At 51.7% G+C, this 70,354-nt stretch overlaps 4 protein-coding genes across 4 annotated transcripts; 3 read left to right on the plus strand and 1 right to left on the minus strand.

The window, feature by feature from the left end:
- The first annotated feature begins 2,115 nt into the window (after positions 1-2,115).
- On the plus strand, positions 2,116-3,122 carry LOC134143777 (olfactory receptor 8G50-like). The gene is made up of 2 exons (XM_062582063.1): positions 2,116-2,513; positions 2,642-3,122. Exons 1-2 carry the CDS (start codon positions 2,116-2,118, stop codon positions 3,120-3,122), a joined length of 879 nt encoding a protein of 292 aa, XP_062438047.1.
- Positions 3,123-17,308: 14,186 nt separating this feature from the next.
- On the plus strand, positions 17,309-18,286 carry LOC134143778 (olfactory receptor 5B21-like). Its single transcript, XM_062582064.1, has one exon. It carries the CDS (start codon positions 17,309-17,311, stop codon positions 18,284-18,286), a length of 978 nt encoding a protein of 325 aa, XP_062438048.1.
- Positions 18,287-29,238: 10,952 nt separating this feature from the next.
- Positions 29,239-30,195, plus strand: LOC134143779 (olfactory receptor 6B1-like). The gene has a single exon (XM_062582065.1). It carries the CDS (start codon positions 29,239-29,241, stop codon positions 30,193-30,195), a length of 957 nt encoding a protein of 318 aa, XP_062438049.1.
- A 17,711-nt stretch (positions 30,196-47,906) lies between these two features.
- On the minus strand, positions 47,907-48,857 carry LOC134143780 (olfactory receptor 14A16-like). Its single transcript, XM_062582066.1, has one exon. It carries the CDS (start codon positions 48,840-48,842, stop codon positions 47,907-47,909), a length of 936 nt encoding a protein of 311 aa, XP_062438050.1. The 5' UTR covers positions 48,843-48,857.
- Between the last annotated feature and the right edge of the window lie 21,497 nt (positions 48,858-70,354).

Below are 70,354 nucleotides of genomic sequence, written 5' to 3' on the forward strand. Positions count from 1 at the left end.
CTGCTAGAGAGGAGCTCAGTAGGATGGGGTCTCCACCCCAGGGTCCCACCTTCTGCAACATCCTCCACATCCTGCAACTGCAAAACTGAGGTAGTGTCCTCCTTTCAGGGTCCAAAAAGTCCCAGAGAAGCCAGCCAAATCCCTGCTTGCAGGAACTCAGGGATAAGCCCATCCAGTGGACTCCAGGCACCCTGTTGGATCCAAGGCAGCAGAAGCCCGGCACAAGCCCCCTGCCCAGTGTAGCCTGGGGGCGGCTCAGGCCTCTCTGGAGAGCCCCAGCCCTGCAGGGAACAGCCCTTCTGGCCTGTTGTCTTCAGAGCCAGAAGCATCCTCCCAAGCCATTTCACAGCCCTGTTGCTGCTGCTCAGCTGCTCAGGCTGAAGTGACCTCACAGCTGCTCTGCTGATGCTGTTCCTGCTGCTGGCCTATCCGGTACTCGGGCAGCAGTGACCTCACGGTCTGCACTGAGGCCATGAACCTGCTTCTGGCCTGTCAGCAGCAGAGGCAGAGGGGACTTTACATGAAACCAAAAGCATCGGAAAGCCTGCTGATGACATGTAATCTATAGAGATGGAAGTGACCTCACAATCAGCATCAGAGCCCTGTCCCTGCCTTTGACCTGTCAAGTACTCAGGCAGCAATGACCTCACAAAGAACATACAAGCCATGTCCTGTTTCTGGCCTATCACCACCAGAGATTGAGGTGACATCACTAGAAGATACAAGAGCTTCCTGCTGGCCTATCAGGTACTGAGGCAGCAGTAACCTCACAATCAGAATGGAAGCCATGTGCCCACTGCTGGCCTATCAGCACTCAGGCAGAAGTGACCTCACAAGCACAAACTTCTGTCTTCTCTCTGCTTCTGGTGTATCAAGTGCTGATGGGAAAACGATCTCAAAAACAGTATCAAAGCCATAAGCCTGTTCCTGGCCTCTGAGTAGCAGATACAGAGGAAACAGAAAGAATTTTAATGAACCAAGAGTCTGCTGTAGCCCACCAGCTTCAGAGAGAAGTGACCTCACAATATGGATCTAAGCCATGTGCCTGCTGCTGGCCTATCAGGTGCTTGGGTGGTGGTGACCTCACAAGCACAAACCCCAGCCATGTCCCTGGTGCTGGCCTGTCATGGTCTCACACACAGGTCACCATGTCATTCACTCCCACGAACCCGGGGAATGGTGTTCTCCAGGATTTGCTTGTCCTGCAGTGGCTTTCCAGGATCTGGGAAAGGGCGTAGGAAGTAGCAGGGACCTGGCAAAATGCACATATCAGCACCATCACCTCATGAGCTATGGGACCTGTTCCTCTTCCCCTCAGTCCTTGGAGCTGCCAGCTCCTCTACAGCAGGGTGACAAGAACCTGAGCTCTCCTTGCCCATCAGGAAGGCATGCTCCCATAAGCCCTGTTGGTTGCTTGTCTCCAAGTGCCTAGTCCAGGAAGTGTGTGCAGGGCTGTTCTCACAGCCCCAGGCAGTGCAGTGCTATGAGGATCCCATCAGGCCTGCTCTTCCAGCACTTCCTCAAACAACATGCTTGGGAGGAACAGGAAGGGCTGGGTCCCATCTGTGCCCCTCCAGCTGGCTGCACGGAACATCTTGAGTGCTTATGGGAATCCATCAGGAGCATGCCCTCAGGTGCTACTGGTCATGGAAGAAATGGCCTTTCCAGAGAAGTGGTAAATGTACCTATAGTTAGAGATGTTTAGTGCTGAGACTCCTGACCCGAATCTCCCCTTTTGATTAATTTCTACTTTCTTTCTCCACTCCTCCCACAGAAATGCATTTTACTCTGTGCAATATGTCAGGAGTCCACACCACAAGTAAAGGAGGCCGAATCCAGCCCTGCGGCTCAGGGCTTGGGATCTTTGGCACCTCAGCAGGGTCACCGCCACTTGGCTTTTCCAGACCTGTGCTGTGAGCTCTCACGCACATACTTACTCTTTCCCTCAGATGCCCAGATTTTTGGCCTGGCATTTCCTTAGACTCAGTTCTTTCCTCACAGTTCTGCTCTATTATGCGAGGGAAAGAATAGAGACATGGTAGACTGAGGTGTGGCCCTAGGAAACATGGCTGAAGAGCACAGAAGGTGTCAAGCAGTTCATAGGCACCCTTGTCGATGTTGTACACATACAACATCGTATGGAGAAAGAGAAAGGGAATAACTGCACATCATCAAGTGAGTTCCTCCTGCTGGGAATGGGGAACATCCCCCTCACTCCATACACCACTCTTCCTCCTCTTGCTCCTGATCTACTTGGTGACCGTGGTTGCGAACAGCCTCATTGTTGTGCTGGTGGTGGCAGACCGGCATCTGCAGAGCTCCATGTACTTCTTCTTGGGCAATCTGTCCTCTGTGGAGACCTGCTGCAGCTCCACCATCCTGCCCCAGCTGTTGGCCAGCTTCCTGACTGGAGACAGGACTATCTCTGCTCAGGGTTGTATGACTCAGCTCTATTTCTTCATTGGTTTTGCAGTTACAGAATGTTTCCTGCTGGCATCCATGTCCTATGATCGGTACTTGGCCATACGCCAGCCCCTGCTCTATGCAAGCCTCATGACCTGGAAGGTTTGTCTCCTGATGGCAGCTGGGTCTGGGCCAGGAATTTGGTGTTTTCTATTATAGCCACTGTCTTCTTATCAAGGTTAAAGTTCTGTGGCCCTGCTGCAACTGACAACTTCTCTGATTTTACTCCTTTGCTGGAGCTCGCCTGCACTGACACCAGTGTAGTTAAAATAGTAACTTTCATCCTGACTCTCCTGGATTCAGTCTTCCCCTTCCTGATCACGCTGGCCTCCTACGTGTCCATCATAATTGCCATCCTGAGGATCCCCTCCAGCATGGGCATGCAGAAGGCCTTCTCCACCTGCTCCTCGCGCTTCACTGTCGTCACTGTTTTCAACGGCTCCCTCATCATTGTCCACATGCTGCCCAGAACCCCCAGACTCAGACAGCTCAACAAGGTGTTCTCCTTCTTCCTACCCTGTCCTCACGCCCCTGGTCAATCTCCTCACCTACAGTCTGCAGAGCAAGGAGCTCAGGAAGGCCCTGAGGAAAGCACTCAGGAAAGATTTGGGTGGTACCCAGGGCTCATGCCAGTTGACATGGGCACAAACAACTTCTAACTTCTACAAAGCCAAGTACTGTGTACTGCAAGATCTCTTTAGAAGTGTGCGGCCTTGAGATTGCCTGTGGAGTGCTAATGGGAGGAAAGGGAAAGCTCTGTAGAAAGAAATGCTCTTATTTTAGAAAAAGAAAGTTAAAAAGGTCATGTATTAACTTTTTCTTTGATTATAAGGAGTGTGGTGTTCCTACATGTATCAACTGTTTTCTTTCTCGGAGAATCTGGAAGGAATAAATTTGGGATGGCAGATGAATTCCTTCCACGGGCACGCCTGGGGGGATCCATCTTGCTTTTGGTCCCTGAGATGGGAGACATCTCCCTCAGCATTGCACATTTCTAGGGTAGAAGCTGACATGTCAGCCGGCAGTAAATATTACATCTCTCTGGACTTCTAAGGAAAAATGTGCCGTTTCTGTTTGGGGGCTCAGGTGGGTTAAACCCACCTCAACTATATTCCCTCCTGTGGCTTGGCACAACCTCAAGGACCAGCTAGGGTTACAACAAGTGGTTGGATGGGGTGAGCACTCATGCCTTCTCCAGCAGCAAGAGGAAATGGAAAAGCCTGAGTGAGGCAGGCAGTTCCTGTTGCTGAGGGCTAGCAAAAGAGATTCAAGCAACACCTGGGCCTCCCTCTTCCACACTGTCCCTGTCCACCGAGGGAACAGCAAAACCCACTCCAGCTGTTCTTCTCTGACTCCAGCTGCAGCTCTGCTCCTCACCCATCACCTTCTTGTAGGGAGATGGCACTATCATCCTTCCTCCCTACTCCTTTACTCTTGGAGCATCAGGCTTCTCTCCCCAGCCCTCATTCCTATTGCAAAGCTTTTACCAGTCCTCCAGAGCCTAGGACAGGGGTGGGCCTGGGGACCACATTCCCCATGCATCTCAACTCCTTTATCTCCCTGTGCTATGGGACCTTGGGAGTCTCATCCTACTTGATGGTATTTGCCACCAAGAAACACTCCTGAATCCTCTTCAGCTTTCTCACCAAGAGTCACAAGTCCTCTTCTGAAAAGCTGATCTCTCATCAGTCAGGCGTGTGCTCACCTTTTGCACAGGGCTACTGGGGTTATCCCACCCCAGGTTCAAGACTCTCTCCTTTCCTTGCCTGAATTTCAGGAGGCTCCTGCCAGCCCAAATCTGCAGTGCATTGAGGTTCCTATGAATAGCAACCAGCCCTCTAGAGTACTGAGCAGCAGATGACAGAGACCAGAGTTCTCAGGTCACTGATGGATGGGCACTGAGTAAACCTTCCCACTATGGACCTGCAGAGGATCAAGCCCCGATCCATTAACTGATCACAAGGGCACAAAATTATCCGGGGTCTCCTGGGAAAGGGGAGACTCTTCCGGGGATATTGGAGAGAGGCTGTCACACTGCGTAGAATTTGGTCTGGCATGTTTTACGAGGATTAGGGGAGTGTAGAAAGCTTATGCTGGAATGTCCAGGAAGAAGGCCAAAAGTGGGGAAAAGAGGAGATCCAGGGGAATCAAGAAGAGGAAGAATGGAGAAATGGAAGGGAGGGGCAAAGAAAGAGAGCAGTTCCATGTTAACAAGCTGCTGGTCAGTACGCTTGTCTGGCTGACGTAAGGGTATGCATAATGTGAGAGCATCTGCTTCATGAAGACTATCCGGTCTCAGACCTTTCCAGTGCAAAAGGGATAATAAGTAAAGAGAAAGCATTTAGGAAAACGACATAGACACAAACATGATAGACAAGGAGTAACAGAGATGATGCTGAGACCAACATTCCCCAGTCATTAACTGATGGGCCATGAAGAAAGTACAAGCATAGCTTTGGAGAGGGCCAACCTAGACTTTGTAATAGATAAGAAGTGGGAAAGAAGACATGAAGGCTTTGGATATTTGAGAAGTGCTTGAAGGAATGTGTAAAACTGATTAAGGAATGTCTAGGGAAGGGAATCAGGGTAGAACAAGGATCTGAGGTAACATCTTTTCAAAACTGACTTGCTGACCACTGGCAGAAAAAGGAGCCAGACTGATTCACTGGGCTTATTTCTGTGTCTCCCTCAGAAGAAGACAGATCATCTTCCAGATTCTTCCACTGTCTCTCTAATGATGACAAAGTGAGCCTAGACCACAATCTTAGATACTCAGTGTGGCATGACGTGACACTCACATCCTGCTCTGGAGGATCACTGTACTGTGATGGTACAGTGGAGAGCATCCAAAACGCCTTCCAGATACCTGGATGCACCCAAAGAGTCCCTAGGCATCCTTCAGATGGTGTTCAATAAAATCCTCCAGCATGTCTTTAATCTCAGTGCACAATTGCTGCTCAATATGTTTGTTGTCATTTAAACTTTTAAATAGTGCTATTGTCTGCCTGGCTTGCACTTCCATCACTTTAATTTGTTTTAGATCTTGGCTCTTGAATGTCTGACACATCCTTTTGCAGAGGGGAGCGGAGGCACACAGAGGTTGAAAAGGTCTTAGTAAGTTAGATCTATGGATGCTATGGCCCCTATCAGTTATGATCAGTGCAAGGAAATGCACTATGGAGTTGATGTCCTCAGGACATTTATCGTGGTCAGGTGGGATTAGACACATAACCCACATAGCATTTTAATCTGACCTAACTCCTCATACTTCCCTAAGAAAGAAAGAGGAAGAATCAGCATTTCTAGGACATGAATCACCCTGTTTTCAGAGAAATAATTACAAATTACTGAGGAGAAACATTCGTTCAGAGCAGGTCCAACATATCCGTGTGTAAGACTCACATACACCCAATGGGAGAGCCTCCCAGGATGGCCTTGCAGACTGAGGATGGGAGTTACTGCCTATGGGTGTATGAGAGTCATTTTGGAATGCTGGGATGGTGCAAGACTTGCTATGGAGTGTTTAGGGAAGGATCAAAGGTAGGAAAAGGGCAGTAACCAAGACAACCCAGCAGTAATCTCCATGACGCTGCTCTACCAGGTATGGACTGAAAAGGGGCCTCACATTAAGTCCTGAAACTGTGTCCCTGCAGCTGTCCTATCAGCTACTGACTCACCATTGACCTCGCAAGTGGCAGCAGCAGCAATGTGCATACCAAGGCTACATTGACTTTACACTCAGCCTCCAAGCCATGTGCCTACTGCTGGCCTATCACGGACTGAGGCAGAAGCACCTCACAATCTGCACAAACAGCAGGTGGGTGCCTCTCCCTGGCCTATGAGGTGCTGAGGCAGAAGTCACCTCACAGTCAGCACCCAAGCCAGGTGCCTGCAGCTCACCTATCAGGTACTGAGGATAAAGGGACCTCACAAGCACCCATCCTCCCCATGAGCCTGCTGCTGGCCTATCAGGTACTCAGGCAGAAAGGACCTCAAAGTCCACACTGAAGGTATTAATCAGTTTCTTGTTTATTTGGAGAATACACAGAGGTGACATCACAGGAACCTGCACCAACCAAGAGCCTGCTGATGGTCAATCAACCCCAGAGAACAAAGTGACCTCACAAGCAGCATCCAAGGAACATGCCTTCTACTGACCTGTCATTAACATAGTCCCGAGTGACTTTACAGGCACACGTATCATACATGTGCCTTTAACTGACCTATCAGGCACACCAGGGGAAGAAAAGTCACTCTGAGCATCCAAGCCATGTTCGGCCTGGCTGTTTTCACGGCCTGCCACCTTCTGCTGGCATATGAGGTACTCAGGGAAATCAGACACGCTGGAATGGCCAAATGTGACTGCATGTATTAAACTCTTTATTTGTACTTCAGAGATAACAGTGGGACATCTGTGCTCCCAGCTCTCCTGGGAACCACTGCTTACAATCATGTGTCTTGGATTTCATGACTCTGACCACTTCTCCCCAGTGTGGAAGGTGAGCAGCTCAGTGGTTGCTCCCATGGGAGACAAGTGAGGCTTTCCCCCCACCTGCAGCTGTGCTGCCAGTTTGCCATCAGCCCCCTCTGTACCTGAAGCCTGGCTCTGCTCAAGGGCAGGGGCCCAGCTGAAGGCATGACTTCTTCTATCCCTTGGGCTCCCTCCCCCCTGGGAAATGTTCACGGAGATAAAGCAAACTAATCACCTTTGGCCCCTCTCTAAACAACACAGAGAGACCAGTTACAGCTTTGTCAGTTGTTTCATCAGAGGATGGTTATCTACAAGAGGTGGAAAAATCCCACCCCCGGATATCTATATTCCCATGTCTTAAATAGGCAGGACACCTAGATGGGGACAAGAAGGGAGCTCATTACCCTTGGTTCAGGTTTTCATTCAGATGACACAATCTGGGCATTGCATGCCCGTTTAGAAGGCCCTGGGCTGGAGTAGAAGTGGGGCATAGCCTGGATGGGCAAGGGAGCATCACATGGAGCTCTTTCTGGTGCCACGGCAGAACTCTCATTTCCCTAAAAGACCTGGGCACTGCTGGGCACTTCTCATGCGCTTCCCACCATTGCCCTTAGGAGCTGCTCCACAGTGAGGAGTGGGGATGGGAGATATTGGGGCCACGCTGGGGCTGTTCCCTCACAGACAGAGGCACAGGGACCTCTTGAAGACAAGTTTTGGGTGATGAGGTGGGAAGAGCATACTATTTCCCTGGATGAAAAGGTGAGCTGAGAGCAAGGGAGTAAGCAAGATAGAAGGCTGCTGGACCAAGACCATTAGCCTGGACTGCTGTTCCTTGTTCCCAATGGTCCTGAGGCTATTCACCAAGCATAAGAGCTTTGAGAGCTCCTTCCCAAGGTGTCACACAAAGACACAAGAGCCCTACCTGAGGGTCCTATCTGGCTCCAGGGACAATGTGGCAGGCAGAACTCCTGGGTCCTGTGGCTGAGGCTGCCCTGAGCCCCAGCTCTATCCACTAATGTCAGGGAGCAATGCTGGTTCAGGTTTTCCCGGGCATAGCCACCTCCTGCTAGTGTATGAAGTACTCAGGGAAGTCAGACACGCTGGAATGGCCAAATGTGACTGCATGTCTTAAACTCTTTATTTGTACTTCAGAGATAACAGTGGGACATCTGTGCTCCTAGCTCTCTCGGGAACCGACTGCTTACAGCTGTGTGTCTTGGGTGGCATGTCTCTCACCACTTCTCCCCAGTGCGGAAGGTGAGCAGCCCACTGGTTGCTCCCATGGGAGACAAGTGAGGCTTTCTCCCACCTGCAGCCATATGGCTGTTGCTTCCTCTCCCTCTCGTCAGAGAGAGCAGGAGAGGGGGAACAGAGCAGCTGCCATGAGCTGCCAGCAACAAACTCTCTCCAGACACAAGAGCCATGGGACAGTTCTATGCAGCGGGAGGGGACTAGCAGTTTCCCAGGGTGTGTCCTCAAGGCAGGAAAAATCAACAGGAACTTAGAGACGACTGGTCATCCGTCAGAAACAGTTATGAGTCTGCCTGTCTGCACAGCTCTCTGGATCACCACACCAAAGCCACAGGCAGGACAAATCCCCAGAGTCTTTCCCTTCAGGATGCAGGACACTTGCCACTTGCACACTCCCCAGGCACTGCTCTGCTCACTGCCTTCCCTTGGCTGCTCAGCCCAGGCACACACAGAAGCTCTTGTGGTGACACCAGAAAGTGGCCAAGGCACTCTGGGATCACAAGGCATGTGGAAAAACCTGAGCACAAGACCAGGGCCACAGCTGGCTCCTTGGGCAATGCTGCTGCTTTCAGAGGGAAGGAGGCTGCTCCCTGTGGGCACAGCAGACTGCTGCCTCGTCCCTGGACCCCACCATGCCATGAACCTCCACCTGAGAACAATGGTTAGGGGATTTGTTTTGTAATGCTGAAATTACAGACACAATTCAGAAATGCTTGGAGGTCCTGCAGGTCTCCTGAGCCCAAGGCAACCTCTGTCCCTTTCCTTTCATCAGTTGGGCAGGGAGGCTCTGTGAAGGGAGAAAGGATGCAGAGTCTTTGAACTGAGACCCAAGCAATGAGACTGCCCCAGACTGGAGGTCTGCTGAAATGCCAGCTGCCCTGGGGGCACAGGCTCTGGAGCAGGAGACCTGGCTCTGTACCTGTACTCATGGGGCACTGGCTGATGCCTTCATGCCACCTGCTGCCTAGCACTGGGCACATCTTCATCCCTTGCAGGGTGAGAAGCCCAAGCACTGCGAGACTTCCTCAGCTCACACACAGGAGGCTTTCAGGCACTTAGACATAGGCCTTCAAGACATGCTGCGCTTTAAGAAGAGAGTCTTTAATTCATCTTACTGGCCATTTTATAGGCCCCATAGGAAAGGAGGGGGCACAACAGCATTCGCTGAGCAGGCCAGTAGTAACAGCTTTTGTGGCATGAGGAAGCAGAAGGAGAGCAGAGGTACCAGGAGGTGAACTCACACCCTGTCACCCATGGCAGCCAAGTGCATTGAGGGGAGCCTTCACATCCATATGTAGCCTCACCTCACTCACTTGCAGCTGCTTTCAGAGGGTCATGATCTTGGCAAAGATGTTGACAGCTACAGCGATGTACCCTGGCATCCTCCCACCAGCCATGTGGGCACTAGAACTGCACTGGGAGCCTACATGAGTGGAGGAACCTAGAAAGAAAATTGGAGGGTTATTATCAGTTCTGCTGGCCTTACATAGTCACAGCAGCCCGGGGAAATGTCTCCCTACTGTATTGAACCGAACAATCATCAGAGCACTGACAGTCGGGCCCTTGGAGACACTGGACTCCTGGTTTGGGCAAAACTAAGACCTTTTTTTGGATGCTTGGTCTTGTCTGAGCTTCCCAGTTCCAGAAAGGCACTGACACACAGGAGGAAGTCCAGCACAAGGACACCAAAACGGTCAGGGGCTGAAGCATGGGGCAGATAAGGAGAGGCTGGAAGAGCTGGGTATGTTCAGCCCAGGCAAGAGAAGGCCCAGAGAGATTGTGAATCTCCATCCTTGGAGATATTCAGAACTTGATGGGACAAGGACTGGAGCATCCTCACCCTCTGGGCCATGCCTTGATCAGGCTGCTGGACCCCCATCTCCACAGGTCCTCCACCATTGCAGGCTCAATACATCTGCTATTTTAGGACTGCATTCCCAAGGGACCAGTGGCTTTGGAGCTGCCACTATGAGTGCTGACCAAAGACAGGCACCTCAAAGCCACCCATCACCCCAAGAGGCCCAGCTTCCTGTGAGTTGGCACCCCGCTATCTGTAAGGTCTGGGCAGCCACAAAGAGGAGAAATGGCTCTGACTCATTTGAGTAACTCCCCATCTCTCTGAAGGACTCGAATGGCTTAGTGCCTCTAATGGGAAGATGCAATGAGTGTCCAGATTCAACAGAAAGTCATTAAGGCATCAGCAAACAGTGAGCATCTCTGGGTCATACAAGGATGCTCCAAGGAGGGAACATGGTCACCAACAAGCCCCACATCACATCCCCAAGAAGGACACTGTGATGGCACACTGAGCCCTGGGAGTGAACTCAAGTCCTCACCTTGCAGTGCTCCCTTCTCCCAGCCTGGCAGGGCTCCCATAGCACTGCTCCCTCCAGACACCTCCTCCTGCACACAGCACCAACACACTGGGGTCTCCATCCCCACCACAGGGCACCCACTGTGCTGTGACACACTGCCTCCCGACATGCCTCACAGCAGGTGTGGGAGAGCCAAGCTTGTTTTTACCCATTTTTGGTACAAGACACTGTCCTCTAAACCGGCATGAGGGGGCAGGCTGGAGGAAGGACCATTTCTCTTTCCTCTCTTACAAAGTATTTGACCCTCAGGGCTCCCCTCATGGGCACCCTGACTTCTCAGCACTGCAGGGAGACTATCCCCTCAGGCCTTAGCAGGGACGAGATCGAAAACAAGAGTGGTTACACTGCAAAAGCTCTGGGACTCTCCCCTCAAAAAAGGAGGGGCAACTCTAAAAGTACTCAGGCAGAAAACACCAAGGGTCAAGGGCTTCAAGCACACAATGTCCTCAATGCCTGCCCAAAAGATGGCAACTTCCTTGGATGACGGCTGTGCTCACCACCACTCCCTTGGCTCCAGCTACTTGCAGCAATGCACCTAGAGCTAAGTGGGGCTCCTCACACCCATTCAAGGCTCAGGAGAAAACACAGCGCCTTGCCCATGTCAGCAGTGGCAGCACCTAACAACACCACACCTAGCACACTCCTGCCTGCACGTGGGCTGCTCTCTGTGGGCTGTCCTGCACAGACAGCAGGATGATGGGAGAATTCAGAGACTGCAGCTGGGAGGAGGAGAGGTGCAGCCCTCGCAGGGCACTCTTGCTTGGCTCGCCTACTCAAAGGGACTCCTTGTCTAGGGAGATCTGGCACAGCAAGGGAGCAGCACCTTCCAATTCATCTCCTAGGAACATACTTACCCGTATACAAAGACCCTATCTCTGCAAAGCTTTCACTCCTCCAAGGAGCTTCCAGTACACTAACGCCCAGCCAGCAATGAGCAACACACATGGCCCTCTCCTCCCTCAGCAAACACTGCTGCAAGGGAAAGCTCTCGTGAAGAAAAGCAAGCGAGCAGAAAGGGAAAAAGCAGCCTTGGTTCACACCTCAGAGTAAGCAGAAACACTCCCTGCCCTCTAGGCAGCATCCCGCCTGCACATCCTGGCAAGAGCTGAGGAAACACAAGGCCTGAACCTCATCACACACAAGGCAGCAGGCTCCCAGCATCTCTGGCTCACACCACCTGGGCAGTCTGGGCCCTGCAAGCCAAGTTAGCTCTTCACCTCAAAGTATTCATTTTCTCCGCAGCTTGGCAGCACTGCCCACACACAGCACTGCTCTTTCCAGGCACCTCCTTCTGTGGTGAGCACCAGGACACTGGGGTATCATCTGTCCCCACCACAAGGTACCCCACCACTCTGACACACCACATGCCCACTCTTCACCTCACAGAGGGTTGACAGATAACATGCAGCTATACATCAGGGACACAGGGCATACGACCAGCCATGGCTGCAGCTAGGGGACCCTCAGGACACATCAACCCTCAGAGATATCATCCAGATCTTGGAGAAAATTCTCAGCAGCCCCCTGGTGTTTTGATGGGGCAGACTTTTCTGCAGCACACAGACACTGCTTGTCCACCAGCACCTCCCCTCCCCTCCCCTACTCCCGTAGGACAGCGCCATCTTGTGGGCAGCAGTGCAGGGCGTGGCGGGACCTCAGGGCAGCCCAGCACCGGGTGCCCAGGCAGTGCAGGGCCCTGGGGCCCAGCTGCCGCCCCGCAGGGCTGGGCTCTGCCGCAGGGGCCCCACGGGGCTCCTCGCTGCCCTGCGCCCTGGGGCCGTGCCGGGCACGGGGGGCAGCCCTGGGGCCTGTGCTGGTGCCAGCCCTGGTGCTGGTGTGGGGGACCTGGGCATGGCTGGGGCGCTGGAGCCCACGGGCAGCGTGCTGCTGCCCCCAGAGCAGGGCAGTGCTGTGTCCTCTCACCCCTTTTCACCCTTCCCCCTCCCCACAGCAGCCCTTGGGCTCAGCAACCCTCATGCTGCACCTGGCAGGGCTCGGCCGCATCCAGACAGGGGCTGCTCTTTGTGGGGCCGGGCTGCACCCTGTTGCATTGCTCCAGAGGGCTGAGGAGTCCCAGGGGCACAGGGCAGCCAGGGTAGAGCAGCTCAGCGCTTGTTGGATGTGGGCAGCAGAAGTGTGGGCCTCTCAGGGAGCTGGGGGAGATGGCCCTGCTGCACTCACCCCCAGCACTGCCCATCACAGCTCAGAGAAAAATGGTTGGTGTCAGCAGAGACTTGCAGGACAAACAGGCTGTCTTTTGGGTGCAGAGGTTTGTCCCCCTTCTGCAGGAGGGCGGGGGCTGTGGCCATCTGAGAGCAACATCTCTGAGCCCAAAACATGCTCTGCCAGGTTGGAAGCAGAAGAGGATCCAGGAAGAAGGAGCAGAGGTTCTTCTAAATCAGTAGAACTCCTGGATTTATTACAAGGCGAAGGATCCATTTCCTATATGAGCATTTCCAGCAGGCTCTTAAGAGCCCCATGGGAGTTGCAGGACACACCAGCCTCCAAGACAGAGGCTGCATTTCCTGCCAGAGTCAGATCTCAAAGGGAGACCTATACCTGGGAAAACCTGAACCAGCATTGCTCCCTGACATTAGTGGATAGAGCTGGGGCTCAGGGCAGCCTCAGCCACAGGACCCAGGAGTTCTGCCTGCCACATTGTCCCTGGAGCCAGATAGGACCCTCAGGTAGGGCTCTTGTGTCTTTGTGTGACACCTTGGGAAGGAGCTCTCAAAGCTCTTATGCTTGGTGAATAGCCTCAGGACCATTGGGAACAAGGAACAGCAGTCCAGGCTAATGGTCTTGGTCCAGCAGCCTTCTATCTTGCTTACTCCCTTGCTCTCAGCTCACCTTTTCATCCAGGGAAATAGTATGCTCTTCCCACCTCATCACCCAAAACTTGTCTTCAAGAGGTCCCTGTGCCTCTGTCTGTGAGGGAACAGCCCCAGCGTGGCCCCAATATCTCCCATCCCCACTCCTCACTGTGGAGCAGCTCCTAAGGGCAATGGTGGGAAGCGCATGAGAAGTGCCCAGCAGTGCCCAGGTCTTTTAGGGAAATGAGAGTTCTGCCATGGCACCAGGAAGAGCTCCCTGTGATGCAGCACATCCTATTGTGACCTCAGCTCATGTCTTCTGGGAGCTCAGTAGGTCACCACCATGGAGATGGTATAGCCAGGGCAAGAGCAGAGATCCTTCCACTCACACCCTGGAAAGCAGTCACCTCCCCTCATCCCAGTTATTTTCCAAAACTTGCTGATAAATCCTTCAAGACAGTGAAAAAAATGTGAAATATTTCAAATGAGGCATTGAAGAGGTCAGTCTGCACCCCCTGCACCGACAGGTCTCTGCACTGGGCAGAGCTGTGTGGGTAGCTGCAGTATGGGGGATGGATTGGGGGTTGGGATTTTTCAAAGACATGATCAATGTGAAATGAAACAGCACAGAGCCTGGCCATGGGCTGAGATGCTTTCAGGAGCCTCAAAACTGATAGCTGCTGTGGACCACCCTTTTTGTAGAAGAAGGATGTAGGACAGCATGGGACAGAACGCAGCCTTCCTCCTTGAGGCACCAAAGTAGGTTCTTAGTTTTTTTTAAAGTCCTCAGCAAGGTTTCTTGGTCTACAGTGCTTAAGATAGAGATGATATGCCCCAAAAGAGCAACCCTTAAGACACATCATCTAGAGGGCTTTATCTGGGACCTTGGTCTTTGCCAGTCTCCAAAGCCCTGGGAGAGTCCAAGTGGCAAATCTGGATAATTTTTCCCTTTCCCATTAATTTTGCCCAGCTTTCTTTTTGGCTGAATTCAGGGCTCAGCTGATCCTTGGACTCAGCATGGCCTGAAGGCAGTGCTTCTCCTCTGAGTATAGTCCTTGGCACCCTGTACCAACCTTGGAACTGTAGCTCTCTTGGGGGCTGTACAGTTCTGGCACCCTGCATCCCACCATAGACACCCAGGCCCTCCCAAGGGGGCTGTACAACCCTGACTCCCTGGATCTCCCACAGTTTTGATGCTGGGCTTCTCAGGACATGCCCACACACTGCAGTACTGCTGTCCTGGCTCTGCTGCAGAGCCTGTAAGGCAGTGCTGTGCCCCAGGACCTGCATTTTGGCTCACTCTGGAATTTGTGAGGGGAGCAGCTCCCAGCTCTGCAGCTGCTGGACACTGAGGATGTCTCCAGGAGCATGACTTCAAATGAGAGAAGTGCTCTGTGGGTGGAAAAGAGAGGGGAGAAGTTGAACAAAGAGTGGTTCAGGCTGCACAGAAGGAGAATACTTTTCACCATCAGGATGGTCAAGCATTAGAACAGGTTGTCTAAATGTGCACGATGCGCAATCTCCATTCTTGGAGGTTTTCAAGACCTGATGGATAAACCTCTGAGCAATGTGGACTGATGTCAACAGGTCCCTGGCTTGGTAAGGAGATGGAAGTAGAAATTTCCAGATGTTCTTTCCAACATGAATTACCCTTTTGATTTTATAATATTTGCGTCTGTTTGCCCTTTCTGATGATCCTGGACATTGGAGAAAGACTGAGCAAGTGTGGAAATGTGACATGGAATTTCGAGGTGACTTTCAGCCTTTCCAAAAGGCATTGTAGGAGGCTGGAGGGACCAGCCCAAGCTGTCAGGGCTCTCTGAACCTGAGCGAGTCAGTGAAAAGACAGTTGTCTGCAGGGAAGTGAGGAGAATCCCATTCATGGGACCTCTAAAGACTTTGTTTCATGAACTTTATGTAGTACTGGTGGCTGCCCAGCCTCCAGTTCCTTTTCAAAGGGGCATGAATGAGAATTCAAATGACCAGGAGTTATGTGTAAAGTCAGGCCTTGCCAGAGTTCTTTACAAGTTTCCAGAGTCCAGAATTCTCAGTCTCCTTTGGGAGCCAGTTATGCATTGCTCACTCTCTGCAGCCTCTGGGGAGAACCAAGATGCAGGATCAACCCCCCAGAGGCTCGTTAGTACTATTAATCCCAAGGCACACGAAAGAGCAGAGACATTTAGGTCCTGCTGGGGATTTACTGCAGGAGCTGCTGAGAGAAGATGAAAAAATCAGGGCAAAGCCTGAGCTCTGGGCAGTGGTCTGCAGAGTCCAGGGAAGGCAGGGACTTGGTGGTGGTGGGGGGATGCAGAGAGTGAAATCCCAACCTCGATCTTCATTCCCAGGCACCATCAGTGCAGAGGTCACCCCTTCATGCTGAGGACTGCAGGCCAGCGCTGGATGTCCTGAGGCAAGTCATGGTGGTGTTTATATTACTGCTGGGTTTTTGCACAGTTACAGTTTGTGAGTGAGACCAGAGTCTCACTCCTGTCCTTTCCTGCATGTCTTCCCCACAGCTTCCTCCTCACCCCAGACGCTGCCGAGTCCCTGGCACCATGGAGCAGAGATCCTGGAAGGGGCTGAGGGTGCTGAATTACAGCTGGGCTGCTGGTGTGGTGGAGCCGATCCTGGGGCACTTGTCCATCTTGGATGGGCAGGCTATTCAGGGCTAGAAATGCTTTGTCCTTCCTTCCACCAACCGTTAAGGGCTTTTCCTCTCCCCTTTCTCCTAGTCTTATAGGATTTGGTCTCCATCCCTCAGCTTTCTCACATTTGACTCTCACTCATGCAGTGGGGAGGGCCGGGGACCTCAGTCATTCTGGGCTGACTATGGAAACCTCTCTTACTGGTATCCATCAATACAGCCTCCAGGGAAAGCCTAGGAGATGAGTGAGAGTGTAAAAGGCTCATCCATCCCCAGAGTTCTCTGGACAGTCCAGGCATCTGCTTGCCCATCTCCAAACTCACTGAAAGGTCTAAAGGGAGAGAAAGGGAATGGCAGAGACATAATTTTCTCGCTATTTTTGTGAGAACCCCAGGAAGGGCACCAGACAGAGGGCTGTGTGGGAGCACTGCAAGCACAGCTGCCTGTGCTGAGGTCCAGCTGTTGGGCTGGGGTGTGTAGGGAGGCAGCCCTAGAACCCTCAGGAACCACCACAGAGGAGGCAAAGATGTGAGGAAAAAGATCTTCCCTGTGCTTTTCCTCTTCTCCTTGAAAAAAAAATGAAAAAAAAATCCTTCTTTACAGTATTTTCTACAAAGAGGCTGCAATGAGTGGATTTTAGGTATCTGCTGAGACTGAGCATGGACTTTCTGGAGCAAGTCCAGCAAAGAGACAGAAGGATGATTAGATGATTAAGAGAAAGGAGTATCTGTCATGTGAGGAGAGGCTGCAAGTTCTTAGACTGTGTAGGCTGGAGAAGAGAGGGGGGATTTTATCAATGTGCATAAGTATCAGAAGAGCAGGTGTCAAGAGGATGGGACCAGACTGTGCTCAGTGGTGCCCAGTGCCAGGATGAGAGGCAAGGGGCACAAATTGAAACACTAGAAATTCCATGCAAACACAATAAAATACTTCTTCACTTGAACTGCTTGCCTGGAGAAGTAGTGGAATCTCCATCCTTGGAGATACTCAGTGCTTAACTGGACAGTGTGCTCCAGTGTGTTCAATGTGTCCTAGGCAATGTGCTCTAAGTGACTGCTTGAGCAGGTGGGTTAGACCAGATAGCATGCAGAGGTCCCTTCCAAACTCAACTGTTCTGTCATTCTTTGAGTTTTTTGTGGTTTTTTGTTTGTTTTTTCCTTCATGCAAGATTATATGGCTATTCTGTCAAAAATATTCTTCCTTCATCTTAAATCAAATACAAACAAACATTCTTCTTTTTTCAGGCCTATTTCTTGAAAGCAGGAAAAAGAAAGATAGATGTATGATGGCAATGGAGAAAGATCAATGGGAGAATGGGACATCATCATGGGAGTTCCTCCTGCTGGGAATGTGGAATATTCCCTCACTCCAGACACCACTCTTCCTCCTCTTGTTCATGGTCTACTTGGTGTCCGTGGTTGGGAATATCCTCATTGTTGCACTGGTGGTTGCAGACTGGCACCTGCACACTCCCATGTACTTCTTTCTGGGCAATCTCTCCTACCTGGAGACCTGCTACAGCTCCACCATCTTGCCTCGGCTGCTGGACAGCTTCCTGACTGGGGACAGGACCATCTCTGTTCAAAGCTGTATTGTACAATTCTATTTCTTTGGTTCTTTTGCAGCTAGCGAATGTTACCTGCTGGCCATAATGTCCTACAATCGATACTTGGCCATATGCCAGCCCTTGCTCTATGCAAGCATCATGACCTGGAAGGTCTGTCTCCCGATGGTGGCTGCATCTTGGTTAATGGGTTTCCTTATCTCTACAGCAATCACTCCTTTCTTATCCCAGTTGAAGTTTTGTGGCTCCAAGGCCATTGACCACTTCTTTTGTGATCTTGCCCCATTGCTGGAACTTGCCTGCAGTGACACTAGGAAAGTCACTCTCATTGCTTTCGTATTCAGCTTCTTGGATATAGTCTTCCCCTTCTTGTCCACCCTGACTTCCTACGCATGCATCATAGCTGTCATTCGGAGGATCCCATCCAGTGTGGGCAGGCAAAAGGCCTTTTCCACCTGCTCCTCACACCTCACTGTTGTCTCTGTTTTCTACAGTACCCTCATCATTGTCTACACACTGCCCAGAACCCCCCAGCTGAGGCAGCTCAACAAAGTGTTCTCCTTTTTCTACACTGTCCTCACACCCCTTGTCAATCCCCTCATTTACAGTCTGCAGAACCGGGAGGTCAGGGAAGCCATGAGAAGAGTGCTCAGAAAAGCTTTGGCCATCTCCAGAGCTCAGAACATTGCTGTGCCAGGGTCTTAAGACCATGTATGGTGCATATGTAAACTACCAAGGAGAAAATGGGGGAAGATGTTTGCTTGGTGCCAGGAATTGCTCAAGGAGTATGTGAAGCTAAAACAGAAAGGGATGGAAGAGTCCATTAGCAAATATATATATATTAGCATATACATACATACATATATATATATATATATATATATATTTCTCTAAGTCATCTAATAAAGACTGATGAAAAAAAGTGTCTATATGTGTGCTTATAGGTGGTCAAGATGACGAGTCCAATCCGACATATAGAGATATGACTCTCTAATAAGCTCAGATAGTGCAACTCTTGCCATGCCCAGCAATTTCAGATCTCTGTTAATATCCCTGTTTACTGCCTCTTATTTCCCAGCCACTGAACTTCCTTTCTCATCTCTGCTAGAGCAAAAGGTCTCTTCTCCTTCCTTCGGATAAAATTAACTGTCTCAGTGCTGAGGTGTTGCAAACTATCTCAATATCAATGGCTATGCTGTCCTCTGTCAATCTGCTCTAGTGTTTTAAATCACTCCTTTGAAGAGGGAAACTGTGTTGGAGCTCTGCCAAGAGTTTGCCACTTAGCTAAGGCAGTCTCCTGGTTTGCCTCCTTGTCTTCCCGAGTACTGACATGCACTGTTGTCTTTGAAGATGCTGACCTTGAAGGCCTGCCAGCTTTCCTGAGCTCCTCAGCCCTTCAAAGCTGCTTCCCATGGCATCCCACCTAGAATTACCTTCCATAAACACAGGTCTTGTCATCTCCAGTCCTGGGTCTGGACACTGCTTTTCCTCTTCAGTCCTTCACTCCTCATCGGATTTGAAACTCCACTATTTCACACTGACTGCAGCTACAGCTACCACTGATTATCACTTCCCCAGACAGTTCTTCCTTACTAGTGATAGTAGAACCCACTGGGCCTCACCTCTGGTTGGCTCATCCAGTACCTCTGTCAAGAAGATATCTCTGAGACCCTCCAGAAATCTCCTTGTCTGCTTGGGCCCTGCAGGGCTACACTTCTTGAAGATGTCAAGGAGGTTCAGGTCCCCAACAAGAACGAGGGTCTGTCATCCAGAGACTTCCTCAGAATTTCTGAAGAAGGCCTCATCTGCTTCCCCACCACGATTATGTGGTCTGTAACAGTCTCCTGCCACCAGGTCCCATGACAGGCTTCTCCTTCAATCTTTGCCTTCAAGCTCTCAAACAGCCTCTCATTCATTCCATAGAAGAGCTTCTTGCATGGAAGCTGCTTCTTCACAGAATCACCGAATCACAGAAAGGTTGAGGTTGGAAGGGTCCTCTGGAGATCATCTAGTCCAGCTTCCTTGGTCAAGAAGAGTCACCTAAAGCACATTGCACAGGTTTGCATCCAGGCAAGTTTTGAATATCTCCCAAGATGGAGACTCCACAATCTCTCTGGGCAACCTGTTCCAGTGTCCTGTCACCCTCACAGTGAATTTTTCCTCATGTTCAGATGGAATTTCCTGTGTTTCAGTTTATGCTCATTGCCTCTTGTCCTGTCACAAGGCACCACTGAACAGAGTCTCGTCCCATCCTCTTGACACCCTCTTTTCAGGTATTTGTAGATATTGATAAGACCCCCCCTCAGTCTTCTCTCCTCCAGGCTAAACAGGCTCAACTGTCTCAGCCTTTCCTTTCTTTCCTCACAGGGGATATGCTCCAGGCCCCTTATTGTCTTTGTAGCCCTACGCTGGACACTCTCCGTAGCTCCATGTCTCGTACTGGGGAGCCCAGAATTAGACACAGTACTCCAGATGAGGCCTCACCTGGGATGAGTAGAGGAGGAAGAGAACTTCCCTTGACCTGCTGACATCGCTCTAATGCACCCTAGGATACCATTGATCTTCTTGGCTACAAGGGCACTTTACTGGCTCATGGTTAACTTGTCCACCAGCACGCTGAAAGTTCTTCTCTGCAGAGCTGCTTTCTAGCAGGTCAACCCTCTATCTGTACTGGTGCATGGGTTTATTACTCCCTAGGTGCAGGGAGTTGCCCTTTTTGAATTTCATGAGGCTCTTCTCCATCCAACTCTCCAGCCTGTCCAGGTCTCGAACTGCTCCCTGCCAGGAGTGTGGTGGACTTCTAGCTAAGCAAATGGGAGTATTCTCTTTCTCCTGAGTTGAATTGCTTGTTGGGCACTACAGACTGTGCTGAGCCTATCTGGGGTGAGTCAGGAGGAATGCCATTTCCTAAACAGAGGGTGCAGCCCTTTTGGTATGAAAGGCTGCCTCTAGCTGCCACTCTCAAAGGGTATTTTTTTTTTTCATATAGTTCCAATGCAGTATCTGCCAATGCTGAGAAAGTGCTTTGGACCTCTCTGGTCTCTTTGAATGGCCCTAGACATTTGGCAAATGATTCTCCTCTTCATGACAAATCAGAAAACCTCTGTGTAGACCCCTGATTTGAGGAGAACCCTATTCACCAATCTTTTGGAAACAGATTTTTTTTTTCTTTCCAGAATCACATTCCTCTGTCTATACCTAAAACTAGATACTTCTCCATCTGACTTGTGGCTCCCTGGACAATTGTTGTCAAGGAGTCACATCTGTGGAGCTTTGGGAAAGTCTCTGCTGGACTGTTTGGCCCTGTCCACTCCAGGCACCTTTCATGCTAGGTGATGGTTAGCTCAGATGTGACATCTACCCTGTGCATGGAGATGCCTAGGGGAAATGAATCCCCCCCTGTGCGTTGCTGCACCCTAAACCTCTGCAGTCAAGAAGAGAGCAGGGGGAACATGATTTCTCCCTTCCTTCTCTAAAATGGCTGGGGCTCACACTAGTAAGAGAAAATACCACCTCCTTTTAGACCTGCAATATGGACTTCTTGGAAACCATAAAGTCTTCTTCAGCCACCATGAAGAAATCTCAGTGGGGATGAGAAGCAAATACCATCTGCTATATTTACTTGTTCTTTTTTCCATTGGCCCCAAAAAATGTAAATAAAAATAAAATGTAGGATAAACAACTCCTACATATTTTTTTCTACAACCAGGCAATTTCCCAAGGTTAATTTTAGACCAAGCTCAGTTGTCATTTTCTGTGGAAAGATAAATTTTCTTTAATATATGTCTAGTGAATCATTTTATTTTACACACTCTCTTTTCCTTTGTATAAAAAAGGAAATGATGCTATATAGACATTAACAGCATACATATACCAGTGCTTATAATTAGTAATGCCAGACATTTTTTTGCCGCAAATATATATCTATATGCTAATCTTGCTAAAACTACTGATACTTCTATAAGAACATTTTCCATTTGTGGAAAGAAGATTATATCCTCTCTTTTTCTTCCTACAAACTACAAATGTTATTGTCTGCATGATGTAAACTTGCATTCCTAAAATTTTAGCTAGCCAATAAATCATCTAGCTAAGTCTTCTGCTGCCTACCTCTCCACTGGTACCATAATTTGTCCACCTGCCTGGCTGTCTCTCTGTCTATCTATTTTGCAAGGATTTTGATTCTTCTCTCTGATATTTATCCTGCCTCATCTTTGTGTAATTGGTGGCCAGATTTCCAGTCCAGAGCCTTGTCACTAGTTCCTGTCTGTAATCATCTCTATGCCCACCCTCCTGTGGTCACCTCTATCTTGCTGCCTGTGTCTCCTGATCCCATGCCCATCTCTGTCAATTAGGACTGGATCTGTTGCATGGCCACATTTTACAGTCATTTCAGGAATGAGCATATAAAGCATTACTAAGATACTGAATGACTTGTTGCATGCTGTGACTTTTGGAAACTCCACAGAATTGTTTGCCCTGACTGTATGTGCAGGTGATTGTGATTGCACAGGGGAGGTGTCAGAGGGAATTGGAGCTGACCTGGGAGCTGCAATGCTGCATCCTGTTGTCCTCTGGCAGGGGCTGGGGAGAGGGAAGGTTTCACCAGAAACAGCTGAGCCTGAGGGGACTCATCAGAGAAAGAGCCAGCAGCAGGCTGCCCACAGGGACCTTGGCCTCAAGGGTCCTCCTGCTGCTACGTGTTGGGGAGTCTCAGGTCCCCAGAGGACGTAGACATTTATCAAGTTCATTTGAAATACATGCGTTCAACACTGGCTAGGTTTTCAGACAAGGAAAAGAACAGAAGCTGTTTCATCATGGGCTCATTACCATCATCACACTTAGCAAAACCCTTCCTAGACAATGACCTCTCCTAGTAGACACCCTGCAGAGAGGAAGAGGCAAGAATCATCTCATTATCGCTGCTGCATGCTAACGAGCTCCTAGGGGACAGTTACCAAGTGTGGAAGGCCACGACAGGAATGCAGTTTTGGGGAGGTCTAATAGGGCCTCCTGAGGGCTGTTAGTGATGAAGCTGTTTTGGGAAATCAAAGTGTGCTTCCCTGGGGGCTGAGTAGAGCAGAAAGTCAGAGGCAGCAATTTCCGGATGACAAAGGAAGGAGGCAGAGAGGTCTTTGTCACATGGCCCCTTGGATGGGCCCTACCAAGCCAAGGGACCAGATGCTAATCCCCAGCCTGCCAGAATGGTGATGCTTTTCATCATCCTCAGCCTCAGGTTCCTCCTGGTCACCATGCGACATCTAAAATGCCTGCAATGTCCTTACCCCAATCCTAGGACTGCCCCCCGTCATCTGTCCCCCAGACTGCCTCCCTTCCCCTGACATCTCTCAGCCTTATCCCTCATCTCCCAGGAGTCTGACCCCAAAGAGGTGGTCTCCAACACCTCCAAATGCCACTGCAGAGTGATTCCCCAAGCTACCAGTACCTACTGCTTGAGTGGTGCCATGCAGTCATGAATCATTGCCCACGTTTCCTCACACCTGCCCTTGTCACTTCCAATTCTCCACAAAGAACATTCTTTTTCTGCAAATCCATCTTCTGCTAGCTTCTGTCACTCCATGAAGGCTTCCAAAAATGAACTCATACTCTTCATCCATGGAAAGCAGTGATACCTGTGTAGTAGATAAAAAAAAAAAGCAACTGAGAAAAATCCTATTCTCAGTGCGTGTTGCACAAAATACCCTTTGCAGTTCTCCCAAAAAAAAAAAAAAAACGGACAAGAATTCTCTTCTGAAAACCAGGTGGCCTGAGGACAATGCCATCTATACATAAAAGTAAGGCAAGTAGTTTTATATTTTTTATCTTCAAATCTCATTTCCATTACTTCATCCTCAGACCCATGAAACTACCCAGAATAGAGCAGGGAGTTGTGCTACAGCCTCTCTGGAGGTGAGCTTCTGTATATCCTTTCTTCTACCTCAAAAAAAGCATACAATAGCTCACTTCCATGCAGTGTGTGCATGGGGAATGCCCTGGCTCTGCAGAGATGCTGCTGTAGCCTTGCAGAAGAGATTCTGAGGTGATTCTCAAAGAAAACATTATCCAGACTTTATTAAAAGCATCGCGAGTGCTGCTAAAGCAAGAGATGGATTGCTGCAGATACTTTGTGCCCTGATATTCAGTCTTAATTTTAGCTGCAATTGATGATGCCTTTGTGTAGGCGTTTGAGGTTTGGAGATTTTGGAACCTGAGTGAAAGAAAAAAAAGCCAAGAGGAAGGTCACTATCCGTAGGGAGTGGTTCTGCTTGCTCTACCAGGTTAATGGCAAGCAGTAAAGGGCATGAGATGGGAAAGCAGCTTTGCCAAATAAGATCAAAGACAGAAAAACAAATGGATCACCATTCTCAGATCACAGGGCAACACACCTGACACCCACTCTGTGACAGCTGCAGTGTAGCTTGACCACCTTTGGACATAGCACAAGGAGACTGGCTTTCCTCCTTCCTAGGAGGACTGTGTGGACCAAGATGAATTGAGATTCCAAAGCTCCTCTTTGCATTCATTGGCTATATGGGAGCTCAGGGACCTTTCATATGGAGGCAACAACATGACAGTCATGCATGCTTGTTTGGGAGATGTTGTGGCATTCATCTGACACAAGATCAGGACTTCATGGGAGGGCAGCAGGATTTCAGGGCTGGGGTGATGGGGATGTTGAGGGAAGAGGTGATGTGATGGCCTAATGGGCTCAGTTGTGGGAGAGGCTATGGGAGGTGGTTATGAAGGGCCCAGGGCAAGGGCAAATGTATTTTTATAGGGGAATCTATGCCATGTTCAGCATGGTAAGGGGTGGTTCCTGCTCTGGGTCAGAGTGCCTGACAGCACTGTGCACAAAGGGGCACCCAGGATCAGCACACCCTCTCGGGCCCCAGAGATATGGGCAAGGATTTCAGAAATGGTTGGAGCTGTTCTGCTTCCATACTCCTAGTCCTTGGACCCTGGGTCCTGTCTGTCAATGAAGATGAAAGCTTTGCTCCCAGTAAGGACCTGGAAGGGGCCTATATTTTACCACTGACCCTCCTCCTCTCAGTAAACTCACAATATGAGGTTGGTGGTGTCTGTTCAGGGCAATCTTCACTCCAGATCTCCCTGCTTGATCCATTTCTGGGAGATCTTCTGTTCTTGCCTCTGAGCTGAAAGGTTTCTGACCATTGAATTCATACTCGTCTTGTCTGCAAGGCAGGAGAAGAGAGGAGGCAGCAGCCCAATGAGCATGGCACAGGCACATTCCATCTTCATAGCTTGCAAGACAAAGACTGGACAAGGAGGCAGACCTTGGGCAAGAGGTTCGGTGGGGTGTGATGGTTGTGGATTGCTTTTCCAAAAGAGTTTTTTTTCTTTGTTTCAGGATGAAAGTGATCTGGCTATGGAATATGACATTCTTTAGGGGTGGGTACTATGTCAGATGATCCCAAAACCTTTGCCATGGAGGTTTACTGCACTGGTGGCAGCATGCAGGAGGTGGAAGCAAGGAGAACCTACAAAGGAGCAATTGAGAAACATGGCCTGAGCATGGAGGGATGGTGTCAGGAAAGCCAAAGCTCAGATTTGAGAGGGCATCCTTTGACACTTGAAGAGCTGAAGAATGAAAGAGTTGATCCATTGTTGAATGGAGTGGGTGACTTAATGAGAGTCGACTCACAGAAGGCTGAGGAACTCCTCTGTGATTCCTGAAAAGATTCAAGGAGAAGTAGAACTACTAGGGGTGGATGAGTATTGCATCAGAGATTACTCATGAGAACTCAGCCTCTGAAAGCCATGGGACCTGACAAGCTGCATCTGAGTGTAGTGAAGGAAGGCACCAATGTCCTTGCAAGGACGGTCTCTGTCATTTTTGAGCGATCAGGGCAGGCATACACAATGACTGGCGGAAAGAAAATTTGAAGCTGTCTTCAGAACGAGCCGTTCTTGTCATCATTAATTAATAGTCGAAGGAACAGGTGAGAGTTCACTTTACTGAGACTTCAGTGTCTCAGCAAATCATGGAGTGAGTCCTTGTGAAACACATTTATGAGCACTTGGAAAAGAATGCGGCTGGCAATAATCAGCATGAGTTTCCCAAGTTTAACTCTTGCCTCACCAACCTTGTTACCTTCCACAGCAGAACAACTGGATTAGTGGAAGAGGGAAGAGCAGTGGATGTCAATCACCTTGTCTTTAACAAGATTTTCTCAAGACATGATTTCTCAAGTCAGGATGTGATGGTCTACATGGGTGGACAACCAGAAGAACAACATTGATTGGGTGACTAGGCACACTGTAGACTGTTTGATGGGTCATAGGTCATACTCTATCTGGGGACTTTTAACAAGTGTAGTCCTTCAGTGGTCTGTCCTGGGATCTGTCCTGTTTTACATCTTTATCACAAACCTGGAGGATGTCTGCAGAAGAGAACAAACTGGGTGGGTAACACCCAATATGCTCAAAAACAAAGCAGACATCAAGAGGGACCTCAAATGTCTTGATAAACAGGTAGCATGAAAATGCATGAAATTCAACAAATGCCAAAGCCTGCCTCTGGGAATTAAAAATCCATTGCAACAGCAAAGGCTGGAGACAGATTACAGGGAGCAGCAATGGCCAGCTGCTCCCAGATGGATGGCCTGCTGGCAGCCAAGTGTGCTAACATAGTCAACAGGGCAGAGACCCCACCAGCCAAGGCCCAGCCCCTCCATATCCAAGGAAGGTGAGCAGGGAAGACCTGGAAATGGTAGGCAGGTTCAAGCAAGACTAGATCATCAGGCAAGTTCTTGCTGACAAGGCAGGTCTGATGTCAAGCTGGGAATGCCCAGCTTGGGAATGGGGTCAGACAAAGCCCTATAGCTGCAGGGCAGGTCCATAGAGATGAGGCATGTCCAAGGTCAAGCTGGAAAGTCAGGCTATGAGTCAGAGTCTGGATCAACAGGGCCCATGGCCAGGAACAGGCACACCTGTAACACAGCTGTGGAGAGGCACACCTGCAATGTAGCTCAAGGTGGGACTGAAGATTCAGGGCTGAGCTTAAATGAGCTCCTGGGCCTTTGAGAGGGGGTGTATGTGGAGGCCTCTAGTGAGTCCAGTCAGGGCTGTGAAGGCCTCTTATTGCCCGCAGGCTCTGTCAAAAGCCTGACCAGGAACAGTTCTGTAGAAAAGAGCCTGGGGATCCTGCTGCACAGCCAAGGCAACATGAGCAGGAAGTGTGCCCTAGCAGTGAGAAAGGCCAACAGCCTCCTGGGCTGTGTGCACAGGAGCATGGCCAGCAGATCAAGGGGAGTGATCACACCCCCTTACTCAGTGCTCATTAGACCACATTTAGAGTGCCACATCCAGAGCTGAATCCCAAATACAAGAAAGACAACAGCATACTGGAGCCAATTCAGTACACGGCCATTAGGATGCTCAGGAAGCTGCTGCACACAATTCTGTGTCCATGGAGCCAGCAGCTCCTGCCTTCCAGCCAGGGTAGAGGCCAAGGAGACTCCAACAGGACTGAGAGGAATCCTGCCCTGTAGCACCCACTGATGCAACAGCAGGAGCAAAGGAGGTCTCTGAGAACCAATGAGGTAAGAAAGAGGAACAGAAATTGAGAGAAAAGATCAGTAGCTCTGCTCCCTTGCACCCCTTTCATACCAAGCTCCTGTGCCTCAGGGAGAGGTTGGAGAGCCCTCTACCCTCAGGATACAAACCCTGCACCCAAGGGGGACACATCATGGAGTCAGGGAATGTCTCCATGGCTGGGACGAAGTGCTGGAGGCTCAGCCTCTTCCTCCCCACTGACCATTGTGGGGGACCACCTGAAGCCATCAGGGCTCTCTAAACCTGAGTGAGTCAGTGAACAGAGAGTTGGCTGCAGGCAGGTGAGGGGAATCCCATTCAAGAGATCTCTCCCGACTTTGTGTCAGGATTTTTTAAGGAGGCCTGCTGATTATGCAATCTCAGTTTCCTTTACAAAGAGGCAAGTCCCAGCATTTGAGTGTCCAGAGTTATGGGGAAAGCTGTATGCCAGAAGTGTTTACAAAGTTCCTAGCAGTTCAACGGGTTTCAGTCTCTTCTGAGGGCCAGTTATGCATTGCTCACTCTCTGCAGTTCCTGGGGAGCGATGAGCTGCAGCAGGAATCTTCAGAGACTCGTTAGTGCTATAAACCCCAGGACACTCTGGAGAACACGGGGCATTCAAATGCTGCTGGAAACTCCCTAGCAGAGCTGCTGGACGAAGACAGAAAGCACAGAGCAATGCCTGATCCCTGGGTCAGGGTTTGCAGAGAGCTCAGAGAGGAGAAGGACACATTAGAGAAGAGAGAGAGGATGACATCTTGCACCTTGATCATCATTTCCCAGCACTATCAGCACAGAGGTCATCACCTCATCCTGAGGACTGCAGGTGAAGTGGTGAGGCTTTGCATGGTGGCATCTATGAGTGAGAAAGGGGATGGGCATATTCCTTCCTGGATGTCTTCTACTCTAGCTCCCTCTTCCCTCCACACATATCTTGTGATGCCCTTGTTAGCTGAACAGAGTCCTGGGGAGCTTGCTGATGGGTGCGGAGTTAGATGGGTTGCTGGCCCTGAGCCAGCCCAGAGCCCTGCCAAGGGGCACCACTACCTCACCTGGGAGATAAGATCCGGGCAGAGGCCTATGCTTCTCAGGCAGGGACTTTCCCTGGCTGTGCACACAGGCATATCCCAGGCAATCACCACAAACAGGAGGGGAATGAAGCTCTTTCCTGATCTCACCTATGCTCACCATGGAGACACCCACTCCTTCTCCTAGCAGTGCTGCTCGGGGAGCCCTGTGAGCACAGCTGGCAGTGCTGAGGTCTAGCTGCTGGACTATGCCATAAGGCAGCCCCAAAGCCCTCCAAAACCATTGCTGAGGGGGGAACCTATGCAAGGTGAATGATCTTCCTTGTTCCCTATTCTTCTGCTCTTCTGAAAACCTCTCTTCCTTGTACTGGCCAATCAACCTAGGTGTCCATCTTCCCTCATATCGAGCTCACTTTTCTCTCTGAAGCCCATGTGGAAGCTCTCCAAGAGCCCTCTCAGGCTGTTCTACTGCATGGTGGCATGGACATCAACTGCTCACACCGTCAAAGGAAGCACATGGCCCATTCCTTCCAAAACAAGTGTTCTAGACAGCAGAGATAAGCCACTTGGCTAATTCTCCTCTTTGGAGGAGAAAGGCATCTGACATGATGTGCTCACATAAAGGGATTTTCTTGCCTGGTGAGGACAGGGCTTGCTATTTGGAATAACTTCAGGTGCAGGAGAGACACTGTCACAATGTCAGGGAATGCTTTCTCTCCTATACTGATCATAGAACTACAGAATCACTGATTCTATGATTCTGTGATTCTCTCCTATACCTCTGCCCCAAGAAGGAAATGAGCACTTCTGTGGGGCAGCTCACCTCTCTGGTTCTCATAGGAAGTCCTTCCCTTTGGATGTATGGTTTAACTTTCTGCAAAAATAAACTAGTTCTCTCATTTCACTAGTCATGGAGGTTATTAAGGGAATACAAATGCAGTAAGAAGTGTCAGAGTCATGTTTGTTCTGATAGAAACTTTCTTCATGATTACTCTGTAGAAGAAATGAATAAATAAAGCTCTTTCTCATAGGTATCCTTGCTGGCAAAGAGGAGTGAGGGAGCTGAGGTGCTACATGGAGAAAGGGGAATGGGAGAATTGCACATCGTCCGCGGAGTTTGTCCTGCTTGGAATGAGGAATGTCCCCTCACTCCAGACACCACTCTTCCTCCTCTTGCTCATGGTCTATTTGATAACGGTGGCTGGGAACATCTTCATTGTTGTGTTGGTGGTGGCAGACTGGCACCTGCACACACCCATGTACTTCCTCCTGGGCAATCTCTCCTCCTTGGAGATCTCCTACAGCTCCACCATCCTGCCCCAGCTGCTGGTCAGCTTCCTGACTGGGGACAGGACCATATCTGCTAGGGGCTGCATTGCACAATTCTATTTTTTTGCCTCTCTTGTGGTTACCGAGTGTTTCCTACTGGCAGTCATGTCCTACGATTGGTACTTGGCCATATGCCAGCCCCTGCTCTATGCAAGCCTCATGACGCAGAAGTTCTCACTGCAGCTGGCAGCAGCATCTTGGCTGGTGGGATTGCTAATCTCCACAGTAGTTATTTCTTTCATATCTGAGTTGAAGTTCTGTGGCCCCAAGGTCATTGACCACTTCTTTTGTGATTTTAAACCATTGCTGGAGCTCACCTGCAGTGACACCAGTGTGGTTATAATTGTAACTTTCTTCCTATCTTTTTTGGATTTAGTCTTCCCCTTCCTGTTCACAGTGGCCTCCTACATGTGCATCATAGCTACCATCCTGAGGATCCCATCCAGCGTGGGCAGGCAGAAGGCCTTCTCTACCTGCTCCTCTCACCTCACTGTCGTCACTGTTTTCTATGGCACCCTCATCATTGTCTACATGCTGCCCAGAACCCCCAGACTCAGACAGCTCAACAAAGTCTTCTCCTTTTCCTACACTGTCCTCACGCCCCTGGTCAATCCCCTCATCTACAGCCTGCGCAACAGGGAGGTCAGGGAGACCCTGAGGAAAGCAGTGAGGAAAGCTCTGGTCTGCACCCAGAGCTCATAGCAGTTGTGTGCTACTGCACACAAAACATTGATGGTTCTGCAAGGTAGTAAACTCAGTACAGGTGATATTATGCTGCAGAACAGTTATCCCTTCAGAAGAACATGGCACAGAGAATATTTTTTTAGAAAGCAGAAGGGAAGAGAGTACGGATTTATTTCAGCATTTAAATGCATGGTTCAGAAGAGAATGGAAATAAATTCCCTTTCTTGGTGCCTCCTTTCTAGACAATAAAGTGTGTTACTGTATGTGGGAAATGTTGCAATGATGTGGTGATTTTCTTTTCCTGTGATGACAGGGGATTCATCTGGGGTGCGATCTGAGACAACAGGGAGGGAGATCAGGAGTAGCAGTACTTTCCTGACTGTGGATTCCTCAGATGGGAGCCATCTCCCTCTGCTGTGAACATTTCCAGGGTAGAGGTCAGTGCCTCAGCACACAGCCCTTGCTACTCTAATGTCCAGTGGAAATCACAGAATCATAGAATCAGTAAGGTTGGACGGGACCTCTGGAGATCATCTAGTCCAACCTCCCCACTCAGCAGGGTCATCTACAGCATGTTAGACAGGATTGCATCCAGGCGGGCCTTGAAGATCTCCAGAGAAGGAGACTCCACAACCTCTCTGGGCAATCTGTTCCAGTGCTCTGTCACTCTCACAGTGAAGAAATTCCCCCTCATGGTCAGGCCAAACTTCCTGTGCTTCAGTTTCTGCCCATTGCCTCTTGTCCTGTCACATGGGACAACTGAAAAGAGTTTGTCCTTGTCCCCTTGACACTCTCCTTTCAGGTACTTATACACATTGATAAGATCCCCCCTCAGTCTTCTCCTCTCCAGGCTAAAGAGGCCCAGCTCTCGCAGCCGTTCCTCACAGGGCAGATGCTCTAGCCCTCTGACCATCCTTGTAGCCCTATGCTGGACTCTCTCCAGTAGCTCCATGTCTCTCTTGTACTGGGGAGCCCAGAACTGGACACAGTACTCAAGATGAGGATCACCTTCCTCAACCTGTGGGCAACAGTCTTCCTAATGCACCCCAGGATACCATTGGCCTTCTTGGCCACAAGGGCATATTGCTGGTTCATGGTCAACTTGTCATTCACCAGCACATACTGGTAGTGTTGCTTAAACACATGCTAGTGTCTCCTGACATTTGTGACAGCCTTGAGCCTCCCAGACATCAGGAAGTTCCTAGCAGATAGTGAGGAGAAATAGGGAAGGGACCTGCTGGGACTGGTGCTGTAAATGGATGCTGTAGGTAAACCTCAGGACATCAGAAAGGATCCTCAATACAGGCATGGGCAAGAGCACTCATGCCTCTAGGTAGGGACTTCAGTGCCAGGCTGTCTGTGATTCAGCCCATCTTGAGTATGATGGGCACGTGCACTAAGAGTGTTGCCAGCAGGTCGAGGGAGGTGATCCTGCCCCTCCACTCAGCCCTGATGAAGCCATATCTGGAGTACTGCGTCCAGTGCTAGGTTCCCCAATACAAGAGAGATATGGAGCTACTGGAGAGAGTCTAGTGAAGGACTACTAAGATGATGAAGGGCCTGGGGTATCTCTTGTATGAGGAATGGCTGCGAGAGCTGGGCCTGTTCAGCTCAGAGAAGACTGAGGGGAGATCTGATCAGTGTGTAAGTATCTGAAGAGAGAGTGTAGAGAGGATGGGGTCAGATTCTTTTCCATAGTGCCCAGCGATAGGCCGAGAGGTAATGGGCACAAACTGAAACACAGGAAGTTATGTCTGAACATAAGGAAAGATTTTTGTACTGTGAAGGTAAGAGAGCACTGCAAAAGATTGCCCAGCAAGCTTCCAGAATTTCCATCCTTAGAGACATTAAAAACCTGCCTGGATGTGACCCTGGGCAACATGCTGTAGGCGACTGTGTGAGCAGGAGGGTTGAACTAGATGATATCCAGAGACCCCTTTCAACCTCAACCATTCTGTGATTCTGTGACTCTGAGAGGGGAGGACAGAGGAGAGGCAGGTGAGAAAGAGGTGTAATGGAAGGTGTCGGGGCTGGGCTGTAGCTTGGTGAGGAGCAGCAGACTGGCATGTTGAGGTGCTCGAATGAAGGGTGAGGGGCTGCCCAGGAGAGCAGAGAGGTTGTGGGAAGGCCAAGGCAGAGGCAGGTGAAGATGCCTGAGGCGTGTCTGCCCCTCACACTAATCATCCCCTGCTGCTTGTCCATATGGGCACTAAAGGCACTGCCTGGGGAGACTTGCAGAGCCTCAAGAAGGTCCACCTGGCTCTGGGTGTGACAATTAGGGACCCAGGTAGTTTTACGTTCAACCCAGCTGCTGAGGGCAAGGGGCATGAGGAGGTGGAGACAAATCCTATGAGCCAACAACTGCTGCACAGCTGTTGCTGGCAACAGGGCTTTGGTTTTGATGACCATGGGGTCCTCTTTGCTTGGAAGAGATTGAGTCAGCCTGAATAAGCAGAGCAGAAGCATCTTTGCTGACAGCCTGGTGAACCTGGTAAGGAACCGGTTACACTGAGAAGGTCTGAAAGGAGAGGATGACCAATAGCAATGAGCACGCTGACCAGTGTGTGCTGGGGAGAGCTCTGAGAGCCAGGACCCAGCTTAGGAACCCACTGCCTCCACGAGCATGACAGACACAAGATGCAGTCTGGCCTTCCCGAGAAACAAGCCAGAGGAACCACCTCCAGCTCCAGGTAATCTGAGAGCAGGACTGCAGGTAGCCAGATGTCATGAAGTGCAGCAGAAATGACCAGATCCAGGTTGTCTGAGACAGAAAAGCTTTATTCCTTGTTCTATGAGGAAACTGCTTGGAAGCAGTCCCTCAGGCCATGACCTCTGCTAGAGTAAAGAAAAGCTCATTGCTGCCCACTGGCCTCCAAGGCAGTTGTGCCTGTGCTGACCCACCTGATGTGCTCACCTGGTTGCCCAGCTGTGATGTCACACTCTCTGATGTCACCATTGCTGGTGACCACCGGAGGAGATGGTGAGGCTCAGGCAGGCTCAGCTGTCTGCCTTCCCCCACCTTTCAAGTCAGACTTGCTCTTTCGGGCTTTTCCACCCGCAGGGTGTATTTGGGGAAAGAAAAAAAAACTTCTGACTTGAGATTGAAGGAGACTGCCTCATCCAGCCTCTGGTACAGAAATAAATCTGAAAAAGCCAAAGTTCCTGTTATCTGGAGATGTCAGCCCCTGTGAAGTAGCTGTAAGTAGCACAGATGGGTGGAAAGAGGAAGTCTTGACACAGGAGGTACCCATAGCTCTTTGATACTGAAGGACATTTTCATATTTTCAATGTACTTGGAAGGTGAAATTCTGTTCATAGTTCTCCTGGGACACATTCCCCGGGGCTGCAGTCTGTTGCAGCAGTGGTTTTCCTATTGGAAACATCACAGTCTTTGCAGAAGATAAAGAAGAAGTCTTGCAGAAGAGCAGACTCTAGGTCTAGAGACCTAGAGTGCCTTCATCTTCCATCCAGTAGCATCTCAAAGCTGGCGGAGGAGGTGGCTTTGGATGGTGTTTATAAATGCTGGCCTCACTGAGGCACTCTTCTGGTGCAGATAATCCTCCCAGCCTCAAAATCCATTGCTTTGGATCCTCACCATCTCTAGCAGCCTCCCCTGCCTGCTATGTTCCCCTAAGAGAGACACACCAAAAACCTGGCACAGGCACACGTGGTCGTGGGAGAGGAAACATGCTGCCATTCAGCTGCTGTGTGGGAACAGCAGTGTGGGAGCACACAGCCGTGCGCTTGCAGGGCAAATGCAGGTCTCCTGGGAAAGGCAGCAGGACATGGAGGCTGCAGGAGAGAAGAGCCCAGAGTGTTCCCTGTGTTACACAGATACACTGGGGAAGTTGCCCCAGGGCCATCATCCCAGGCCAGCCCCACACAACACCCCTTTCCAGTGTTGGCTGCTCCCCCATCTGTGGGGTGATCCATGGCCAGCTCCGTTGTCCTGCAGGTCTCTGTATCCCAATGGAAGGGAAAAGGCCAGCCTCGTATGGCCTCCCTTCAGCACCACATTCACGGCCATCAGTGCAGCCATGACTGTGGTGAAGGCAAGTGGGCAGACCCAGGCCCATGCAAGTGCAAAGACCAAGGGTGGAAAAGGCAGTGTGGGGCTAGAGAAGGCCCTCCCCCTCCTACCTGTGGGAAGAGAGCTCCCAGGTGATGCTGGACTCCGCTTTGGCCAATGGGAGTGGAGCACGGAGTAGGGTGGAAGAGGCAGATGGAGTCTCTGGGAATGTGTGAGGGAGTCTTCCAAAGCCCAGGGCTGAGCAAGGGATCTTTGGATCTTCCTCCTGATGCTCTCCCAGCCTGGCTCATTCTGTTCTGTCCTACGTGCTCTCCTCCCCTTGCCAGTCATGTTGGAGCAGAGGCTGAGGAGCAAGAATTCATGGAATCGCAGAGGAGTTTTGGTGGGAGGAGACCTCTAGAGTTCTCCAGTCCAACCTCCCACGCAAAGCCTTGGACCCCTCCAGCCTTGTCTGGTCCTTGCTAGACTGGACCTGACCCCAGTTACCATTCCCAAACCTGCTCTGCTCTTCTTGTCCATACACTGCAGGGCACCACCTCTCATTGGTGGGTCCCTGCCCTGCCTTCCTGGCACTCTCAGCTCCAGGCTTCCCTTCCTCCCATGGACTAGCCACACTCTTGCTACACCGCAAAATATCCTCTTTGTAGCAGAAACCAAGTCACAAGGCTCTTCTCACTGACCACCCCCAGGCACATGCTGTCCCCGGAGATCCCCTGAGTTCTTCTGGGGGCTCAGATTCCCCTCCACAAAGATGGGCATCTGTCATCAGCACTGTCACTTATGGGACAGCCTTGGGCAGAAAATTCAGGGACCATTCACCAGTTCCACCAGTACTGGTAACTGACAGATGAACCCTGGATCCAGCTCTCAGTCCCTAAGAAATCACATGGAGACTCCGAGCTTGTCCCCTGGATCCCAGGGAGTTCACAAGCAGAGCAGCAGGCAGTGCTCTCTGGGTGTATTTTGGACTCCATCTTCTGAAGGAAGGCCAGACCAGGCACATCATATGGGAGATCCCCTTTTATTACGGTAATGTTATTGTGGAGGCCAAATCTGACATAAGAGTGCCCAGTGCTTTCTTGAGCTCACAGGAATGCACAGGGAAGCATGAATCTACCACCATCACGTTACAAGACCCTGGAGGCAATATACACACATTAGACCACAGCAGGACAATGTGGAAATGAGGAGAAAAGCTCTGAAGTCTGGACAGTGTGGAAATGAAGGAGAAAAGCTCTGAAAAGTCCTGCTGCTGTTGGTGGCCACTTCTCCAAGAAAGCTGCAGCCCCCACACAAAGGCTGTAGCAAGGAAATGGCAGCTGTGCTAGTGAACGAACAGTCCTGAGAACCAAGAGGGTCTTTCCCCACAGGCTGCATCCAGACTCTCCTCCCTTCCACTCCTGCTTTGCCCCGAGTGTTGGATTTCTGTAGAGGAAAGGACCAGACCATGACGACAGTGCCCCTTTCCTTTCTTTACTTGGACATGGAGGCTCTGTGAAGGGAGAAAGGGTGCAGAGGCTTTGAAACGAGGCTCCAGCAGACAGCCCCAGACTGGAGCTCTGCTGAAATGCCAGCTGCCCTGGGAGTCCAGACTCTGCACCTGGGTTTGTGGGGCACTGGCTGATGCCTTGGTACCACGGGCTGCCTGACACTGGACACATCTTTATCCCTTGCAGAGTGAAAAGCCCAAGCACCGTGAGACTTCTTCAGTCCAAGTAGACTAGGCTTTCAGGCACTTAGACACAGGCCTTCAAGACATGCTGCAGTTTATGACAAGGGTCTTCAACTTATCTTGAAGGCCACCAAATACTCTCTTGGAAAGGAGGGGGCACAATAGCATTCGCTGAGCAGGTCGTCAGGAACAGCACTTGTGGCATGAGGAAGCAGAAGGAAAGCAGAGGTACCAGGTGGTGAACTCACACCCTGTCACCCATGGAAGCCAGGTGCACTGAGGGGAGCCTTCACACCCATATGGAGCCTCACCTCACTCACAGCTGCTTTCACAGAAGGTCACCATGTAAGTAATGGAGTTGACAGCTACAGGGACACATCCTGGCATTCTCCCTCCATCCATGGGGCATTAGAACTGCACTTGGAGCCTACTGAGTGAAGTAACCTAGAAAGAAAGAATTGGAGGGTTATTATCTGTTCTGCTGGTTTTACGTAGTCACAAAAGTGAGGGATAAATGTCTCCCCGCTGCATTGAACTGCAATCATCAGAGCACAGACAGCTGGGCCCCTGGAGAGAGTCAATTCATGGTTTTTTTGGACACAACTGAGACCCTTATCTCGATACTGGGACCTGTTTGAGCTTCCCAGTTCCTGAAAGGCACAGACACACAGGACAAAATCTAGTCTAGGAACATCAAAATTGTCAGAGTCTAGAACACAGGGCAGATAAGGAGGGGCTGAGAGAGCTGGGTATGTTCAGACCAGGCAAGAGAAGGCCAAGGCGGAATGTACCTGCTGTGCACAGACACGGGAGAAGACTCTTCTTGGAAGTACACAGTAACAGCATCAGTGGCAACAGGGACATCTTGGAGCATGGGAAATTGGTTGGATATGAAGAACACACCTCTTGCATCATGAGGGGGCCAAACACTGGTGCCAGGGCCCAGAGAGGTTGTGGAATCTGCACCCTTGTAGATATTCAGAACTTAACTGGACAAAGACTGGACCATCCTCACCTCCTGGGCCATGCCTTGATCAGGCTGTTGGACCCCCACCTCCACAGGTCCCCACCATCGCAGGCTCAATACATCTGCTAGTCTGAGACTGTATTTGGAAGAAACCAGTGGTTTTGGAGCGGCCACTTCCACTGCTGACCAAGACAGGCACCTCAGAGCTACCCATCACCCTGAGAGGCCTGACATTCTGTGAGGCGGCATCTCCACTCTCTGCAAGGCTTTGGACAGGTACAAAGTGGAGAAATGGCTCTGACTCCTTTGAGTAACTCCCCATCTCTCTGAGGGGCTGGAATGGCTTAGTGTATGGGGTGGGAAGATGAATGAGGGTCCAGATTCAACAGAAAGTCATCAAGGAACTAGCAAACAGCAAGCATCCTTGCGTTATACGAGGATGCTCCAAGGAGGAAACACGGGCACCAACAATCCCCACATCACATCCCCAAGAAGGACCTCTGCAGCAGGGACACACAAGGGACAGGACAACACGTGGCAGCAGCCAGGTAACCCACACAGTCCTCAAAGCCAGCGATCCATGCCTTCCATTTGCTTCTAATCCTGCAAGGCCTTGCCAACAGGCACTTCCTCTCAACAGCCAGGCAGAGCTCTGCACCTGTTAACTTACCACCTTGACAAAGCAGACAGGCAGTGCTCTCCCAGGGGCTCAGCAGGCCAGCTCTTCCCTCTCGCTTTTGCCTCACATGCCCTCAAGGCACTCATCCATGCTGATGTCCTACTGACAGGCCCTTTGCAGCTTCAGTGCAGGAGGCTGAAACTCTCTGGTACCACTCACCCTCTCAAGAGGCTTGCTCAGGGGGCTCTCAAATGACCATATGGTCACACAGGGACTAGCACACACAAGGCCAGTGCACCACTCTTACACAAGCAGGCTTCCAACGAGGAAAATGCACCAAGGCTTCCACTGCTCTCAAGCGTTTGCTTCTCCCGTCTCAGCAAGGGCTGCGATTTTTCTCCCAAGCAAAGTCTTAAGCCAATCCAGGAGGTTTCAGCATTGCACATGGCACTTGGAAAAGCCAGCAAAGCCTTGGCCTTCAGTGCACCACATGGCACGGTACAGAGAGAGTCTAAGAGTGCGAGCAAAGTCACCCACTGAAGGAGCTGGGGTATGGGAGAGCCAAGCTTCTTTGTCCACATTTTTAGTGCAAGGAACTCTCCTCTAAACCAGCACAAGGAGGCAGGCTGGAAGAAGGACTTTTCTCCTTCCTCTCTTAGAAAACATTTGCCCCCCAAGACTCAAGGACTTCAAGCACACAAGGTCCTCAACAACTGCCCAAAAGCCAGCATCCTCCTTCGAGGGTGGCTGTGCTCACCACCACTCCCTTGGCTCCAGCTACTTGCAGCAATGCATCTAGAGCTAAGTGGGGCTCCTCACATCCACCCAAGGCTCAGGAGAAAAAAACAGCACCTTGCCCATGTCAGCAGTGTCAGCGCGTAACGACACCACACCTACACCCTCAGGCCTGCATGTGGGTTGCTCTCTTGAGTCCCTGGTGCAGCACAGACAGGTCACGCTACAATAGGATGGTGGGGGAAATTAGAGATACTGCAACTGGGAGGAAGAGAGATCGGAGGCATGCAGGCATTTCAGTGCACTCCTCCTTGGCTTGCCTACTCAAAGGGACTCCTTGTCTAGGGAGATCTGGCACAGCAAGGGAAAAGCTCCGTTCAGTTCATCTCCCAGGAACACACCAGCCCCTGTACAAAGAAACCCTCTCCACAAAGCCTTCACTCTTCCAAAGAGCTTCCATCACACTAACGCCCAGCCAGCAATGAGTAACACACATGGCCCTCTCCTCCCTCAGCAAACACTGCTGCAGGGGAAAGCTCTCATGAAGAAAAGCGAGCAGAAAGGGAAAAAGCAGTCTTGGTTCACACTTCAGAGCAAGCAGAAACACTCCCTGGACTTTAGACAGCACATCCTGGCACATCCTGGCAAGAGCTGAGGAAACTCAAGGCTGAACCTCAGCTGGCAGAAGGCAGCAGACTGTCAGCATCTCTGGCTCACAGCACCAGGGCAGCCTGGGCCCTGAGAGCTCAGTCATCTCCTAATCTTGCAGCGCTCCTCATCTCCCCAGCTTGCAGCATTTCCCCCACACACCACTGCTCTCTCCAGACACCTCCTCCTGTGATGAGCACCAAGACACTGGGGTATCGTCTGCGCCTACCACAAAGTACCCCACCACTGTGACACACCACACACCTGCTCCTCACCTCACAGAGGGTTGCCACCCAACATGCAGCTATACATCAGGGATACACAGGGCACACGACCAGCCATGGCTGCAGCTAGGGGACTCTTAGGACTTATCACCCCTCAGAGATATCATCCACATCTTGGAGAAAAAGCTCAGCAGCCCCCTGGGGTTTTGATGAGGCAGAGTTTTCTGCAGCACACAGACACTGGATATCAGAGATTCCCAATGTCACTGCTCACACCTTTTCTTAATTCATTTAGAAGCACAAAAATTCTGGCTGGACTCCCTCAGAGACTGGTGCAGGGGTGCAAGCCTGTCCTGAGGAAGAAGCCCCAAGTCAGACTCCAGGTCTGCGCTTACAGCCGTGAGGCTGACTCTGGCCATCAGGGACTCAGGAAGAGATCACAGTCACCACCACAGCCGCGTGCCTGTCACAGGAGCTGGGGAAAGGCCTGTAAGTGATTCTGGGGAGCATTTCCTGACAGGAGCATCACACGGGAGCAGCAACCACGGGGCCGAAGGCAGCAGGGCCTCACGGCCCAGGCAGAGGGAGAAGCCGCCCCACAGCGCAGGCGCCTGGCTCCTTTTGCAGGGCTGAGCCACAGGCTGTGCTCCGATTGGCTGGCAGAGCCGTCAGTCAGGCCCAGCCCCGCCCCTGTCCTTGCAGTCCCAGGGCGCTGCCATGGCAACGCTGCGCTTCCCCCCCCCCCCCCCCCCCGCTGTGCGTGATCCCGCGGAAGCCCCTCCCCTCCCCTTCCTTCCCCTCCTCCCACAGGATGGCGCCATCTTGTGGGCAGCAGCACGGGGCGCTGCAGGGCCTCAGGGCGGCCTGGCGCTGGGTGCCCATGCAGATCAGGGCCCTGGGGCCCGGCCGCTGCCCCGCAGGGCTGGGATCTGCCGCAGGGGCCCCACGGGGCTCCTTGCTGCCCTGCGCCCTGGGGCCGTGCCGGGCGCAGGGGGCAGCCCTGGGGCCTGTGCTGGTGCCAGCCCTGGTGCCGGCCTGGGGGACCTGGTCATGGCCAGGGTGCTGGAGCCCGCAGGCAGCGTGCTGCTGCCCCCAGGGCAGGGCAGGGCTGTGTCCTCTCACCCCTTCTGCCCCGGCCCCCTCCCCACAGCAGCCCTGGGGCTTGGCAGCCCTTATCCTGGGCCAGTCAGGGCTGGGCCATGGCCAGACAGGGGCTGCTTTCTGCGGGATTGGACTGGGCCCCGGGGCAGGGGGGGTCTCCACAGGGATGAGGAGCTCAAGGTACACAGGAGCCTTAGGCTCAGGGCAGCCCCATTCCCAGGACCCAGCAGTCCTGGCTGCCACATTCTGCCCTGAACCAGGCAGCACCTTCAGGCAGGGCTCTTGTGGCAGCCCTCACACTGCGCAGTCACCCCACAGATCAGGGCCCACAGCCATTTTTGCAGTTAACAGTTTCTGTGCAACATGTCAGGAAGGAGCCCCTGCAGCCCTTACCCTTGGTGCAGAGCACAGGAGACTTGGGAATAAACAGCTGGAGACCAAGCTGATAGTGTCAGTGCAGGAGCCTCCGTCTGGCTTGGTCCCTTGCCCTCAGCTCACCTCTCGATGCAGGGAGGAAGGAAGCTCTTCCTGTCCGGTCACCCAAAACTCCTCTCCAACATGTCCCTGCTCCTCTGCCTGTTAGCGAGCAGTCCCAACATGTTCCCGCTGCCTCCTGTCCCTGCTGCTTGCCAGGAAGCAGCTCTGAAGGGCAGCAGTGGGGAGGGTGAGAGCAGTGCCCAGCAGCTCCTGGGCCTCGCAGGGAAGTGAGGACCTCACCGTGTCATGAGGAAGACCTTCCTGTGACATGTCACATCCCAGTGTGACCTCAGCTCGCTTCACTTGGGGGCTCAGTAGGTCATTGCCATGGAGATTCACAGCCGGGGAGAGAGCACAGAGATTTCCCATCACATCCTGGAAAGTACTTGCCCCCTCCCACCCCATTTAATATTTCCAATTATTGCGAATGTTTCTAATAAACCCTTCAGGAACATCTCCAGATGGTTCCAAAGGCTGTGAAATATTTAAAACGAGGCACTAGAGAGCTCACATCTGTGCCCCTGCACCGACATGTCTCTGCACTGGGCAGGCCTGTGCAGGAAGCTGGGATTTGGGGTTGGACTGGAGGTTGACATCCTTCAAAGACAGGATCAAAGTAAAAGGACATCCCACATGACAGCACAAAGTGTGACCAGGCACTGAGATGCTTTTAATGAGCTTCAAAACTGATTTCCCCTGTGGGTTGCTTTGGTGAGCTTCAAAAATGATAGCTACTGTGGGTCACTCTCTTTGTAGAAGTAGGATGCAGAACAGCATAGGACAGGATGCAGTCTTCCTCCCTGAAGCACCAAACCAGATTCTTTGTTTTTAAAAGAGTTCAGCAAGGTTTCTTGGTCTGCAGTGCTTGAGATGGAGATGAGATGCCAGAAAAGACCAAACGAGCCCTTAATACACATCATCTAGAGGGCTTCACCTGGGACGCTGGTCCTTGCCAGTCTCCAAAGCCATGGGGGAGACCAGGTAGCAAATCTGGGGAACTGTTCCCCCTTCCTATGAATTTTGTCCAGCTTTCCTTCTGGCTGAGCCTGGGGAAAGCAGTCCTCATCTTTGGACATCAGTGTGTCCTTGAGCTTTTCAGCATCACCTTGGGGCAGTGCTTCTCGCCTGGGTACAGCCCCTGACACCTTGTATCCCTCTCCTGGGAGACTGTAATGCCTTAGTAACCTGTATCTCCCACCACACCTGGCTGTCTTGGGAGCCTGTGCAGCCCGGGCTCCCTGAATCCCCCACATTTTTGTCCCTGGGCTTCTGAGGACATGCCCACACACTGCACCACTGCTGCCCAGGCTCTGGTGCAGAGCCTGTAAGACAGTTGTGTGCCTCCGGACCTGCCTTTTGGCTCATTCAGGTGTTTGTGAGGGCAGGAGCTCCCAGCTCTCCAGCTGCTGGAGTTGGGAAGGTCCCTACAACCAGCCTTCCTGCTCTTCCTCGTCTTTGCACTGTCCTGGGGTGACTCTTGCAGAAGGAAGGCTCCACCCCCTTTGAACACTCTGGGGGATCACAGAATCACAGAATGGTTGACATTGGAAGGGACCGTTGGAGTTCCTCTAGTCCTGCCCTCCTGCTCAAGCACAGTCACCTAGATCATGTTGGACAGGATTGTTTCCAGGTGACTTTTGAATATCTCCAGAGAAGGAAACTCCACAGCATCTCACCATGAAGAAGTTCTTCCTTATATTTAGATGGAATTTCCTGTGTTTTTTTTTTTTTTTTTTTTTTTTTTTGGTCATTGCCTCTTGTCCTGTCACTTGGCACCACGGAGAAGATTTCAGCCCCATCTCCTTAACACCCTTCCTTACAGTATTTACAGACATTGATAAGATCCCCTCTCATGCTTCTCTTCTCCAGGTTAAACAGGCCCAACTGTCACAGCCTTCCTTCATAAGAGAGATGCTCCAGTCCTTTAATCATCATTGTAGCCCTATGCTGGAGTCTTTCCAGAAGTTTCCATGTCTCTCTTGTACTGGGGAGCCCAGAACTGGACACAGTACTCGAGATGAGGCCTCACCAGGGCTGAGTAGAGGGGCAGGATCACCTCCCTCAACCTGCTGGCAACAGTCTTCCTAATGCACCCCAGGATACCGCTGGCCTTCCTGGCCACAAGGGCACATTCCTGGCTCAGAGAGGTGGGGCTTTCCAGGTCACCGTAAAAGGAAGGACTCCTTTACTTCTTTGGGTGCCTTATTCAGCCCTTGGCACCGCCTAGATGATGCTGTGATCCTCAGACCTGCACCTTTAGCTTTCTGCCCTGTCTATTTTGTGTCTACGCAAGCAGAAGGAAAGCTGGGCAGTATTCACGGGAAAGGGGAAAATTTCCTCAGATTTGCTTCCTAGTCTCCCCCGTGGCTTTGGAGACTGGCATGGACCAGGGACCCAGATAAAGCCCTGTGGATGATGTGTATTAAGGGCACGTTTGCTCTTTTCTGGCATCTCCTCTCCCTCTCAAGCACTGCGGACGAAGAAACTTTGCTGAGCACTTTTAAAAACAAGGACAAAGCTTGCACCCTGTCCCATATTGACCTGCATCCTTTTATTCTACACAGAACAGCCACCCACAGGAGAAACCAGTGTTGAGGTTCACCAAAGCAGCTCAGCACCTGGTCACACTTTATGTTGTCATGTGGCATGTCACATGACTTTGATCCTGGTCTTTAAAAAATACCAACCCTCAGTCCAGCCCCCAAAGCCCAGATTCCTGCACAGGTTTACCCAGTTCAGACCAGTCAGGTCAGGAGCACAAAAGTGACCTCTCCAGTGCCTCATTTTAAATATTTCACAGCTTTTGGCATCATCTGGTGATGTTCCTGAAGGATTTATCAGATTTTTTGGGAAAATAACTTAGATGAGGGGACGTGATTCCTTTCCAGAACATGATGGGAAATCTCTCTGCTCTCTCCCTGGCTGTGCCATCTCCATGGCGATGACCTACTGAGGCCCCACGTGACATGAACTGAGGTCACAGTGGGACATGACACATCACAGAGTGGTCTCTCCCATGCCACAGCAGTGTCCTCACTTCCCTGTGAGCCCTGGGTGCTCCACTGCTGCCCTTCAGAGCTGGTCCATGGGAAGGAGCAGGGACAGGAGGAAACAAGGTCATGTTGATGTTGCTCATCAACAGGCAGATGGACAAGGGACATGTTGGAGAGGATTTTTGGGTGAAAAGACAGGAAGACCATCCTTCCTCCCTGGATGGAGAGAAAGATGAGAGCAAGGAAGCAAGGCAGATGGAGGCCTCCTGGACTGATACCATCTACTTGCATTCCATTTCCTTTTTCCCAAGGCTCCTGCACCTCTCCAGCAAGGGTAAGGGCTTTGGGAGCTCCTTCCTGAGGTGTTGTATAAAGACTGTGAACTACAACAACGGCTGTGGATCCTGGGCTGTGAGGGTGGCTGGACAGTGTGGGGGCTGCCACAAGAGCCCTGCCTGAGGGTCCCATCTGGCTCAGGGGACAACCCTGGGGCAGCCCAGCCTCCTGAGTCCCAGGGGTGGGGCTGCCCTGAGCCCCAAGGCTCCTGTGGGGCCAGCTCCATCCTCTCATGGTAGGAGGCTATCAAAGGCCAGTGTTCCTTGGGTGTGAGTCCCCATTTGGGAATTGGCTCCGACAGGAAATGTGTCCTGGAAGCTGGGGTGTCCTGCAGATCCCGTGGGGCTCTATGTGTCTACTTCTGACACAGCAGAAAGACAATCTGTTTGCGAGGGCAGCTTGGAAACAGATGGAAGTGCCATCCTCATGCCATAGGTCCTCCACAGATCCACCATCTCTAGCAACCTCCCTGGCCTGCTACCTTCCCCAGGAGATGCACACCAAATACCTGAGCCTGGCACAAGCACACACGGTCATGGGAGAGGAAAAATGCTGCCTTTCAGCTACTGTGTGTGAATGCGCGGTGTGGGAGCACAGAGCTGTGTGCTTGTGGGGCAAATGCAGGTGTCCTGGGAAAGGCACCAGGACATGGAAGGTGCAAGAGAGAAGAGCCCAGGGTGTTCCCTGTGTTGCATGGACACACTGGGAAGCTGCCACAGGGCCACTGTCCCAGACCAGCCCCACAAAGGGTCTCTGTATCCTGACAAAGGGGAAAATATGAGCCTTGCAAGGCCCCTCTTTTCCCAGAAAATCCTGGAGTACAGCTCTCTGCTGACCCCCGTGTGGGGCATAGCCCAGGCTGGGCAGGGGCTGGATGCTCAGACACCCTCCAGACTCTAGGCGATCATTACAGAGTCATTTGATAATACTCCAGCCCTTTCTGTGTGTGAGGTCTCTGGTGACAGCTCCAGCTGAGCTCTGGCTTTCCTCACTCCATCCCTGCATGCACAGACAGAATCTTGATGCTCCCCCTACGCAGCCTGGCCACCTTCCACCCTCTGTGCGCTTCCACCCTCACACCCTGAGTGCTGGTGCTGGTGGCAGGACAGATATGGAGGATCCCCGACAGCAGTTCCTGCAGGAGCTCCCCAGGGAAATGCTGTTCCCAGCCCCACCTCAGCCCCAGCTGCAGCATGACAGAGGGGAGCTGCCCTGTCCCAGTCCACCCTGATGGTGCCAGTTCCACCTCAGGCTGCTCCTGAAAGTCTCCAGCACAGCCCTGGAGGGAGCTGGAGTTGCCTCAGGCCCCAAGGTAGTCTGCAGGCAGGAGGGCTTGACTTGGGCACAGCAGCGGTGGTGGTGAGAGCAGAGGCAGGAGCAGGGAAATTGGGGTGAAGACCCCTGCCCTCAGCTGCATGGCTGGGACACTCGACAGCTGATGTCTTTGTAGCTGGCCAGGCCCCAGCTGCGGGGTAGATCCCTGCTTGAGGACAGCAGCATCAGAATTGTCATTGGCTCCAGTGTAGCTGTGACTGTGGGGACAGAGCAGACCTAGGCACATGCAACTGCAAAGGCTGGCAGTGGAAAAGGCAGTGTGGGGCTGGTGAAGGCCCTCTCTCTTCTCTCCATGGGGAAGAGAGTCCCCAGGCAATCCTGGAGTCCACCTTAGCCTACAGGAAGGGAACACATGGAGGGTGGAAGAGGCAGACAGAGCCTCTGGGAGCAGGGGTGTAAGGGAGTTTTCCAAAGCCCAGGTCTGAGCCCAAGACTTTTGGATCTTCTCCCAACACTCTCCCAGCAGTCTCGGTCTGCTCTGCCCTAGGTGCTCTCCTCCCCCTGCCACCCATGCTGATGCAGAGACAGAGGAGCAAGAATTCATGGAATTGCAGAAGAGTTTTGATGGGAAGAGACCTCTGGAGGTCTCCAGTCTGACCTCCCACACAAAGCAGGGCTGGGTGGAGCCCTCCAGTCCTATCTGGCCATCGCTGGACTGCACCTGATGCCAATTATTAGCCCCAAACCTGCTCTGCTCCTCTTGTCCAGGCAGTGAAGGACAGCACCTCTTGACAGTGGGTCACTTCCCTGACTGCCTTGCCAGCACCCTTGACTCCTGGCTCCCCTTCCCGCATGGAGCAGCCTCACTCCTGCTGCTCCCAACAGCACCTTCTCTGTCAGAGGAACTCTGTCCCAAATGGTTCATAAGTAGGTGAGTGGTGTCAGAGAATGACCTTCTCTCCTGACTTTTCATCGTATAATCAGGCCCAGGCAGTTGCCCTTGCTTTTCCATCCACTGAAGAGTCTCTGTTCAATGTTACCTGAGTAGGGGGCCAAATCTGAAATTCTCCTCACATCTTTACATTGGCTGTCAGGCAAGAGTTTCTGCATGGATACAGCAGCCACTTCTATACCCACAACGTTCTCTGTGTCATGCTTGGGTTGCAGCTTTCCTGGCCAAGGCTTTCTAGACTGTAGTGAGGTGACAGGGCCGAGGTAGAAATGAGGAATTAGGTCAGCAGGACAAGGACAGGGTCAGGTCAGGACTTGCGAGGTGTGGGGCCAGGCACAGCCAAGCCCCACAGCGTTACTCAGGCCAGGCCCATGGAAAAGGGCAGCAGCTCCCCATCAAGGGGGATGAGGTCCTGCAGTGAGGCCTGTCACTGTCTCCCGTGTTCTTGTGCCTGGCAGATCCTCCTCCCTGTCTGCCTGAAGCCCCTCCATGCCCACCTTGCTGCTGTGAACAGCATGAAAGCCCTGGCCTTGTGGCACCTCCGGCAGCTTCTGCTGCCCTGGGGACAGAGCTGCCTGCCCTGAGATGATACACAGAGGAATCAAGCTCTCCTTCTCTTTTCCTGTCTCTGAATACTGCCCTGCTATTTTGCTGTGACGTCTCTGCTCCCCAGAGAACCTTTCTCCTGGTCAGAGTATCCATGCTGGCCTGGCCATTCCTGCACCCCTGCCCTGTGCTCCCTGCAGTGCCCCAGGGTGGTAGAGCTGAGCTCTCCTAATGGACACAGGACCCATGGTCTCACCTCATCGGTATTTATCTGAGCCTGACTCTGGGCCCCTGAGCTCCCTTGGTGTCACTACCAAAAGAGACACTGCAAAGGGAAACTCCTCTTGTTGCACTGGGGGCATCCAAGCGAGCTCAGCCTTGCAGGCTGTGAGGTTCCTCTGTTAGAGTTATATTGATGAAACCCTCAAATAATTAACAAGACTCAAGGACAAGGGAGAGAGGATATTGTAAAACAGTCTTGCAAAGGGCAACCAGCTCCAGCAGAATAATCTTGAGGAAACCACAAGATTTTGAAGAATGTGAGGAGTCGACAAGACAAAAACAGCAGAACAACCCAGAGTAACCTAGAAGTTCATTAAGGCTTATTAACATATTAAACCACACACCCTTAAATGAATAATGAGACGGAAATGACATGATAATGATGTTACCACCTTCTTCTCTGCTTCTTAAGCTAATGAACAGGAATGTTAAAGCACAAATGCAGAGTGAATATGTGATGTAATAAAACTGTAACCAATAGAAAAATTATATATAAAGCACTCCCTGAAAAGTGTGTGTAAGTAAAGAAAGAGAAAGGGAGAAGGTGTGCTACCTTTGTGGATCTACCACCTAGCACCCATCTCTGTGCAGAAATGAAATAAACAAGTATCTCGACCCAGTGTTGCTTGCACACCGGGTAACAGCACCCTGTTTTGGGACAACACCTCCATCAGTGCTGATGCAGAGAGAAGCCGGGCTTCCTGCTTCAACATAAACTCTAGGTCCAATTCAAATGAGAGATTTCTGGGGAGATGGAGTATGAACTGAATTTTTTGTTTGTTTTTAACATGAATGCAAAAGAGACAAGAAGGAAATGCACAACATACAGCCTTGATTCTAGACATCCTAGTGAGTGAATGCACGTGGGACAGTTATTGGTGCTGACGTTGTACCCATTGGATGAGTTTCCTCAGTGCATCCTTGAGCTCCTTGTTCCTCATGCTGTAGATGAGGGGGTTCACTGTTGGAGGCACCACCGAGTACAGAACAGCCACCACCAGATCCAGAGCTGGGGAGGAGAGGGAGAGTGGCTTCAAGTGAGCAAAAAATATTGTGCTGACAAACAGGAAGACCACAGCCAGGTGCGGGAGGCACATGGAAAAGGCTTTGTTCCGGCCCTGCTCAGAGGGCATCCTCAGCACAGCAGTGAAGACCTGCACATAGGACACCATGATGAAAACAAAACACCCTAAGCCTAAACAGGCAGTAATCACGATAAGCCCAACTTCTGTAAGGTAGGAGTCTGAGCAGGAGAGCCTGAGGATCTGAGGGATCTCACAGAAGAACTGGTCCACTGTGTTGCCTTGGCAGAGGGGTATGGAAAATGTGTTGGCAGTGTGCAGGAGAGCATTGAGAAAACCACTGGCCCAGGCAGCTGCTGCCATTTTGACACAGGCTCTGCTGCCCATGATTATGTTGTAGTGCAGGGGTTTGCAAATGGCAACATAGCGGTCATAGGCCATGACTGTGAGAAGATAATACTCTGTTGAACATAAGAAAATAAAGAAAAAGACTTGAGCAGCACATCCCAAGTAGGAAATGTCTCTGGTGTCCCACAGGGAATTGACCATGGATTTGGGGACAGTGGTGGAGATGGTGCCAAGGTCCAGAACGGAGAGGTTGAGGAGGAAGAAGTACATGGGGGTGTGCAGGTGGTGGTCGCAGGTTACTGCTGTGATGATGAGGCCGTTGCCCAGGAGGGCAGCCAGGTAGGTGCCCAGGAAGAGCGAGAAGTGCAAGAGCTGCAGCTCTCGTGTGTCTGTAAATGCCAGAAGGAGGAACTCGTTGAAGGAGCTGCCGTTGGACATCAGCTCCAACTGGGCATGGGGGGGGCTGTCCAAGGAGGAAAAGACAGGGACAAGTTAGGAGAGACTTTAAAAAAAAACAAAACAAATAAAAAGAAATTAATAAATATTTACATTTGTTATTAAAAATCTAACATTGCATCTCTATTTGTGAGTAGCTCTGACACTCAGTTTCTGTCAAATGAAATCCACTCATCTTGTGTCACGGCTTTTCAGCATCTTCACATCACTTCTCAAGAATGATGGTTACAGAAATGAGTTTCAGGGCTTTTCTTAATATTGTTTATTTTCTTTGAGATGCCCCTGTCACCCCTGAGGAGTGCTCCTTAAGAGCAGAAATCCTCGGCATTTCCACTGTGAGTCCTGAGAGGAAAGCATCCACTGGCACTTGGTGCCGAGAGGGGACATCTCGCCTGTCTGTTAGTCTCATTCCCTGCCCTCCTGTGCTCCTGCCCATTTGAGCTGGAGGATGATGTTACTCTAAAAAGTAGCCAGCCCCTGCTGAGAGCAGAGGAGTCCTGTTTCAAAGTGCAGGTTTCCAAATTTTCCTCCCTTTCTCCAGGCACCTGAGGGAGCTCTCCACACTCCCCTTCTAGCCAAGGACAAACAAGGCTCTTTTCAGCTGCTCATTTGCAGCCTCCCACCACCATCTCCATACTGCCAGTATCTCTGCACCTTCTGCATGGGGCTCTCAGATATCACAGCAATGATATGAGACAGAAGAGCCTTTCTATAGGGCAGCTTGTAGCCTGGCAGGACACTATAAGGAAACAGTCAAATGACTCTTAGGACTGGAGATGGGCTCTCCTTAAGGGAGAGTCAGTTCATTTCCAAACCCCACAGACTCCTTTTTCTGGAGCTCCACAGATTAGCAGGGGCCTGGGGACACCTCACTCCCAAGCAGACCCCTCTGTTCCTGACTTGCAGCATCATCGTTTAAACTGCAGCTGAAAATTCCCAACCCCAGAAAGCCCAAAAGCAAGAACAGGAGCATCATGGAGGGGAAACAAGGAGCAACAGCATGATCCTGCTGCCAAGGGAGGCAAGGGGAGAGAGGCAGATGGGAAGGCAGGCAAGGCTTCATCTTGCCCGGCTGGGCATGCCACCTCACTGACGGCAACATGGCAGGGCAGTGGATCTCAACCCCTTTGTGGGGCAGCGTGAGATGGACTCGTGGCAAGAGAGATCCCCTCTCCTCTGCCAGAGGTCTGGCTGCAGAGGAGGGGGCTTATACCCTGGACCCCATGGCTGTCAGGGCAGGGATTCTTCTGAGTGGGAGGGGAGAAACTGGAGGCTTGCTCAGAGGAAGGTGTCTGCATCAGAGGGACTGACCTTCACTTGGCCAAATCCATCCTCCCATGATGATTCTGTTCGCAGTTCCCTCTCATTCTCTGCCCATCTCTACTGCCTGCAGCTGTTCCTGCTGCCTGGAGCTTCCTCTGTCCAGATGTATTTCCCCTGTCAGTGCACACAGACCTTGTCCCTGTGCGTGCTCAGTTCTGTCCTACAGAAACTTCCCAGCACAGGGCACTGTCCAAGGGCATCTCTGTGCATGCAGGTCCTAAGGAGTAGGTCACAAAAGCCCTGAGAAGTCCATAGAGGTACAGCTGGTGCTGCTGTAGGGGGAAGGGGAGTTGAAGGGCTTTGATGATCTTTCTCACAGACCTGTTGATCTCTGAAAGTGAAGACTTGTGAATCCTAGTTTCTTGTCCAAAAGAGGAAACACTTCCCCTTTTCTTCCTCTCAGTATTAGGAAACTGCAAGACCTGGAAGGAAACCTCCTTCCCTTTTCTGTAGCCTTTTCTTCACCTTCCCTGCAGTGCAGGGACACTGCTCTGAATCACAGCCCTGCGCATACCTGGGTGCATATCCCAGCTTCACAGCCCTGCAGCCGTCCTTGGGAGAAAGTAGCAGCATGCCCTGTGCTGTGGCAGTGTGGCAGGGGATCTCTGCTCTGAAGCATCCTGCTCTCCTCTACAAAGGAGAGTGATCCTTGAGGGATGTGAAAGGTTTAGGAGACCCTTCCAGGAACCCTCCATAGCATTGCCCTGCAGCCAGAGACTTACTGTGTCAAGAGCTGTGAAGATTTCTCCCACAAGAAGCTCTCCTCTGTCCTCTCATTCCACACAGCCTTTTACCTCTCTGTCATGTCTCATCTCACGTCACCAGCAGCAGGCAGTGCCCGGAGCCCTACTGCTCTTTGCAAAGGAGCTGCTCCTGCACGCAGCTGTCTCTGGGCAGTGCTGTGAGGTTGCCATGAGCTACCTCCATCCCAGGAGCCTGGCCTCACTCAGGAGCAGAGGCCCAGCTGAAGGCATGACTTTCTCTGTCCCTTGGGCTCCCTCCCCCTGGGAAATGTTCACAGAGGTAAAGCAAAATGATCACCTTTGGTCCCTCTCTAAACAACACAGAGAGACCAGTTACAGCTTTGTCAGTTGTTTCATCAGAGGATGGTTATCTACAAGAGGTGGAAACATTCCACCCTGGATATCCATATTCCCGTGTCTTAACGAGGGAGGATACCTAGATGGGGACAAGAAGGGAGCCCTTTGACATGAGCATTGACATTCTTCAGGTTTTCATTCAGATGACACAAGCTGGGCATTGCATGCCCATTTAGAAGGCCCTGGGCTGCAGCAGAATTCAGCTCCCTACTGTAAACTCCACTTACACACAGGAGGTGGGATTCCCCTTGCCCAAGCTGAAATGGTGCACAACAGAGAATGTCTGCATGGGTGCACGTTGGCTAAGCTCCATTATAATCACTGGAGATGGAGGCTGGGAGTCAGCTGCTCACATGCAAACACCTGGTGACACTGGAAGAGTCAGAGGTGGTACCAGGCATGTGCACTGTCTGTTTGCGCCAATGGAGCAACTGGGAGACCCACATCCTTATGGAGCATCAGCTAAGGGATAGGTGGGGAATTTCCTTGACCATCTCAAACGACAGTAGATGCCTTCTACAATTAGTGCTCCACTCACTCTGAAGCTCAGACATATGAAGATCCCAATGTTACAAACACAAACAGCTCACGTAATTCAGTGCAGACACCTGATTTAATGACATAGAAATAGGCTGCCAGGGCCATGTCAGATGTTGCATGTCCAGCAAAACTACAGGTTTCTAGTAGTTACAGTTTGAGACCTAAGGAAAATTATGCTCCCTTGGAGATTTTGCTGGCAAGTGCCCCAGGGCATCTTGGGTTTTCCCCACGTGCCTGAACAACTGAATCACACTACTGCCTTTAGGTACAGTCTCTACTGTCTACGTCCAAGCATGCTCCACAAATGGGAGGCACATCACACCAAGGTCTCCACTCAAGTCTCTGCACTTTCAAATCAGGCCTCAGGGACTTCTTCAGTGGCACTTTGTCCTGCCTGCAGATTGGTTCAAGTCTGTCACAGGCACCAAGGTGCCACAGAGTCAGCTCAGGCAGCCAATCCCTCCCCTGTCAGTACTGGGCAGCCCAGCTCTGTTTCTCCCTGGCCTTGGGCACTGCAGGGTCTGCTCTCTTAATGGGAACCTCCTTTCACCATTACATTACCACCTGCTATCCATGCTGTGATGTCACCACCTGCAGTCAAAGCCTTTCCATACATATAGTCCTTGGTGACATGTTTCCTGGGACAAATCTTCAGTCAGCTCTGTACAGATGCTCTGTAGCCCAGATATACACAAACATATGCAGCCTGGGGTGCAACAAGGAGCAAATGGAGATGCACAAGGTTTCACAGGAGTGCCACACGGTTAGAATCACAGAAATGTGGTGGGATCAACTGCATGACTGGAGTCCTTCACAGGCAGGGTGCAAGTTCTTCAGCAGAGGCCACCAGGGAAAATGGGGAGAAGGATGCCCTGTGTGAGATGGGATAGCTTGGATGTACAGACCTCTTCCATGGGATGGACAAGGGTGGAGTCTCTGAAGGGTAGAAGAGCCCAGAAAGGCTGGCAGTAATTAAGTACCTATCAAGCACAAGAATGCTCCATATCAGTAGTTTGTAAAGTCAGTGGACATATGCGGAGTCAAGCTTGGCTAAAGAGGGAGCTCACACCTGATTTCCAAGGCAAAGGCTAAACACACTGCTCTCCCAGAGACCTTCCTGGAACCTCGGGCAAGGAGCAGGAGGGGATGTATGGGTATGGCCATGTCCAAAAATAGCCTCCAAACAGAATCACTCAATCACAGAATGGCTGATTTGGAAGGGATCTCTGGAGATCACCTAGTCCAACCTCCCTTCTCTAGCAGGATTACCTACAGCATGGTAGACAGGGTTGCATCCAGGCGGGCCTTGGATATCTCCAGAGAAGGAGACTCCACAACCTCTCTGGGCAATCTGTTCCAGTGCTCTGTCACTCTCAGTGGAAAGAAATTATCCCTTACGTTCAGGTGGAACTTCCTGTGGTTCTTTTTTTGCCCATTGCCTCTTGTCCTGTCACACGGGGCAGCTGAAAAGAGTTTGGCCCCATCCCCTCGACACCTTCCCTTCAGGTACTTATACACATTGATAAGACCCCCCCAGTCTTCTCTTCCCCAGGCTAAATAGGCCCAGCTCTCACAGCTGTTCCTCATAGGGCAGAGGACCTCCAGCCCTCTGATCATCCTCGTAGCCCTACGCTGGACTCTCTCCAGTAGCTCCATGTCTGTCTCGTACTGGGGAGCCCAGAACTGGATGCAGTACTCAAGAGGTGGCCTCCCCAGGGCTGAGTAGAGCGGCAGGATCACCTCCCTCGACCTGATGGCAACAGTCTTTGTAATGCACCACAGGAGATCATTGGCCTTCCTGACCAGAAGTTCATGCTGCTGGATCATAGTCAAATGCTTGTCCGCCAGCACTCCCCGGTCCTTCTCTGCAGAGCTGCTCTCCAGCAGGTCAGCCCCCAGCCTCTACTGGTGCAAGAAGTTATTCCTTGCTAGGAGCAGGAGCCTGCACTTGCCCTTGTTGAACGTGAGGAGGTTCCTCTCTGCCCAGCTCTCCAGCCTGTCCAGGTCTCTCTGAATGGCAGCACAGCCCTAAGGTGGATCAGCCACTCCTCCCAGCTTGGCATCATCAGCAAACTTGCTGAGGAGGCACTCTGTCCCTTCATCCAGGTCATTGATGAAGAAGTCGAACAGGATGGGACCCAGTCCTGAGCCCTGGGGAACTCCACTAGCCACAGGCCTCCAACTACACTCCGCACCACTGGTGATAACCCTCTGAGCTCTGCCATTCAGCCAGTTCTCAATCCACCTTACTGCCCACTCATCTAACCCACACTTCCTGAGCTTCTCTAGGAGGATGTTATGGGAGACAGCGTCAACAGCTTTGCTGAAGTCAAGGTACTCAATGTCCACTGATCTCCCCTCATCTACCCAGTCAGTCATGCCATCCTAGCAGGCTATCAGATTGGTTAAGCAGGATTTCCCCTTGGGGAATCCATGCTGACTACTCCTGACCTCTCCTCCATATGCTTGGAGATGACATCCAGAATGAGCTGTTCCATCCCCTTTCCAGGGATGGAGGTGAGGCTGACTGGCCTGGATTTGCCTGGGTCCTCCTTCTTGCACTTTCTGAAGACTGGAGTAACACTGGCTTTCTTCCAGTCCTCCGGCACCTCTTCAGTTCTCCACAACCTTTCAGAGATGATGGAGAGTGGCCTGACAACAACGTCCCCGTGCTCCCTCAGTATCCGTGGGGACATCCCTTCAGGACTCACCGAGCTGTGGACATCAGGTTTGCCCAGATCACTAACCTGATCATCCTTGACCAAAGGAAACTCTTCCCTTCTCCAGACTTTCTCCCTAACATCCAGGCTGAAGGATTCATAAGGGCTGCCCTTAGCAGTGAAAACTAAAGCAAAGAAGGCATTCAGTAATATTGCCTTCTCTGGAGCCTTTGTCACCAGGGCCCCTGCCTCATTCAGTAGTGGGCCCACACTTTCCCCAGTCCTCCTCTTGCTACTGATGTATTTGAAGAAGCCCTTCCTATTGTCCTTAACATCCCTTGCCAGACTCAATTCCAACTGAAGGATGAGAACAGTCTGGGGAAAACTGTTACTGGTGGGTAACATGGGTCATATGGGCAGAATCACTTATCTCTAATAAACTCCTGTACTTGACAAACAATTTCTCTCAAGCTCAGTGTGACTAATTCTGGAATCTGAAAGACTCCCGAATGTTCCTCTATTGGTGCGTCACAGCCATGTGCCTCCTGCTGGCCTACCAGGTACTGAGGTTGAAGTGACCTCACAAGCACAAACAGCAGCCATGGGCCTGGCACTGACCTACCAGGGCCACAGGCACAAGTGACCTCACCGCCTGCATCAAAGCCATGTGACCGCTCCCGGTCCATCAGGGACTGAGGCAGAAGTGGCTTTACGAGCGTTAACTGCACCAATATGCCTGTGCTGGCCAGTAAGGGGCTGAGGCAGAAAGGACCCCACAAGAACAAACAGCAGCAAGGTGCCAGCTCCTGGTCTAGCACGTCTTGAGACACAGTGATCTCAGCATCATCACCAAAGCCACGTGCACGTGGCTGCTCTCTCAGGTTCTCAGGCACAACATCCTCACTGAGACAGCCAGCAGTAACGGGCCTGATGCTGTCCTACCAGGTATGGATTGAAAAGGGGCCTCACATTAAGCCCTGAAGCCGTGTCCCTGCAATTGCCCTATCAGCTACTGAGTCACCATCGACCTCGCAAGTGGCAGCAGCAGCAATGTGCCTGCTACTGGCCTATCCCACACAGAGGCACCACTGAGCTCACACTAAGCCTCGAAGCCATGTGCCTGCTGCTGGCCAGTCACGGATTGAGGCAGAAGCACCTCACAATCTGCACAAGCAGCAGGTAGGTGCCTCTCCCTGGCCTATGAGGTGCTGAGGCAGAAGTCACCTCACAGTCAGCATTCAAGCCAGGTGCTGCAGCTCACCTATCAGGTACTGAGGATAAAGGGACCTCACAAGCACCCATCCTTCCCATGAGCCTGCTGCTGGCCTATCAGGTACTCAGGCAGAAAGGACCTCAAAGTCCACACTGAAGCTATTAATCGGTTTTCTGCTTAATTGGAGAATACACAGAGGTGAAATCACAGGAACCTGCACCAACCAAGAGCCTGCTGATGGTCGATCAACCCCAGAGAACAAAGTGACCTCACAAGCAACATCCAAGGAACATGCCTTCTACTGACCTGTTTTTAACATAGTCCCAAATGACTTTACAGGCACACATATCATACATGTGCCTTTAACTGACCTATCAGGCACACCAGGGGAAAAAAGTCACTCTCAGCATCCAAGCCATGTTCAGCCTGGCTGCTTTCATGGCCTGCCACCTTCTGCTGGTGTATGAAGTACTCAGGGAAGTCAAAAACGCTGGAATGGCCAAATGTGACTGTATGTCTTAAACTCTTCATTTGAACTTCAGAGATAACAGTGGGACATCTGTGCTCCCAGGTCTCTTGTGAACCCACTGCTTACAGCTGTGTGTCTTGGGTGGCATGTCTCTCACCACTTCTCCCCAGTGCGGAAGGTGAGCAGCCCACTGGTTGCTCCCATGCGAGACAAGCGAGGCTTTCTCGCTCCTGCAGCCGCATGGCTGTTGCTTCCTCTCCCTCTCTTCAGAGAGAGCAGGAGAGGGGGAACAGAGCAGCTTCCATAAAATGCTAGCAACAAACTCTCTCCAGACACAAGAGCCACTGGGACAGTTCTATGCAGCGGGAGGGGACTAGCAGTTTCCCAGGGTGTGTCCTCAAGGCAGGAAAAATCAACAGGAACTTAAAGACAACTGGTCATCTGTCAGAAACAGCCATGAGTCTGCCTGTCTGCACAGTTCTTTGGATCATGACACCAAAGCCACAGGCAGGACAAATCCCCAGAGCCTTTCCTTCAGGATGCAGGACAGTCACCACTTGCACACTCCCCAGGCATTGCTCTGCTCGCTGCCTTCCCCTGGCTCCTCAGCCCAGACACACACAGAAGCTCTTGTAGTGACACCAGAAAGTGGCCAAGGCTCTCTGGGCTCACAAGGCATGTGGAAAAACCTGAGCACAAGACCAGGGCCACAGCTGGCTCCTTGGGCAATGCTGCTGCTTTCGGAGAGAAGGAGGCTGCTCCCTGTGGGCACAGCAGGCTGCTGCCTCGTCCCCAGACCCCACCATGCCATGAACCTCCACCTGGGGACAACGGTTAAGGGATTTGTTTTCTAATGCTGAAGTTACAGACACTATTCAGAAACACTTGGAGGTCCTGCAGGTCTCCTGAGCACAAAGAAACCTCTATCCCTTTCCTTTCATTAGTTGGACAGGGAGGCTCTGTGAAGGGAGAGAGGGTGCAGAGGCTTTGAAACGAGGCCCCAGAAAGGAGACCGCCCCAGACTGGAGCTCTACTGAAATGCCAGCTGCCCTGGGGGCACAGGCTCTGGAGCAGGAGATATGTGTCCTCACCTGGGTTTGTGGGGCACTGGCTGATGCCTTCATGCCACACGCTGCCTGGCACTGGGCACATCTTCATACCTCGCAGGGTGAGAAGCCCAAGCACTGTGAGACTTCATCAGCCCACACACAGGAGGCTTTCAGGCACTTAGACACGGGCCTTCAAGACATGCTGCACTTCATGAGAAGAGTCTTTAATTCATCTTACTGGCCATTTTATAGGCCCCATAGGAAAGGAGGGGGCACAACAGCATTCGCTGAGCAGGCCAGTAGTAACAGCTTTTGTGGCATGAGGAAGCAGAAGGAGAGCAGAGGTACCAGGAGGTGAACTCACACCCTGTCACCCATGGCAGCCAGGTGCATTGAGGGGAGCCTTCGCATCCATATGTAGCCTCACCTCACTCACTTGCAGCTGCTTTCAGAGGGTCGCGATGTTTGCAAAGATGTTGACAGCTACAGGGATGCACCCTGGCATCCTCCCACCAGCCATGCGGGCACTGGATCTGCACTTGGAGCCTACATGAGTGGAGCAACCTAGAAGAAAGAACTGGAGGGTTATCATAAGTTCTGCTGGCCTTACATAGTCACAGCAGCCCGGGGCAAATGTCTCCCCTCTGTACTGAACTGAACAATCATCAGAGCACAGACATCTGGGCCCTTGGAGACACTGGACTCCTGGTTTGGGCAAAACTAAGACCTTTTTTTGGATGCTTGGTCTTGTCTGAGCTTCCCAGTTCCTGAAAGGCACTGACACACAGGAGGAAGTCCAGCACAAGGACACCAAAACTGTCAGGGGCTGAAGCATGGGGCAGATGAGGAGAGGCTGGAAGAGCTGGGTATGTTCAGCCCAGGCAAGAGAAGGCCCAGAGAGATTGTGAATCTCCATCCTGGGAGATATTCAGAACTTGATGGGACAAGGACTGGAGCATCCTCACCCTCTGGGCCATGCCTTGATCAGGCTGCTGGACCCCCACCTCCACAGGTCCTCCACCATTGCAGGCTCAATACATCTGCTACTTTAGGACTGCATTCCCAAGGGACCAGTGGCTTTGGAGCTGCCACCTTGAGTGCTGACCAAAGACAGGCACCTCAAAGCCACCCATCACCCCAAGGGGTCTGACTTCCTCTGAGGTGGCACACCACTATCTGTAAGGGTCTGGGCAGGCCCAAAGAGGAGAAATGGCTCTGACTCATTTGAGTAACTCCCCATCTCTCTGAAGGACTCGAATGGCTTAGGGCCTCCAATGGGAAGATGCAATGAGTGTCCAGATTCAACAGAAAGTCATTAAGGCATCAGCAAACAGTGAGCATCTCTGGGTCATACGGGGATGCTCCAAGGAGGGAACACGGTCACCAACAATCCCCACACCACATCCCCAGGAAGTACACTGTGATGGCACGCTGAGCCCTGGGAGTGAACTCAAGTCCTCACCTTACAGTGCTCCCTTCTCCCAGCCTGGCAGGGCTCCCATAGCACTGCTCCCTCCAGACACCTCCTCCTGCACGCAGCACCAACACACTGGGGCCCCCATCCCCACCGCAGGGCACCCACCACACTGTGACATACTTCCTCCCGACATGCCTCACAGAAGGTGTGGGAGAGCCAAGCTTGTTTTTACTCATTTTTGGTGCAAGACACTGTCCTCTAAACCGGCACGAGGGGGCAGGCTGGAGGAAGGACCATTTCTCTTTCCTCTCTTACAAAGTATTTGACCCTCAGGGCTCCCCTCATGGGCACCCTGACTTCTCAGCACTGCAGGGAGACTATCCCCTCAGGCCTCAGCAGGGACGAGATCGAAAACAAGAGTGGTTACATTGCAAAAGCTCTGGGACTCTCCCCTCAAAAAAGGAGGGGCAACTCTAAAAGTGCTCAGGTAGAAAACACCAAGTGTCAAGGGCTTCAAGCACACAAGGTCCTCAATGCCTGCCCAAAAGATGGCAGCTTCCTTGGATGACGGCTGTGCTCACCGCACCTCCCTTGGCTCCAGGAACTTGCAGCAATGCATCTAGAGCTAAGTGGGGCTCCTCACACCCATCCAAGGCTCAGGAGAAAACACAGCGCCTTGCCCATGTCAGCAGTGGCAGCACCTAACAACACCACACCTAGCACACTGCTGCCTGCACGTGGGCTGCTCTCTTGTGTCCCTGCTGCAGCACAGACAGCAGGATGATGGGAGAATTCAGAGACTGCAGCTGGGAGGAGGAGAGGTGCAGCCCTCACAGGGCACTCTTGCTTGGCTTGCCTACTCAAAGGGACTCCTTGTCTAGGGAGATCTGGCACAGCAAGGGAGCAGCACCTTCCAATTCATCTCCTAGGAACATACTTACCCGTATACAAAGACCCTCTCTCTGCAAAGCTTTCACTCCTCCAAGGAGCTTCCAGCACACTAACGCCCAGCCAGCAATGAGCAACACACATGGCCCTCTCCTCCCTCAGCAAGCACTGCTGCAGGGGAAAGCTCTCATGAAGAAAAGCAAGCGAGCAGAAAGGGAAAAAGCACCCTTGGTTCACACTTCAGAGCAAGCAGAAACACTCCCTGCCCTTTAGGCAGCATCCTGCCTGCACATCCTGGCAAGAGCTGAGGAAACACAAGGCCTGAACCTCATTGCAGAGAAGGCAGCAGGCTGCCACCATCCCTGCCTCACACCATGAAGGCACCTGGGTCCTGCAAGCCAAGCCACCTACTCACCACACAGTGATCCTCATCCCCTCAGCCTAAGGTACTCCTCACAAAGAGCACTGCTCTCTCCAGACACCTCCTCCTGTGATGAGCACCAGGACACTGGGGTATCATCTGTCGCCACCACAAGGTACCCCACCACTCTGACACACCACACGCCCGCTCCTCACCTCACAGAGGGTTGCCACCCAACATGCAGCTATACATCAGGGATACACAGTGCACACGACCAGCCATGGCTGCAGCTAGGGGACCCTCAGGACACATCAACCCTCAGAGATATCATCCACATCTTGGAGAAAAAGCTCAGCAGCCCCCTATGGTTTTGATGGGGCAGAATTTTCTGCAGCACACAGACACAGGATAAAAGACATTACCAATGTCACTGCTCGCACCTTCTCTTAATTCATTTAGCAGCATAAAAATTCTACCTGGACTCCCTCAGAGACTGGTGCAGGGGTGCAAGCCTGTCCTGAGGAAGAAGCCCCAAGTCAGACTCCAGGTCTGCGCTTACAGTCGTGAGGCTGACTCTGGCCCATCAGGGACTCAGGAAGAGATCACAGTCACCACCACAGCCACGTGCTGTCACAGGATCTGGGGAAAGGCCTGCAAGTGATTCTGGGGAGCATTTCCTGACAGGAGCATCGCACGGGAGCAGCGACCACAGGGCTGAAGGCAGCAGGGCCTCACGGCCCAGGCAGAGGGAGAAGCCGCCCCACAGCGCAGGCGCCTGGCTCCTTTTGCAGGGCTGAGCCACAGGCTGTGCTCCGATTGGCTGGCAGAGCCGTCAGTCAGGCCCAGCCCTGCCCCCTGTCCTTGCAGCCCCAGGGCACTGCCATTGCAACGCCGCGCCCCCCCCCATGTGACCCTCGTGGCAGCCCCCCCCCTCCCCTCCCCTTCCCTCCCCTCCCCTCCTCCCGCGGGACGGCGCCATCTTGTGGGCGGCAGTGCGGGGCGCTGCGGGGCCTCAGGGCAGCCTGGCGCCGGGTGCCTGGGCAGTGTGGGGCCCTTGGGCCCGGCCACTGCCCCGCAGGGCTGGGCTCTGCCACAGGGGCCCTACGAGGCTCCTTGCTGCCCTGCGCCCGGGGGCCGTGCCAGGCATGGGGGGCAGCCCTGGGGCCTGTGCTGGTGCCAGCCCTGGTGCTGGGGGACCTGGTCATGGCTGGAGTGCTGGAGGCTACGGGCAGCATGCTGCTGCCCCCAGGGCAGGGCAGGGCTGTGTCCTCTCGCCCTTTCTGCCCCAGCCCCCTCCCCACAGCAGCCCTGGGGCTTGACAGCTCTTGTGCTGGGCCCATCAGGGCTGGGCCATGGCCAGGCAGGGGTTGCTCTCTGCGGGGCTGGGCTGGGCCCCAGGGGGGTCACTCCGAGGGGCTGAGGAGCCCCAGGGGCTCAGGAGCCTTGGGGCTCAGGGCAGCCCCATTCCCAGGACCCAGCAGTCCTGGCTGCCACATTCTGCCCTGAACCAGGCAGCACCCTCAGGCAGGGCTCTTGTGGCAGCCCCCACACTGCGCAGTCACCCCACAGATCAAGGCCCACAGCCATTTTTGCAGTTAACAGTTTCTGTGCGACATGTCAGGAAGGAGCCCCTGCAGCCCTTACCCTTGGTGCAGAGCATAGGAGACTTGGGAATAAACAGCTGGAGTCCAAGCTGATCGTGTCAGTGCAGGAGGTCTCCGTCTGCCTTGCTCCCTTGCCCTCAGCTCATCTCTCGATGCAGGGAGGAAGGAAGCTCTTCCTGTCCGGTCACCCAAAACTCCCCTCCAACATGTCCCTGCTTCTCTGCCTGTTAGCGAGCAGTCCCAACATGTTCCCGCTGCCTCCTGTCCCTGCTGCTTGCCAGGAAGCAGCTCTGAAGGGCAGCAGTGGGGAGGGTGAGAGCAGTGCCCAGCAGCGCCTGGGCCTTGCAGGGAAGTGAGGACCTCACCATGTCACCAGGGAGACCTTCCTGTGATGTGTCACGTCCCACTGTGACCTCAGCTAGTGTCATCTGGATCTCAGTAGGTCATTCCCATGGAGATGGCACATCGAGGGAGAGCACACAGAGATTTCCCCTCACTTCCTGGAAAGTAGTCACCTCTCCTCACCCCAGTTAAGTTCCAAATATTTCTAATAAACCCTTCAGGAACATCTCCAGATGGTTCCAAAGGCTGTGAAACATTTAAAATGAGGCACTAGAGAGGTCATGTCTGTGCTCCTGCACCGACAGGTCTCTGCACTGGGCAGACCTCTGCAGGAAGCTGGGGCTTTGGGGTTTGGATTGGAGGTTGACATCCTTCAAAGACTGGATCAGAGTCATATGACATCCACATGACAGCACAAAGTGTGACCAGGCACTGAGATGCTTTTAGTGACCTTCATAACTGCTTTCCCCTGTGGGTTGCTTTGGTGAGCTTCAAAAATGATAGCTACTGTGGGTCACTCTCTTTGTAGAAGTAGGATGCAGAACAGCATAGGACAGGATGTAGTCTTCCTCCCTGAAGCACCAAAACAGATTAAAAAAAAAATTCTCAGCAAGATTTCCTGGTCTGCAGCGCTTGAGATGGAGATGAGATGCCACAAAAGAGCAAATGTGCCCTTAATACACACCACCCAGAGGGCTTTGCCTGGGATGCTGGTCCTTGCCAGTCTCCAAAGCCACAGGGCAGACCAGGTAGTAAATATGAAGAAGTGTTCCCCTTTTCCATGAATTTTGCCCAGCTTTCCTTCTGTCTGAACCTGGAGAAAGCAGTTCTCATCTCTGGAGCTCTGTTGGTCCTTGGGCTTTTCCATGTCACCTTGGGGCAGTGCTTCTCCCCTGGGTACAGCCCCTGACACCCTGCATAACCCCAGCACCCTGCCTATCTTGGGAGACTGTGCAGCCCTGGCTCCCTGAATCCCCCACATTTTTGACCCTGGGCTTCTGAGGACATGCCCATGCAGTGCAGTGCTGCTGTCCAGGCTGTGGTGCAGAGCCCAAAAGGCAGTGCTGTGCCTCCAGACCTGCCTTTTGGCTCATTCAGGTGTTTGTGCAGTGACCAGCTCCCAGCTCTGCAGCTGCTGGAGTTTGAGAATGTCCCTACACCCAGCCATCCTGATTGTCCTAGTTTTGCACTGCCTGGTGTGACTCCTGCGGAAGGGAGGCTCCATCCCCCTTGAATACTGTCAGAGATGGGGCTTCCAAGTCACTGCAAATGGAGGGACTTCTTTGCTTCTTTGGGTTGCTTGTTGAGCCCTTGGCACTGCCTAGCTGATGCTGTGAGCCCCAGCCCTGCACCCTTAGCTCTTTACCTTGTCTATTGTATGTCTACTCAAAGACTTTTCTAGGCACCTGGGGCATGGGAAGTGTTGCTTTAGAGAGCTCACTTAAAGATGTTTCATGTTGTGTAGCTGAAGGCCTGGTGGAGGCTAGTCTAGGACATGGCCATGCGCCTGTATCCTCTCCTGCTGCTGCTGTGAGGGTCCAGGAAGGTGTGTGGGGAGAGCAGTGGGTTTTGTGTGGGTGCGAGGGGTTTCCCTCCATGTGCCTTGAGTTCTGCAGGAGTGGCTCAGAGTAACCAGGAAAAATCTCTTTTCTCTAGGACTTCACATCAAGGCTTTTCTAGACGTTTGTACAGAAACACAGCCTGGTCCTAGAGGCCCAAGAGCAGCACAGCCCATAGCATGGCCTGGGTCCTGTAGGAGCTGTGTTACTCTCTCTTCTTTTTCCACATGCTCCAATTAAATTGACATTTTCTGTCATCACCTTTACAGCACCCTAGCTGGACATTTTAAGTTTCCCCTTTTTCCGGTTTTCCTCCTCCTCTTACCCTTGATTCATAAAGGTACTGAGCTGCTGATTTGCCCTTCAGGGAGTTTAAGGCTTACTCCATCTTCCGAAATCTGTCCCTTTAGCCAAGTCTTTAATTCTGTTTCTATCTAGAGTTTCCTATCTGTCCGAAAGATTTCTAGAGAGGCTGTCTCTTGTGGAAAGTGAACCTCATTGAAGGTAACTTTAATAGTGTTGAGAACTGTAACTATTTTAATGAAACTATCATATTTTGTTTCTGTCTTTTTATTTTCTTTTTATGTTTTTGCAATAAAAAAAAAAGTCCTTGCTTGATGATTTGCAGCTAGTTTTCTAGGTAAAGCAGGAGGGAATTGGGACCTATGAGCTGTAACACTCAGCTGCAGACTTCAGTGGAATAAGGTTAGCTTTTATCAAGAGTGATGTCAGTCCCAGGTGGCTGAGGAGAGCACTGGCTATGTTGGGGACATGGGGAGGAAGATTGTCCTCCCAGGGTCTGACCTCCAGGACACTGCTTTTCCTAGATGTCCTGACTTCCCTAGGAGACACTCTGGATGGATCTCAACAGGAGACTGTTGCTGTCACTTCTTCTGAAAGCTCCAAAATAATAATCCTAAAAGAAACGCTCAAAAGTAGGAATTCTTGTGTATTATTGAAGTCTCCATCTTTCAGCTACACTCTTGACACCTCTCCAATTAGACTACAGGATCTGAAGAAAATTACAGTGAGGGGCATGGTTCGTCAGGGCTTTTTTCATTTTAATAAGCCCCACAGTACATGTGGTGCTGAGTTGATGGAACTCAGCTCCTGAGAGGAACCTGAAGAAATATTCCAGCAGTAGAAGTCAGAAGTGAAGCCCAAGTTTTATCAAGTGTTAATGGGTCCCACTAAGGGCTGTTATCCACAAATACTCCGTGGGGGCTGATTATAGCAGAAAATTGTACTCACGGATTATAGGCAGGCAAAGGAAATGTGCAGACAGCTCTGATTGCCAATCCTTGATGTGTTTTATCAAGCAAAATGCCCGAGCACAGTCACCGGACACCAAATCCCTAGGAAGGGAGATCCTTTCCCTTTCCCATTGCCCATGCCTGTTTCTGGGGCAGCATGCAGGTGGGGGTGTGCAGTACCAAGTGCAGGACAACCACATGATTCCTCCTGGGCTGCCAGGAGGCAACGAGGCCCCGGTGTCTCCTGGTGGGGCTCAGTGGCAGAGAGAACAGCCATAGCCAAGGAGACACAGACGTCAGTTCTGTCAGGGCCCTTCAGCCTTGCCAGGGCCCTTGGCCATTTCCAACTCAGGCCATTCTGTGCTGTCCCACTCCTGTGCCTGTGTCCCTGGAGACTGTAGACTCCCAACCTGCTTCTCCACTTTGATTTCTCTCCAGATTCTCCCCTCCCTTGCTGATATCTCTCTGTCCTCACTGGCTGTTCCTTGAAACGCACAACCATGGGCTGATCACAGACTTCTGGTGACCTTTTGCACCACAGCACTACCCTTGGAGTGATATTTCTTCAGCCTACTGTCCAGTCTGGGCTACTCAAGCTATAGTTTTGTAGCTCTTTCCCCTTCCATGCTGCTTCCCACTACCAAGAACTGCTTCTGAAAACCCCAAATGGGTCACACTCGAGGTGAGTTGAGGAGGATAATAACTCCCCTTGTCTGGGTGGCCATGCTCGTCCTAATGCAGCCCCGTAGGCTTTTGGCCTTATTCTTAGGGAGGGAGCATGCACCAATGGCTCCTAGGGCATCCCTCGTAACACTCAGGCCTTCTCCTGGATGAAACCACTCCTCAGCTGGTCAGGTCCCAAACTATCCTGATGCACAGGGCTTTTCTTTCCTAGGTGCAGCACTTGCCACTTCTCTTTGTAAGACTTGATGAGGTTTCTGCTGGCTGAATCCTTCCATTTCTCAAGTTCCCCACAGACTGAGGCTGTCCTGTGGCACTGTTAATATGTGTCTGTTGATGGCTCCCCCTGACCTATGGTGCCTCCAGCAAGATAACAAGATGGGCAATGCATTCAGGTGCTTGAACATCCTCTCAGCAGGGAGGTTTTCTGCTTCTCTTCAGCCTGTTTCTCTCTGGCTTCAACTTACAGCCGTTGTCTCTCTTTATCCTGCCACACATTGTTATGCAGAACCTATCTTTACCTTCTTGATGACCTCCTTGTACAGGGAGGTCCTTGTTCTGGGGGGCCCAAAATTGGATGCAATATTGCACATTCTGTCTAGAAGGTTCCAAGGAGAAGGAAATAATCACATCCCTTGACCTCCTGGCCATGCTCCTATTCATACAGCCCAGGCTGCTGTTGGCCTTCTCTGCTGCCTGGGCACACACCTGTCTCATACTTTGCCTTCTGTCTGCCCAAATCCACAGGTCGTTTTCTGCAGAGCTACTCCATGGACAGTCCCCAGCCTGTATCTCTGCAGGATTTTCTTCTGTCCCAAGTGCAGGGACATGGCCCTTGTCCTTGCTGGATTTCATGAGATTCCTGACCTGGCTTTCCTCCTGCCAATCTAGGGCCTTCTCAGTGGCAGCCCTCAAGCCTAAGACTGCTCCCCACTCAGGTTGGGGTCATCTACAAGTGTGGTGAAAGTTACCCTCTCCAGGTCATTCATGAAGGTTTAAAACAGGACAGGTTCCAGGAAGGAGCCTGTGTTACTCCATTACTCTTGAACAATTCAGGAAGAGTACCGTCCTTTCACGAGTATCTTCTGAGCCTCATCATCCAATTATGTGGCCATTTGGTTGTCTACGCATTCAGACCATGAAGACCTAATCGGTGTGCAAGTCTTCTGTGGGAGAAACTGTTGCAAGCCTTCCTAAGCTCGAGTTAACTGATGTTCACTGCTCTCTGATGGTTGACCAATACATTTCTTTTAACCTGGAAGGCCACGCAGTTGGTGATGCCTGATTTACCCTTGGTAAACCTATATGGAATGTTCCCAGTCACCTTCTTCTCCTTTATGGGCCCAGAACTGTGGTCAGAGAGGACTCACTCCATGACACTCGCCTGATCAAAGTGAGGCTGAACAGCCTATACTTCCCCAGTTTGTCCCTGTGACCTTTGTGGAAGATAGATGCCACTTTGCCTTTCTCCAGACATTGGGGGCTCCTTGAGTCTCCACACCTTTCCAAGATGATAGAGAGTGGCCTTGCAAGATAGCAGCCAGCTCTCCCAGCATTCTCAGCTGCAGCCCATCCAATGCCATAGACTTGTGTTCTTGCAATTAATTCCTGACTCACCTATCAAGCATTCCTGACCCTTCAGAGGTGCCTCCCACAGGACCCCTCTACCAGCCCCCCTAGTAGGTCCAAGTCTGCTCTCCTGACCGCCAGAGTCTGGAGTCTGCTTCTCCTCTTTACAAGCCTGACACTGAATATCACATCCCTGATCAGTTCTTCCCCATTGACAGGTTACAAGGCCAGGAAAATGGCACCTTTGTTGGTATATCTGGCTTAGCTGTGGTAGGAGGTGGTCCTCCACACCCTCCAGAATCCCCCTGGATAGTTTGAATCCTGCTGCACTGCTTTCCCAGTGAGAGTCAGGGAGATTAAAGTCCCCCCCTGAGAATCAGGCTCTGTGATCCATAGGCTTCCTCAGGGTGCTTCAGAATGTAGCAGTTCTGTCACAGGTTGTGCATCTCTACTTCCTGCTGTTTGCGTGCCAGGCTTTGTGCATTTGTGTATATTTGGGATGTGGAACCTCAGCTGTGGCACCAGGGCTGAGCGCAGACTTGTCGCTGTGAAATGTGGTCCCAGAGCCAAGGACACTGTGTATGCAAAGGCCCCGCTTCAGAGCAGAGACATGCTGGTCTAGATGGCAACTGAGGATGTAATGCTGACATGAGGCTCCCACTAAGAGAATAAATACTACAGTACCCAAGGCCAGAGAGAGACAGAACTGGGCCATGCAGTTGTGGCAGAAGAGGTGTTTTGTACCCAAGGTGACTCTGCAGTATCTTGGGGTCTGTGACAGAAGTGACCAGATCTCCAGGAAGGAGAAGGTGCCACTGAGAAAGTCACTGGGCCTGAACAGCCTGCAATGCAGTCACACTGTGGCGGCATCATTAACACAGTCCCTGTTCATGTCTGTGGGAATCAGAAAAAGTTTGGAGACAGGAGAACAACTGGGTTCTGAGAGTGTAGGCAAATATGTGGAGAACTTGGTGTGATATGCTGTCCATCTTTGCAGCATGCTTGGCTGTAAATGGGATAGACTTTGTGTGAAGACAGTGATGGGAACCCACTCTCTGGGGATACGCAGGAAATCCAAGATGCCCTGGAGTGTTTGACAGCAACCACTCCAGAAAGGCATGGAGTTCCTGGAGGTCCTGTGCTGGACCTGCTGGAAATGTGGTGGTTGTGCTGCACACCCCATGCATCTGGCATGGCCCTGAAGGCCTCTTGTCATTGCATTAAATCAAGTGTGAGCACTGAATCACAGGAGCTGTTTGCAGTGTTGGGATCTGTATGTGTCCTGGCTTTGGAGTGAGTGGAGCTCTTGCAGTTGTCGGTAGCAAATGTCATTGCAGATGGCCAAGGAGATTCTCCCCTTGGCCCCCAGCTCATGCTCTGGAAGGATTTGTGTCTCATAGTTACTCTGTCAGAGCAGGCAGACAGACAGCAGCACATGTCTTGGATGACCTCTGTTTCTTCCATTGCCACCAGGTGTTTGTGTGTGAACAACTTTCTCCCACCCTCCCTCACCTTTGATTCCAATGGGAGCTTTGAGAAGGAGCTCCCATGCAGACACTCATTTTGTTTACCCCAAAATGTGGGCAAGGGGAATCCCACATCCTATGAGTTTCTGGGTGCACAGGAAGGAACTGAATGCAACTGCACCCCAGGGGCTTCTCAGTGGGCATTAGATGTATTGATGAACTCCTCTAAACAGGTCCCTGAAGCACAGGTAAATGAACTCCCTTCTTCTCCCTGCGTCTAGGTGCCCTGTCTTCCTATGAGATGGGAGCAGGGCCTTCTAGAGTGGGACGTTTCCACCTCTCTTAGGTAACCATCCTCTGATGAGACCAGCTGCAAGGCTGGACTCAGTCTCTCTCCACTCTTTCAGGAAGGACCATTGCTGATTATTTTAGTCTCCTTCAGTGGACTTGTAATGTGACCCTGCTGCCTTTCAGGAGCTGTCAATCCTGGAGTCCCGAGGACATCTTGAGTGTGCACAGGGGACAGAGACAGTCATGCTTTCAGCTGGGACTCTGCCTCTGAGCTGCACTTGGCTCCTGTAACCATGGTTGTCCATGGCAACCTGTCAGGTGCTGCAGCTAGACAGCTCTGTCCAGGAGCAGCTCCTCTTAAAAGAGCAGCAAGGCTCAGAGCCAGGTTCTTTCCCTCTCTCTTTAACTGAGAAGTTAAAGACAATTGGGAGTGGGAGGATGACTGAGAGCTCCCTGCAGGGATAAACCTTCACAGCCCCTGACACAGTAAGTCTCTGGCTGCAGGGCAATGCTGCTGTTGTTCCTGGCAGGTTCTTCTGCAGCTGGCACCTTCCACAGCTGAAAGGGTCTCTCAGGGTGGCTCTCCCAGCTCCTCCTGTTTGTAGCAGGTGCTGCTTTAGAGCAGGGATTCATGCTATGTGGTCAGAGGGACAGGGCATCACAGAACGCTGCAGGGGAGTAAAGCCAGGGAATCCACCCATGTCTGCCCAGCGCTGTAGTTCAGAGCAGTGTCCCTGTGCCCCGGGTGCTCTGTGCCTGGGGCAGTGACTGTGCTGCCTGTGAGGGTAACAGAGGTTACCTTAAAGACTGGGGACTCTCCTGAGTCTGTGCTTTCATTTTCCTGTTTGCAGAGTGCTCACAGGGAAGAAATAGGGCAGAGCGAAACAGCTCCCAGGAGGAAAAGCTCCGAACACTGAAGATATGCTCAGTGAAGGACAGGAAACTAGAAAAAAAAATGCTCGGGGGGGCGGGGGGAGGGGTAATTTGGAGACCTCCCTGTCATCCTCTTCAATTCAATCTCTAAGCAAGCACTGCTGGGTCTCCTCTCCCACCTAGTAGACGTCCGCCCTCACAGCCAGGGGGTCTAGGGCATGACAGTCCTCTTCGCAGCCTGAGCTCCAGCCGAGGAGAGAGGCATCTCTTATTGCAACATGCCCATTTCCCACTGTGTGGCAAAGGGGCTGAGAGCCACTGTCCTGCGATGTTGCCACCTGGGAGGTGGTGTGCACAGCTGGGTGAGGGGAAGTCTTTCCTGAGTGCCCGTCTCTCCCTTACTCTTTGCTTTTTCCTGCGGCAGGAGTGATAGAGCAACTACTCCTTGTTTCCTCACCTCTCTGTGCTGGTCTGGTTTTGCTCTCCTGCTCTCTGGGGCTAAGGAGGGGGTTCAGCTGCAGCTGAGGCAACAACACTCCCACTATGCTGCCAGGAGAAACATTGCAGTTAGTACATTGATGGGAGGGCAGGGTCCTTCTCAGTTGGAAAGACATGCTTAAGAAGGACTGGGTCAACCCCTGCCTTCACTGCACTGTTTCCCTCCCTTGGCAGGTGGGAGCTGGTGTGATTTATCCAGATACAGACACCCAGTTCAAGAGGGTAAAGCCTGGAGAGATGAACCCCTCAGAAGTACCTTCTCTTTCCGGCACAGCTGCCATGAGTGCTAAGTTTTTCTCTCGTAAGGATAAAAAGAGAATATTCCCCCTCGGTCGCCA

This window comes from Rhea pennata, chromosome 8, assembly GCF_028389875.1.
Source record: "Rhea pennata isolate bPtePen1 chromosome 8, bPtePen1.pri, whole genome shotgun sequence".
Classification (NCBI taxonomy): domain Eukaryota; kingdom Metazoa; phylum Chordata; class Aves; order Rheiformes; family Rheidae; genus Rhea; species Rhea pennata.

Bases quoted from the DNA above. Each gene is read 5' to 3' on its own strand.
- LOC134143777 (XM_062582063.1), top strand. From the start codon at position 2,116: ATGTTGTACACATACAACATCGTATGGAGAAAGAGAAAGGGAATAACT. The intron at 2,514-2,641 runs GTACTTGGCCAT...CTTCTTATCAAG, and splicing joins GCATCCATGTCCTATGATCG to GTTAAAGTTCTGTGGCCCTG.
- LOC134143778 (XM_062582064.1), top strand. From the start codon at position 17,309: ATGGAGAAAGATCAATGGGAGAATGGGACATCATCATGGGAGTTCCTC.
- LOC134143779 (XM_062582065.1), top strand. From the start codon at position 29,239: ATGGAGAAAGGGGAATGGGAGAATTGCACATCGTCCGCGGAGTTTGTC.
- LOC134143780 (XM_062582066.1), bottom strand. From the start codon at position 48,842: ATGTCCAACGGCAGCTCCTTCAACGAGTTCCTCCTTCTGGCATTTACA.